Consider the following 72,089-nt stretch of genomic DNA (forward strand, 5'->3'; position numbering starts at 1 on the left):
CCTTAATTCATTGTGACGTGTAAATCTGAATTATTTCAGTCAAAAAGATGTTTATCTTTGTTATTACTGTATATTTATGTTACCAGTAGTTTGTTGAATGCATGTGTTTTTTTTATAAACCTTTATACTTATTTCACATTTATGGTTGATTGATGGCACAATGGCACTATGCCATTATCAAAGGTAGGGTGTCGGGTGTGTGCAATAAAGTGACCTCCCTGTCAATTTAACTGGACAGTTAGCAAAGTTCTATAGGGCATTGCTTGTGTTCAATATGTGACATGTTATGTATTTGACGTTATTTCGGTGAAAAAAGTATTTCGGTCCGAAACCAAAAATTGACTTTTGGCCTATTTACGGCCAAAACATTTCGGAGGCCGAAATTTCGGTGCATCACTAAAGTTTATCACTGTGTTACATCACCTTACCTTTGAACTCAATGAGCATTTGGGAACTGAGGACACTAATTGTTGAAGCTTTGTAGGTCGTATTCTTTCCCATTCTTGCTTGATGTAAAACTTCAGTCAGTCAACAGTCGTCCTATTTTGCGCTTCATAATGCGCAACACATTTGCAATGTGAGACAGGCCCGTGAGACAGGCCAGTCTAGTCTAGTACTCTTTTACTACGAAGCCACACTTTTGTAACACGTGCAGAATGTGGCTTGGCATTGTCTTGCTGAAATAAGCACGGATGCCCCTGAAAATGAGGATGCTTGGATGTCAGCATATGTTTCTTCAAACCCTGTATGTACCTGCATTAAGATGTGTAAGTTACCCATGCCATGGGCACTCACACACCCCCACACCATCACAGATGTTAGGCTTTTAAACTTTGCACTGATAATTAATCCAGATGGCCTTTTCCCTCTTTGACCGGGAGGACACGACATCCATCATTTCAAAAAACAATTTCAAATGTGGACTCATCAAACCACAGCACACTTTTCCACTTTGCATCAGGTCAATCTCAGATGAGCTTGGGCCCAGAGAAGCCGGCAGTTTCTGGGTGTTGTTGATATATGGCTTTCGCTTTACATGGTAGAGTTTTAACTTGCATTTGTAGATGTAGCGACAAATTGAGTAAACTCACAATGGTTTTCTGAAGTGTTTTTGAGCCCACGTGGTAATATCCTTTACACAACGATGCCAGTTTTTAATGCAATGCTGCCTGAAGGGATCGAAGGTCATGGGCATTCAGTGTTGGTTTCGGCCTTGCCGCTTTGGTGCAGAGATTTCTCCACCTTCTCTGAATCTTTTGATGATATTATGGACGTTAGATGATAAAATCCCTAAATTCCTTACAAACCGTGTGTTACAAAATGTTCTTAAACTGTTGGACTATCTGATCATCCAATTGTTCACAGAGTGGTAAACCTCACCCCATACTTGCATATGAACAACTGAGCCTTTCAGGCATGCTCCTTTTATACCCAATCATGACACTCACTTGTTTCCAATTACTGTATTTTCACGATCATAAGGCGCACTTAAAAGTCTTAAATTTTCTCCAAAATGGACGGGGCGCCTTATAATGCGTCGCGCCTTATGTGTGCACCGAGTTGCAAAATGACTGACTGGGAGCATTTCCTGGCGACACGCTGCTTAAATAGAGGAAAGGCGGACGTGAAGGAGGACGCTAAAGGTACGCCCCCAGTAGGTATATAGCGCCGGGGTGTGCATTGTGGAAAACATCGGTTTGGCTAAGGACCCCTGAAAATGGCACCTACGAAGAGACACGCTTACGAAGCACAGTTTAAACTGTAAGTTACCCTAAGGAACATGGGAATCGAGCAGCCACGAGAGAATTCAAGATCAACGAATCCATGGTCGCAAGTGGAGGAAGCAGGAAAACGAGCTTCGCCAAGTCAAGAAGACGAAGCTGAGTTTCCGTGGAAACAAGGCGAGGTGGCCCGAGTTGGAAGACCAACTCGAGCAATGAATTAATGAGCAAAGAACAGCCGGGAGAAGCGTCTCTACGGTCACCATTTGATTGAGGGCAATAACGCTTGCAGAAGAAATGAAATCGAATATTTTCAAGGAGGTCCGTCTTTGTGCTTTCGTTTTATGAAACGGCGCCATCGATCCATCCGAGCAAGGACTACCGTGGCGAAGCAACTTCTGGCGGATTACAAGGAAAAGCAGGCTATCTTCCGCTCCTTCTGCAGTAAAAAGATTGCTGACATATACATCCAGCCCAACCACATCACCAACATGGACGATGTGCCGCTCACTTTCGCTCACTTTCGACATCCTGGTGAACCACACTGTAGAGAAGAAGGGGACCACCACGGTGGTGATACGCACAATGGGGCACGAGAAGTCGGCTTTTACTGTTGTGCTTGGTTGCCATGGTAATGGACAGAAACTGCCACCTGTGATCATTTTTAAGAGGAAGACGCTGCCTAAAAAAAAGTTTCCAGGCGAAGTCATTGTTAAGGCCAATCAAAAGGGCTGGATGGACGAGGAGAAAATGAGAGTGGCTGAGTGAGTTGTATGTAAAGTGACCGGATGTTTTTTTCCACGCGTCACCGTCCCTGTTGATCTGTGACTCCATGCGCGCCCATCTCACAGGTGGTGTGAAAAAACAAGTGCAACAAAGACTGGGAGGCAATGCTGGGCGAGTTATGCCACCATATGTGAATGGATTGTGGATTCCTGGGCTTAGGTATCTGCTTTGACTGTTGTTGACTTTGTTGGATTTGTGGATGAGGATTGATTAAAAAATAACGTGAGTACATTGTTAAATACTTCGATAAAGTATAACCGAACTAAGTTTTACTCCCGCTGCCTTTTTAAAAACATTGTTTTAAGCGTGCATGCATGCTACCGTATGTTTTAAGCAAGTGTATGTTTAACCATGCCTGCGCCCAATAATACGGTGCGCCTTATGTATGTGTTAAATACAGAAATAGACCCCATAACTGAGACTGCACCTTTTAATACGGTGCACCCTATGGTCGTGAAAATACGGTACCGGTTCACCATTGGAGTGTTCCAAACAGGTGTTTTTGAGCATTCCTCAACTGTCCCATTCTTTTGTTACCCGTCCCACCTTTTTGGGATCGTGTTGCAGGCATCTAATTCAAAATGAGAGAATATTTGCAAAAAACACAAAAAATCAACAACAACAAAGCAATAATGTCAATTTCATTGTCTTGCTGAAACAAGCATGGACGTCCCTGAAAAAGACTATTGGACTATCTGTTCATGCAGTTGTTCACAGAGTGGTAAACCTCACCCCATACTTGCATATGCATATTACAACTGAGCCTTTCAGGCAGGCTCCTTTTATACCCAATCATGACACGCACTTGTTTCCAATTACCTGTTCACCATTGCAATGTTCTACACAGGTGTTTTTTTGGAGCATTCCTCAACTTTCCCAGTTTTTTGTTGCCCCGTCCCACCTTTTTTTGGACTGTGTTGCAGGCATCTAATTCAAAATTAAAGACTATTTGCAAAAAAACAAAACAAAACAAACAAACAAAATTTTTTTTATACAAAACCATAATGTCAATGACATTGTCTTGCTGAAATAAGCATAGAGGTCCCTGAAAAAGACATTTTGGATGGCAGCATATGTTGCTCCAAAACCTTTATGTACATTGCAGCATTAATGGTGCCTTCACAGATGTCAAGAGGTGATTTCTAAAAGCAATTTGAAATGTACACGTTAGACCACAAGACACTTTTGGACTTTACATCACTCCATGTCGGATGAGCATGGGCCTAGGGAAGCCAGCGGCATTCCTGGGTGTTGTTTATATATGGTATTCCCTTTGCATGGTAGAGTTTTAACTTGCATTTGTAGATGTAGTGACAAACTGTGTGTCATATACTGCCTGCAGTTCCATTATTGTAGCCGGGAGGCCGCTTTGCGTTCTCTCTCTCTCTCCCCTCCTTTGTCTGTTTTCAGAATCTCGCCCCATCCTTGCTTGTGAACAACTGAACCATATCACGATATGTGTTTGCAGATTCGATTAAAGCACGATATTGGTACATTTAGAACGATACCATCCTAAACGATTCAGCGGCTGGAAATCGATTCAGTAACTTTTTCGCCAAAAATTCAACCAGTGTGACTGTAAAACAAATACCTGCATACTGAACAGTAAAAGAGATTCCTGTCCTTTCTTGGAAGGGAATCAGGTAAAATTATTTATAGTCATAAAGATTTTCCTGATGTACTTGTAATTCTTTGTAAAGGCTGCACTGCATCATGGGATTTTGGTTGATGTCAGACAGAAAGTTACTGTGTTTAGGATACTGTTTTAAGGACTCTCTGTTTATAGTGTGTGTCAACCAAAATCCCATGATGGAGTGGAAACTATATTTAATTAAAACACAATGACTTTACAGTATTTTACTGCATCATATGTGGTAAAAAACTGCAGAATTTACAGCAATGTCTAAGTGGACTGTAATATATGTCCCCAGCATGCACTCTAATATTCATGGCTCCACAGTGTTGAAGCATTTTGGTGCATATAACAACACGCAAATATAACAAGAGACATATGCAAGAAAATATGATAATACGTACAAGAAAGAGAATGATCAGAAAACTCTATTGTGGAGAAATACTGAACACGAACAATGTGGCACTGTTGCAGAAAAGCATTGTGGTATATGCTTCTATAGAAGCATATACCACAATGCTTCATGTGGGTAAGATAGTAGCAGTATGTTTTCCATTGGAGGAAGCACACTGTGGGATTTTCATGAGGAAAATCTTTTAGGAATAGTATTAATAATACATAGGGAGTTAAATAATAATAATAAATAATAAACAAACTGCTCTTTGGATCACATAGTGAGCCTTGGATAAAGCGTCCAGTCGTTGTGTGTTTTGTTGCTCATTCCGCACTAGTTTTACACACTAGTTTGCTCATTCAGCAACCCTTTCAGCATTTCTACTGTCCACATTTTCACACGATAATCACAGTCACAGCAATTTACACTCACACTTGATCTCTGCTGAGTGATTTATTGATCACAAACGTGTCTATGTAAGCGACTAAGCTTGAAAGGCTTCAACATGCAGGGCAAGGCAAGTCACACACACACTGTGGTGTCTCGGTCCACCCACTAGGGGCACCATGGAGAGGAATGTTTTTACATTACGGATTAAGACGACGAAAAGAGACAAAGAAGAATTCAGTTAAATAGAAGAATTTAGCATTGGGGAACGCTAATGGCTGTGTGCTAACTGAAAAATAAAGCCAAGTAAAAGGAATTACAAGCTGTTTTTATGGGAAATAAAACATATTCATATATAACATATATAACACACACACACACCCGCACTCATATACTCTATATATAAAATATGTAGCGGACATGCTCCCCGCAAACTGAGGTGACACAGTGACTCCCCACTGCATCCTTCATGCTGTGAGACTCCCACAAGGAGACTTCGAGTGGACCCTAAATTAATTAGCAGGTCCCCTCACAATCTTGGTTTACAGTCATAAAAGAGTCCTTTCTTCGCTTGAACTCACAACAGCCCAAAAGGGACCGATCGACGATGGGATGCAAATACAGCAACAAACTATTTTCTTACTATCCAAACGTGCACCCAAGGGGCCGCCCACTGGCATTTGAGAGTACTGCAACCCGTGAACTCTCACTTGATGTTTAACCAAGTATAAATGTCGGTTTTAATGTTTCATGAACTCTGCAGAAATATTCCAAATGTATGCCTTGATGTCCGTGTCAGTGTGTCAACTTTACAAGACCAATTGTGAGATTTTGAGAATTGTTTGTCTTGATGTGACTCCAAGCAGCATGAAATGTGATTTGAATCATAAGCAGTTGATTTGCCAGAACTAAAGTATAAACATTCTATGTGCTTGACCTGTGAGTAAAGAGAGTACCTCCATCCATCCATTTTCTGAGCCGCTTCTCCTCATTCGGGTCGCGGGCGTGCTGGAGCCTATCCCAGCTGTCATCGGGCAGGAGGCGGGGTACACCCTGAACTGGTTGCCAGCCAATCGCAGGGCACATAGAAACAAACAACCATTCGCACTCACAGTCATGCCTATGGGCAATTTAGAGTCTCCAATTAATGCATGTTTTTTGGGATGTGGGAGGACACCGGAGTGCCCGGAGAAAACCCACGCAGGCACGGGGAGAACATGCAAACTCCACACAGGCGGGGCCGGGGATTGAACCCCGCTCCTCAGAACTGTGAGGCTGACGCTCTAACCAGTCGTCCACCGTGCCGCCCACTAAAAACATGTCCTTATTTTTTCGTATTTTATTTTATATGTAATTGCTGGTAAATTGTTTAATCTTTTCTTGTTTGGTCTCCCAAAATGTGTAATTTGACATCCCCATGAAATTGGATACAGTTGAGTGAACATGGAGCAATACCTGCAGCAGATGCAGGTGATATAAGTAGCCTAGTATTTTCTCCCTTTAAGTTCAGTCTGCCTCATTCTGATTTAAAAATATGCAAATATGCTTTGGTCATGATTCTTACGAATCTGATATTGTTGTGAAAAATGCAGTGTGAGCACAAGGGAAACATTCAAAAATCTCTTTTTTAACCTCTTAAAATCGGCCTGATTTTAGGGGGCATTACTTACCACTGCTCACCCCATATAAAAAGGGACATGGTGCTCCATTTACGAGACATATTAGTTTGATTTTCACGATTAAATTTAAAATTATGCTAAACCGGAAGTAACGCAGGCGTCGCTTCCGTTTTATTATTTTCTCCCAAATTAATTACGTTTTTATTCAACCAATATACGCTATATATTGGTGCCCTGAGTGAGGCGATTACAAGTTGTTAAATTCAGAAAACAAAAAATAAAAAATATATTTTAAATAAGATATAGACATCACCCGGCATCTTGGGTAGGGCATGGTCTGACATGTTAGTCACGTCCAAAGGTAATCTCTGTGTGAGCTGCATTCCGTTAGTGTGTCTACAGTGCTTGTAGTGCTTGTAACCATGAGAAAACTAAGATTAGCCTCTCAGTAAATCTAGAGTGTTAACTCTTTTGGGTGGGAAAACACATGGCACATGTGGCAGCCACCATGTTCTCTTTCTGCTTTGTGGATTGGAGCCACGAGGTCGCTATCTTTGTTGGGAAAATTCCACGTGACGTCATTGTGAGGCACCCCATGGACATTTGCGTCATTACGTAACCTCCGACCACCCCCCTCGAAGTTAGCCGTTAGCCACCTAACCGCTAGCAAGCTGCCAGCGCCTGCCAAGACGCTGCGACCTATCGATGACTGTGACTTTGGGAACAATAAACTTGTGTCTGTCGCACCAGATTGTGCTTTCTTTGCTGGTTTGCGAGTTTTAACATCGCGCTGCGTGCAATTTAAAAGCTTCCATTTTCACTCGCTTTCAAAAAGAAGAGAGCCGCGATTGGTTTCCTTAATTTAAAAGCTATTTTTTCCCAAACGCACTTGTTTTCTGAAAAGCTTCCATTTTTTTCGTTTTGCGAAACTCTGCTAAAGCCATTAAATACACGCGCGTCCGATCGCGATTGTTATTAATTTAAACGTTCCCGTTTTTGCTCTTTTGCTTAAACACCACTGTTACAATTGTAGGATTGAAGCTTTGTGTTTTTATTTTTAACCAATTTTCAGATTTACCACGACGTGCTTTTAAGCCCTACTAATGGAAGGTGTTGCAGTTCTAACAGCAATACTGCCATCTTCCGTCAACAAACAGGCACTACACCGCGTGACGATTTAAACCCACAATCGTAAACAGAATTAGTTAACGGGTTATTTTACAAAGTGGAGTTTATTAATGAATTGCTTGTCTATTTTTTATCTCTGGTCTTTTCTTTTACCGCTCAATGACCTTAAATTACAAACCATTCAGTTGCGTACTGCGTACAGCTACTGCACACGCAACGCATTATGACAGTCTCGACTCCTTAATACAGCTTGTAAGTAACCTGACTGAAGACCTCGTTCCGGGTTAATGCAAAATCTGTTAAAGATGCCAGCCTTGAAGCCCTCAATAGCAACATGGCACAACTTATGATCTCGCTTGAATGCTCAGTTATATAGTTGTAAACTTCGTGTCACAGCTAAAATGGTGCGATGCGGAAGAAAACATCAAGAAAATCAAACTAGAAGCTGAACAGCAAGAACAAATCAACTTAACGGCACAGCTAGCAAAGTCCAACACTTGTTCAAACCTTGCACAAGCCTGACTCATTGATGTGAAACTTAGCTTGAGATGCTCAAAGAGGAGGCCGCAACCGGCTTGTCGGCAGCTCTTACTGTTAAACAGGAGAGCCTCGAAGCGCTACAAGCTTACTACTGTCGGTTGCGTAAAGCGTACTTCGGAAATTTAAACAAACTGAACGTGGAAGAAGACATACATTTTAAAACGCTTTTTTGTTGAAAACATGCACGCACATGTTAAACACCATTTGGGAGCGGCAGTATGCCCCCCCGCACGCTGTCCAGCTCACAACTGCGCGACCTAGCTGCTAAAGGCTTCGCTAAGCACAAAAAGACCAACACAAAGCTGTCTGATCACAATATTTCTGGCTTGAGCTACCAAAATAAGGATGCGCGTCAAAACTTTGAACATTTGCTGGAAAAAACGGACTCCCGGTTCGCTTGAACGCGACAAGCCCAAAAGTCATGCATCCTCCTTTGCAGCTCCACAAGGGGTCGCTAACAAAGAATTGGGTACTGCACATGCTATTCTTGAGATCATCCGCAGCTTGGCGAATAATATGAAGCAATACCGCCTGAGCTCCTCTTGGAGGCCACACCCCCGAGCCTGGCCACCCCGCTGTGATGGTCTCTTCTGACTCCTACGTCTCTGTGCATTCGGCTGATTCTCCAATTAGCGATGACAAGCGTCCCGTCCAACAGACCGTCCCGTCTAACAGTCCCGTCCAACAGACCAACAGTCCCGTCCAACAGACAAGCACATAACTGAGGACTGTGATGACCAGGTACCTCCGTTCCGAAAATCAAAATTCGCGGACCAAAACTCAATTTGACAATTAAACCTCGACAGTCACCGACCATGCCCTGCGACTCACTGAATGAATCCAGCGACCTGTCAAACAAAAAAAGACAAGCAGCCATTTCGGTGCCTTCTAGGTAAGCTCACCGTTAATGACACGTCAGGGAAATTCTACTTGACAACCAGACTTGAACGTATGTTCCAATATGACGGACTCGTGAACACTGCAGCAGACATCACAGTCATGTCCGAGGACGTGTTTGACTTACTGCATGACAAATTACAGCAAGAAAGCCGTACACTCAACCTACAACACTGCGAAATGACAATTCGCCCCCTTGCCTTGTTGAACACCCAATTAAGCTCGCTCGTGTGGTTACATTGGACAATAGGGCCATCCATTCCATCCATCCATTTTCAACACCGCTTATCGTGGTTAGGGTCGCGGGACGCTGGAGCCAATCCCAGCTGACTTCGAGCGAAAGGCAGACTACACCCTGAACTGGTCGACGGGTCAGTCGCAGGGCACATATAGACACGGACAACCATTCGGACTCCCATTCACACCGTCACCGAGTGGGAACTGAACCCACGCTGCCTGCACCAAAGTCAGGCGAGTGTACCACTACACCATCAGTGACGACAATAGGGCCACATTCCGTAATTCATCCTGTGTTCGTGTCACCTGTCAAGTCAGTGCCTTTGCTCATTGGACAAGATCTACTAAGTCGTTTCATGCCATTAATTGACTATACTTATCATCACAGATAATGCTGCAAACAAGCTTGCTTCTGCACAGCCGGAAAATGTAACACACTGTCGTTGTTTTGACTTCAAAGTGCAGCTCACAGATAAAACGTGAAATCACTTGCACGACGAACAGCATATTATTATTCTATTGACAACGTCTGCATGGCATATTTTCATTGTCAGGTTATATTTGGGCTCGTTCTCATGTATTTTTTTCCAGATACATCCTCATTTATATTACATGATATATAAGGTAGATTTTTTTCCTTCTGTGATTATATTGTGTTTTCATGTGTTTTGTAGTTATGCAAGGATCCATCAAGCTCGTCTTTGAAATTTTTTTTACCTGTGATCACCGCCTCCCGCTGATTCAACAATTGTTACAGGAGAGAGTCCCTCTGACTGGTCAATGGTGAGTATTCATATCGATTTGTCCTGCATCTGATACTCTTTTCACCTCCAAGACATTCTTAGCCAACTCTTCTTTTAAAATAACCCCGACTCTATTTCTCTTCCCATCTACACCATGGTAAAATTATTTAAACCCTGCCCCTAAACTTCTAGCCTTACTGCCTTTCCACCTGGTCTCCTGGACACACAACATATCAACCTTTCTCCTAATCATCAACCAACTCCTGAGATTTTCCTGTCATAGTCCCAACATTCAAAGTCCCCACATTCAGTTCTACGCTCTGTGCTTTCCTTTTCTCTTTCTGCCCAACAACCCGCTTTCCACCTCCTTCGACTTCGACCCACAGTAGCAAAATTACAACAGACGTTGTTAACCCGGGCCACGGTATGGAATTCTTTGGATGAATGCTCATATTTATTTGGCAAAGTTTTAAGCCGGATACCCTTCCTGACGCGACCCTCTGCGTTTATCTGCTTGGGGGCGGCCTACAGTTTGCACTAGCTTGTGCCACCCATAGGGCTGCATTACTATATCACTGAATCTAAAAAATATAAAATAACCAATGATGAATAAAATGTTTGTAAAATAACAAATTAAGGCAAATTCAGCTACAAGAAATGGTCTTATACTATTTTGTTTCCACTTGTTAAACAGCGCAATAGGCTCAACAGGCAAATATGACAAAAACAGAAACAAGGCTGCAGTGGATATAAAAATTCTACACACCCCTGTTCAGATGGCAGGTTTCTGTGATGTAGAAGAATTTAGACCAAAATAAACCATTTTAAAACTTTTTCCACCATTAATGTGACAGAATTTACACAACTAAATAGATTTTCTAATCTTTTTGAGAGGGGAGGTGAAAATATACTGAAATAATCAGGTCACCATTGCAAAAGAGATGTTCTGTCTCAGCTGCTCTTTTACCTGTTAAATAAAGTTTAAATTATTAATAATAATAGTAATCAAATAAATCTGGTTGCAAAAGGGCGCACTCGATCTTATAACTGGCATGTGGCTGTGTTGAGTAGTAACCTATCACTATCACTGCCCTAAAACACATCCATGCCTTACAGAATTTTATTTTGGCTTTATTCACTGAAATGACTGTATGAAGGAGCTGTTAGTTGACCAAACTTTGTGTGCGTGTGTGTGTGTGTGAGTGTGTGTATGCATGCTTGTGTGTGCGTGTGTGCGCGTGTGCGTGCGTGTGCATCAATTCATGCCCGAGTGAGCAAGAGAGCGAGAGAGATTACAGAACGTACCCCAAAGATGCATTTTTTACAGTTACTTATGATCATAAAATAGGGCTAATGTTGCATAGCCAAAACAACAACAAAAACATCTGCAATTTACTACAAGGTGTCTTCTCAAATTTTTGTTGAAATAATCCAAGTTTGGCCGGTCAAAATTTAAGACTACACTGAATGACAAAGCTGTTGTATTTCGGAGTCTGTAACGTAAACACAAGTCTCACGGCAGTTTTATTTTCCCCAATATGAGTCACTTTGATTGCCCCGCAAAGGCTTTGTGTGCAGTCATGTGGATGCATTGGGCCGTTTGATTGGTGAACTGGATTCAAATGATACTAATGATCATGTTGGATTGGCGCAATGGCGCCTTATTCAGAAGATGAAGGAAGTCTAAAAATAGATCGCGCATGCAATAATAAAAAAAATAAAAAATAGGAGCGAGTGGCATGTAGATCACTGTAACAGAATAAATGTGCAGTACTTCTTAACATAAATAAAGTAAAAGTAAAAGGTATGATGCATTAAAACTACTCTGACAAGTAGAATTGATCTAAAATGCAATTTGTAGTAAATATAGTGCATTCCTCTCTACCTCTGATGATGAGACAAAAAAAGAGTGAACGAAGCTAACTCGGGCTGTGTCTGAAAGCCACGTTGCTGCAAACTAGGTTTCACTTTGTTGGAGAGGAATTGTAGTTAAAAATCCCAGACATTTATTGTTATCGTCACAGATAATGCTGCAATCATGCTTGCTTCTGCACAGCTGGAAAATGTAACACACTGTAGTTGTTTTGAGTTCAACGTGCAGCTCACAGATAAAACGTGAAATCACTTGCACGACGAACGGCATATTATTATTCTATTGACAACGTCTGCATGGCATATTTTCATTGTCAGGTTATATTTGGGCTCGTTCTCATGTATTTTTTTCCAGATACATACTCATTTATATTACATGATATATAAGGTTGATTTTTTTTCTTCTGTGATTATATTGTGTTTTCATGTGTTTTGTAGTTATGGAAGGATCCAACAAGCTCGCCTTTGAATTTTTTTTTACCTGTGACCACCGCCTCCCGCTGATTCAACAATTGTTACAGGAGAGAGTCCCTCTGACTGGTCAATGGTGAGTATTCATATCGATTTGTCCTGCATGTGAACTGAGATGTCCAAGTAGCCTTGCTATATCCCAAAAAGATTTCTCAAATATAAGCCTTTCACCATTGGACTGAGATATAAAGAATACATTGGTCAAACTATGCAAACAATAACCCTTTGCTCTAAAATACATGCTTATGATGAGTAAAAATGAAAAACAAAATCAGTTGATAATTGTCATCCACACACATTTTTTGCTGTCAAGCAAGGGAGGAGAAGTGTTACTTACCTTTGCCAATAGACGTGTGATGTTTTTTTTATTTTTTTCATTTTTGGTTTTTGAATTTAAAAAAAATACAGTTTGCTGTGGTTAGGTGTTTTATAAAACCAAGACAGCAAACTGGTTCACTGAACAGATATATTTTTTACAATAGATTTTTGTCCTCGGCTTACTTGTTCTTTACCTCCAGTTGTTGTGGCTTCGTCAGTCTGCGTTATTTGGATAAATGTTGTTGATCAGTATGACCACAGTACTTGCACTTTGTCTCCACTGTTTACTCAAGTCCACTGCAGAGTTGGAATTGTTACCATACCTCACAAATTCAGAGTACCATTGTGAGCAAAAGGTAAAGTACAACAACCCATGCTGCCTCCGCAACTGTCAAATTCCCTCTGTTCTTGTCCCTTAAAAATAAACCAATAAAAATAAAATGGAATTACACGTTGTCTGTGGCGGCACGGTGGCCGACTGGTTAGAGCGTTAGCCTCACAGTTCTGAGGACCCGGGTTCAATCCCCGGCCCCGCCTGTGTGGAGTTTGCATGTTCTCCCCGTGCCTGCGTGGGTTTTCTCCGGGCACTCCGGTTTCCTCCCACATCCAACATCCAAACATGCATTAATTGGAGACTCTAAATTGCCCGTAGGCATGACTGAGAGTGCGAATGGTTGTCTGTTTGTATGTGCCCTGCGATTGGCTGGCAACCAGTTCAGGGTGTACCCCGCCTCCTGCCCGATGACAGCTGGGATAGGCTCCAGCACGCCCGCGACCCTAGTGAGGAGAAGCGGCTCAGAAAATGGATGGATGGACGTTGTCTGTCACCAGTGGCCTGTCGCAGATTACAACAGGCCGGATGAGCTACTCAGGTGTTACAAACTGAACTCAGCAGAGGCCAAGGTGAGTTTTACGTCAATCTTAGGACTGTCTCAATAAATAATAATAATGTACAAATATGTATAATGGAATTATATACATCCATGCTTCATTACATTACTGAGTAAATACATATTTTTTTTATTTCTCAATGATGTCAGGTCTATTTGTAGTCATTTGGATTTCTTGTACACATTTCTCAAAATCTTTAATGATAAAAAAAACAAAATGGAATTAGTATTTAGGTTTGTGTGTGAACTGCATAGTGGGGACACTGCCCGATCAAGATTGGAGTGATATGAGCCAGTGCTAGAATACCTGACAAACCTCTTAAAATGATGTAATTGAACTATGCACATATCTTGAAAAGAAAATGTGTTTAAATGCTTTTAATTTGTTTTATATTTCTTTTTTGGGGGGGGGGTGGAATACAATCCATGAACAAGCGTTATGTAGGGCACTGATGTTTTTTGAACTGGAAGGAGATACGAAATGTAACACTTTGATTTATGAGTGGCTATTGTGAAGAAGGACCCATTCGTTTTTCAGTTCTTTATTTATAGAACAATTAAGCAATTTAAAAATGGTAGCGGTAGATGTGCAGACATTACTGGAAGTAAGTTTTTAAACATAAGATGAAAATGTATATACAAATTTTGATCAAGTAATATAACATGCACATTTCTACTGGAGCAATGCTTTGAAAATATAAAATGTGAGGGGCGGGTACGCACGCACGGACACATGGGCACGGACACACACACACGCGCACGCGCACACACACACACACACATTCCCAATCTGTGTGGCCACCATCCACCCACGCCTTATATAGGCCATCTTGATGGCTTAATGAAGGACCGATCCCAGCTGTTGAAGTTTCAGACACACTTTCCACAGTGGCGACTGCAATGGAACTAATGTAATTCAAAGTTATTGTGGAATATTGTGTATGTGTGTGTGTGTGTGTGTGTGTGTGTGTGTGAATGTGTGTGAGATATCGATGGGGACAGAAGGAGAAAAAGCTTGTGCCATGTGGTCTGCATTTTGCTCAAATCCCTGTCTATCCCACACTTCCTGCCTCCATTCTTTCACGAATCCGAAGGAGACCAGACATCGAGCGATTGCCATGCTTCTTCCAAATACCACTTATCTACGTGAGGTTTTGTGGTCATATGATGTGATACATTGACAATAACTACTGTATGTGGAGATCAGTGCCAAAGCCGCCGCTATTTTGGGTGGGCTCAACCATGCAGGTTCCCATCCTCTTTATGCGGACTTTATCGACACCATAACCCTTGAATCCAAATTTTATTATCTTTGGAGCTCCTTCCATCATAGTTCATGCAGGTGGCTACTTCACACTGGCAAGTATGCAACAAAGCAAACTGTGTTGCCCAGTTGGCGCAAATGACCCCCAAAATGTTTTTCTTTCCTGCTTTCTTACTTTCAAAGAAGGCACATTGTCTTCATTAAAATGCACATTCCCAACTCTAAACAAGATGACTTGTCAAGTCATGTAGTTCATGTCAAAGTCGAGTCAAGTCTACGGTGGCCTGGAAGTGCAAAAGAATATAACAAATTGTGAAACACGTTTACATTTCAGAAAACAAATGAACAAAAACCAAAACACTTTTCCATTTCAGAAAACACATTAACAAAAGCAGAAACACTTTTACAAAAGACAAACCAAATTACAATTGAGACAACCCGGAAAGGGAGCGTCCCATTTCACAGACATTCTCAGAAATCCCACGCCCTTTCTCGGCAAGACCCGCCCTGCTTCAACATGATTGGCTCCTGCATCGCGGGAAGGGTAGCTACGCACATGTAACGAGATGTCCATCCCAAATATAAGAAAAAACACAACTGTTTATAATGGTTAAGTTTGGGAGTGGGGTTGGGGTTAAGGCAGTTTAGGATGAGTTAAGGCTAGGATTATGGCAGTTAAGGCTGGCGCACACCAAGCACCGCCACCGAACCCGACTGAACTATGACGCACTGCGCATGGTTTGGCAAGTGTTTTCTTGAGCGGCCGATCGGTCGGCCACTGGTTTTGACGCGATTCAAAATTTGAATCTTCGTTGCACGACGTCTTCACTTCCCACCTTACATTCAATCAAAATGCACAGAAGATTTCCCCTACGGTGAAAATACATTTCCGGGTTTGCGAGTCGTGCTGGTGCATTGCCTCGGCTGAAGCCATATAAAAAGTATGCAAAGCATCAAACGTTGTTTTAGAACAATACGAACCTATATTCATAATGCATAATGTGCCTGTGGATAAAAAAGCGAAGTTTGTGACCAGAATGTACGTTCAAATGAATGGAACTTAGCAGCTTCCTTTCAAATACTTTCCCTTTAATTCTCGCCAGCATCCTCTCTCTTTAAGAAAATATTCTTCCTTAACAAGTAATCTTTTTATGGTTTAAGAAATGTGATCAAGTACAATATATTGTACATACAGCATCAAACGCCAACACAGCCCCGCTGTTCAGGGCGTCCATATATTCAATCGCTCAATGTGCGTGGGTGCGTCTGCAACTCTGATTTTTATGCGATGGTTCAGTCCAGTCGGGTTCGACCACGTTGCACGTTGTTCGACAGGCTTTAGGGTTAATGGCATTCATATTAACGCCGCCACACTTAATAAGTCACATACTTCTTTTACCATCTGGAAGCAGTAGAGCGTGTTCCACAGGGATACAGCAGCCAATCATAGTGCAGCGGCGCGTGTCCTGGAGCCAGTAATATTGGAGCAGGCGTGTCCTTCCAGGAAAATGCGCTGGATTCCTAATAATGTTGGACGTTCCCTTCCCGGGTTGTCTCAATTGTCATTTTTTTTGTCTTTTGCAAAAGGGTTTCTGCTTTTGTTAATGTGTTTTCTGAAATCTAAAATTGTTTTGGCTTTTGTTAATTTGTTCTATGAAGTGTTTCACAATTTGTTATTCAGTTTTGCACTTCCAGGCCACTGTACACGTCTCTTGGCTACCAAGTCTAAAGTCAAGCCGAGTCTTTCTTAAGTATTTGGCAAGCAAGTCGCAAGCCATAAAATTGGCAGCTCGAGTCGACTCGAGTCAAATCGTTTGATTCGAATCCCCCCCGTCTCTGGTATCTGAAGGATTAACTCCAGAGGTGGGAAGTAACGAAGTACTGAAGTAGATTTTATATACGTGTACTTTACTTGAGTAATTTTTTTCTGGCCACTTTTTACACTTACTCCTGACATTTAAACACAAATATATTATACTTTCTATTAATGACGTTTAAAACATGAGGTTGATACTTTTGAAAATGTTTTAAGGTTAGCAACTACCAGACTTAAAAGACATAAAAGTGTCGTCAAACTAAGGACACTGAAAAACCGGACAAAAGCTTGTCAAGCAAACGAATCATAGATATAAACAAAATGGAGATACGACATGCCTCTGAGATACGTGCCTACCGCGACCCTAAACTAGTGACGGCAAAATGTGAGTGTATTCCGTGTCACTAAATCTAAAATACTGTCACAAGTATGTATGTGATTAAAGGGGCATCAATGCTTTGGGTGCACCATGTCAGTTTGTTAGAAAGTTAGCTTGTTGAAGTCTGACTAGCTGGCAGAAAATCAAACTTTAAAAATTAACATTGTTTCAAATACATTCATTTCCCCAGTGACAAAACATAACCGTAGGAAAATATACCCCTAATGTTTGGCGTTGGGCAAATAAATGTTTGAATTTGAAACAAATCTAGCTTTTCTATTTTTACCTATTTATGTTGTGTCTAACTTTATTTCAATAATACAAATAAATGCTTGTCTTTTCATTCAAGCCGACCTGTTTTTATTCTTGTTCTCCCAGAGAAAGCACGTCAATCAAATGGAGAGACATAAAGATGTCACTATATGTATTTTATAATTGGTCTGGAAAATGTTGATATGCTTTTTACTTAAATACATTTATGAGTAGTTCTATACTTTTACTTTAATAGGGAAGTGGCTTCAGTACTTTTTTACCGGAGTTGTTCTTTGGACAAGTGCTTTTACTCATCTCTCATCTCTGATTAATTTCACAAATATGTTGGACTTTTTCTTTGTGTTTGTTTTCTCTGTCACACAGAGAGGTGTAGTAACAATAAGTCCACAATAACCATAAAAGAAGAATTTACGCTGTAGATCTCAGTGCCCAATTCTGATTTAGTGCCTGTAACTGACTGTCCATTTACACACATTTCAGGTGACATTTAATATCCAATATCACTGTGTTTATGTTTTCTGAACACCTCAAATAACCTGCTTGCGTCCATGTAAAATGTAAATAAACAACACATGAATGTTAAAAATGGGCAATGAAAATACGGAAGTAAAATATAAAAAATAAACAAAAGAACATTAAATGTTTCATACCATTTAGCTGGTCTGGATTGATTCCGCTACCCATTTGCTTTCATGTAATTAACTGTACTGTATTATGCAACTCACCTTTCACTCAGTATTCCTCTGCCAGTTAGTTTTGCATTGGTAACAGTGGCTCAGTAAAGTATATTCATTATTTCTTATATCAAAAAGGATTGTAAATCCAAGCAAAACTGAGGTTGATCTTTGATCTTGGAGGTACCATTTTATGTCTATCAGTAGGGTTCTATAACCATGTTTCAAGGGCTTGGTGGTGGGCCTAGTCTTTTTTTCCCCCTCAATTCAGTGATTTTCCTTGTGTATTTCCTTCGTTACATACACACATTTGAAAAGAGCAGTCAGTGACAAGATGTATATTTGACACAGCATATATTCAGCATCAACATACATTCATAGGCAGTAAAATCTTCAGTGTATAAGTCTTTACAGATCTACATTATGATTATTATAATGATAGCACATTATTATTGGCAAGCGTGGCTTTTAGGTGGTACAAGTTGGCCATACGTGGTCACATGTTGCCAGATGGCATGGGTGGAGGGCTTTATGTGCGGTTGGAGAGAAAGTGCTTCAGTCATCATGCATGATGAACATGCTCAGCAACCATCCTGCAGACCCCATAATGTTTTTATTATCTAAGTGTTTGCATTGTGTTTGATACATGTGTTTTTTGTGTTTGTTCTGTCAAATAGCAACTGGCCTTTGGCAAACAATGAAATACAGTAGGAGCTCAATATCCATCTGATTTGAAGGATGTTGATTTCCACCAGGCAGTATAGCTCCGTGCGATTTGCTTTGGTGCAGTTCGCAAAGGCAAACCCTTATCTGATGTTTGTTTACATGTGTATGTGTAGGATGAAGTCACACCAATGTGACACAGTGTAATGCCCGGATCAGACTGCAAGATAAATTTGTTCTCTCACGAGGGCACTATGTCAGACCACTGCCATAAAATCCTGACATGTCTCTGTCAGAACACTGACAAAGACTACACAACATAAATTACAATATCACCATATCCTGTCTTTTACAATAATTCGGCTAATCCAGTCAAACTGTTGGGGGTGGCAAGACCAGAAAACATGTGGACGCTACAACCATTACCATGGCACTATTTTTTTGATCGCGGCAATGTTTTGTGTTGGAAAGGACAAAACAAAGAAGAAAGATAAGAAAAAATGTGTGTGGTATCATCCCTGGGTGCTCCGGAGAGGACAGTTTGGGGCTGTCCATTCTTCAAGAGCTTGATGTAATGTTCACATAATTTTAATACTACTAGGAAGCAGCCAATGTAACATTATGTAGCTGTCTAGATAGCTAGCTCGTGCTAGCACTAACGTTTGTATGTAAACATTATGCCAGCATTTTGTTGATTCAGGTTCTAAAGTTTTGGTAAACATTAGTTTATTCTTGTGAATAAATGGCAACCAAGGGAGGCGATGCACCGTTACAAGATGCAATCCTGTTGGTCGAAGTCAAGGTGTTATGTTGGAGAGTTTTTGTTGATATTTGGCACGAAACAGAAGATATCCAAAAAATTAAACATAGTAGACCTCTCATTTTGACGTCGTGGTGCTATTATTGCAGGGACCAAAACGTTGATCGTGGATTATGAAACCACGACAAGGAGTTTTGTCGTTCCCGACAAAAGATGCCAGGCACGAGCTTGAAAATTGTTTGCGACAGCAAATAGGGAAAATAACGGGGCTAAAATCTTGTGGTCTGATCCAAGCATTACCCACCAATGAATTTAACAAAGAGGAGGACCATGACCCAGTCAACAATGGGCAACAAGGGACAATCCAGCAATTTGTGCTCTTTCTTTTTGGCATGTGATTTTTTTATTACATGAACAAGGCCTCATTCAGAGTTCTAATGAATGAATGAATTCTCAAATCACCAGTAACCATCAACAGTTGGGTTGTTTACGGTGGAAATGATTATTCCCAGTTTACAAACTGTTAATTAATGGGGTTTCAGATCTTTTTATGAGCACATTTCAAAAAAGTCTTATTCCAACTTCTTGTTGAATGAAGGTAAATTCTGTTAAACCAACTGACTGCAATGTGTTTACTGTTGCGCCACCCTTAAGGTTAAATTTCGCAGCATTTGGCAACCCAGTGGATGTGCTACATATCAGGTATTTGTGTAAACTGGGTGTTTTTCCTCTTTTATTTTATCTACTAACCGTTGATGGGTACAGATCTTTTCGAGTAATATTTTCTGTGTGAGTGTTTTTTGTACCATTAGTGCACATGCTGTAAGTTTACAGAAAGACAGGAAGGTGATGATAGTGGCTTTCACTTGTCATTCATCGGTGCCCTTTGGACAGAAAACTTTGCATGTGACAGCATCAAATACACAACTCTACGTAACAAAATCTTAGCTCAGTGCAGCCATGCACACGCGGAAAGCAAAACACATAAAGTTTATGTACGACAGGTTCAATCTTTGCAGTTTGTCTTTTATTGACGCTCCTTGACGTGCTCTGATTAAGTCCCTGAAGCAGCAGCAGCAAGGACAGAGGCCGGCAGCCCTCCTCGAGACCCAAACCCCTTAAACCCACCCATCCATGGGTGCTGTTTCTCCCTCCTTTTCTCCACTAGTGTGGCCCCTCCTTCTTAGTCAATCCCAGATAAACTTCTCAGTCTCAACAAATAAGTTAAACATTGCTATAAGGAGTAGAGGGAGGGAGACAATGTTTTTTTTTTTTTTTTTTAATTGAGAAGACAAACAGCATGACGAGGAAGTGGATGCACCTCTCAGCTACTCGACCTGTTTGCATAGACAAGTAGTAGAAGCTTTGGTCCTATCCAGCAGAGGAGGGAGCTTCAAGTCCTCAGGGTGTTCGCGAGTTGTGATCAGGAGTGGAGGCATGTGTTCAGTTCATCAACAGTGCCCATTTCATCATCGGCAAGTGTGCATCTCCACCATTTTGCGGCACTGCTTGCATTTGACGTAACAGCACCAGTGGAACTTACAGCTGCACCTGTCCACAACCTCAACTTCCTGTGTCTGAAAACCACGGCCACAGCACATCAGCTCACAGCCATCAATGGCCTTTGAGGTTCTGTTGCACTGGCGGCCCACTGTGCCCAGCATGCCCGGTGTGCGCGGGTCATGGTCGCAGAAGTCTGGACTGGGTTCTAAGTAGACCAGATCTTCATCAGTGTGAGGTTTGAACTGGGAGTTGCGAGGCACCAGGACTTTGGCAGAGCCCATTTTGCGCTGCTCCACCTCAGTGGCACCATTAAACTTCTCCTTGATGACGTTGCCAACTTTGCGAAAGGGTGGCATTGCTTTCCAGCAGGTCTTCACCTCACATGATCCTGAAACTCCGTGACATTTGCACTCCACACGCATGTGAGCCAGGATGGCCTGAAAAGATGCAAGAGACCCGATTAGCTGACAGAAATATGCCATTAAACTACTAAATAACAAGAACTGGTTCTGCCATACTAGTATTGACCTGGCAATTCATTAAATATCATGAACGGAATAGAGATCAAATGCAAGAGCTGTACCAAAGAATCTTCTCTTTACAAAAACGACAATGCTCCATATGGTTTGACGCTGTCAGAGGTGTATTAATAAAAAGGAAAAAACAAAAAAACGCCATCTTTACGAGGGTACTGCTGTTTCTTCTCACATTCCTAAAACATGCATGTAAGGTTAACTGAAAACTCTAATTTGTCCGTAGGTGTGAATGTGTGACTGGTTGCTCGTCTATAAGGTCTCTGCAATTGGCTGGTGACCAGGGCAGGGTGTACCCCGCCTCTCGCCCAAACTCAGCTGGGATAAGCTCCAGCTCACACTGGACCCTCATGAGGATAAGTGGTATAGAAATGGATGGATGGATGTTGGCATTTGCAGTGGCGTCGAACTGCATCAAATCAAATTGAAAGCCCTTTAAAATATTATGGACTTTTTTTGTGGTTGACCAATCCCAGTACACCTCTTGTGTTAGACCCCATTAGTGTACTATATGATTACCTAATGTTGTTGCCGGTGAGTATACAGGATACCTCTAAAGTTGAACGTACCTCAGCAAATTTGAATTCCTCCAAAGTCGCATACTCAGTGCGCTGTAAACCACAAAACCTCAGTGGGTGGTGCAAGTCAAGACTTGTAATGTACATGTTTTACAGTTAACAGTGGTGAACTTATTATTCTACTTGTATGCCAGTTACAGCAATAAAGGTTTTATTGTGCCGATTATTTGACCGTCTGTGGGACCATCGTTTGTTATACAGTAGAAATTGAAATTAAAACACACTGGCGGTCAATCAGCGTCCCAGAGGAAATTGTGCTCTCAAGCTTACAAATTCCACTACAACAGAAAATCATGGCTTCTGTACAGAAAACGAAGGTGATAATTTGCAAGTCTGACAAAGCTTGATGTTAATGTGAGGAGATGGACTTTGCATCAGACTCAAGCACAAACCCTGAGTTACCTTCCTGCCGGCCTCATTGTTATGCAGGTTCATGAGGGCCCGACTGGAGGACTGGCCTTTACTCCTCTCCCTCACATCCACAAAGGACTGAGAAAAAGCCACTCCGTAAGCAATGTTGTCACTGCAGCCCGACCACTGGAATCCTGTGACAAGACATTAGGAGATCATTAAAAGACATGCAAAAAAAGCTAACCCCCCGAAAAACAATGTATCAAATGACACTGAAATGTCTGAGGTGATCCTCATAGTGTTGAACCAGCACACCATTACCCACAAGTCAGCAGCTTTGCATTTTACTTATAAGAGGTCTCATTGTTTTGCTGTCTGGCTGCAACCACAGTCTGACACCAGCACAACACTGAGTCAGTGATAATTGGCCAATGATAATCACACAAGCACCACTTTGAGTTAATGCACATTTAAGCAACAACCTTTATTTTTGCACTTTAGTTGTTATTTTTACATAGCAATGGCTTTATCATGGAAGAATTAAACTACCTTGGGTATTTTCAGAACTTTTCTACTTTATATAATTGCAAATAATATATAACAGATGTTCTCTCCAAATATTAGAAGTATAATTGATTAGCTGTGTTGTTACGCTTGCCATTTTTGTATGTGTGTATTTGCAAGCAGGAGGGAGTGATATATACCCTCTGGACTGACTCCATGTACGTTGTGGTCACAGCCACATTTTTCTAGCTCTCCACTGCTGCAGGCCCTCGTGACCGCAAACGCCACACTGGCTGCTGAGATGGCATACACAAAGGCAGCCTCACGAGTGCCTGAAACACACACACATGCAGTCACATTGATTCACATTATACGCAGAAAGAAAAAATGAAGAATGTGTTGAAGTGTTAAAATGACTATTGGTTGGGATATTGAACATCACTTGTGCCCAAAAGTGGTATGATGCTTGCTATTTAGGAGTGGAGTCACTGTGCTCTATAGTAAACTTACCTTGGGTGACCACTTTGCCAAACACAGGCATGCTCTCGAGAGTGGAGCAATTCCACCGACGGTTACGAAACTGGAACTGACACTCATCTATCGCCAGCTGAGCACCACGGCGGACTGCATCCATCACCTCCACGCTGCGCTTACAGATCTGAACCTGCAGCAGAAGAGAAGCTACAGTATGTCAAACACATTGGGCCATATTTTCGTGACCCTTGTAAATCCTGAGCGGCGGGCGACACAACTGTGTGCCAGGGGTGGATTAGACCAGATTTGGTAATTTTGTAGACCAGCGCACTCCGGTGAATCTGATGGCTGGCGGGCAATGTCACCGTGGGTGTGTCTATAGCTGACAAAGCAGCTCCTTTCATACAGAGCAATGAAAGTCTCACATGGAGACATCTCTGTGCCGAAGAGGACAATGCGCAATCGCAGCAATCCGTAAGTGAGTGAAGCATTTTCATTGCTCTAGATAACATGAGCGGGTACCCTTATTAAATACCGAATTAACTGGTGAAAACTTGAGGCGATTAAAGTATGACTGCGGACCTCATGTATCTGTCCCCCTAACACCAAATACCTGCCCACCTATATTGCGTTGAATGACTTGTTGTTTGCTGTTCACATATTTATGAATAAAATACATCTGACATCCACCATACATGTTCGCAGATCTCAGAATCTGTCTGTCTCTGTCCCGATGAAATTCAACAAAATCGCAATTGACCTGCAGTCTACCTACTGCACCGGACTTATACGTGGTCCCAGCAGGCCTAAGTTCAGACCGCCTTTCAGGCCTTTCAGGCATTAAATTGTCATTGTGCTGTGCGCATGTCAAAGGACATACTCCTGCACTGATATATATATATATATATATATATATATATATATATATATATATATTGGATAATATATAGTGTCACAGTATAATATATATATAGTGTCACAGTAAGGACGTTCCAACCGTGACTCAGCTTTCCAAATACGACAGTGTTTTCGGGGAAATAATGACATGCGAGCAAACATTACACAGAAAAATAGTAAGTACCACCACACTGATAATTAACTGGTAAGAATACATTCTTTTGAAAGGACACCTCTAAACCAAATTGTGAGTGTGTATTAGATAGCTGTAGTGTAACTAATCTGCATTGTTTCTATTGTGCAAAAATAACATTGTAGCCGCGTTAAGGCACCTGTCTCTGAATGAGGCCTCGTAACCTCTCACACGTCTCTTCATCCCGGATGCTTCCTACTGACGATAGCTTGGCCAGGTACCTGATGGGAGAGAAATAAATTGAATAGAAAGTATTTAATGAACAGCCATCATTGTGTTGGAACACTTAAATGGTATGAGGTATTAATACGTGTCATGAGGACAGAAAAGTAACCGCAACATGTAAGTGACTGACTGCAGAGGCGGAGTCAGAGGGGAGGCCGGGGCAGCACTGGACCCCCCTGAAATCTGATTGAACCCCCCAGGTGGCCCCCGAGATGATTGTCATATCACGGCACCGCACGTCTTGTCGAAAGGAGCCGTTTGCATTTTGAAATCAGTGACGCTTTTTGAGTGCTAAATTCCTCCTGCACAGTAGTTGGCGCTATGTACCACAAGAGTTGTAATCAACATTTATGAGGAAAAGAAGAAGAATCGCCACAGAAGAAGATGATCTGCCCAAGAGCCTGTCTACGACGTCATTCTAAAGTAAGGTTTATGTACTGTGGTGTCCTAATGAGTCACTGTTTAAAATCACTTTTGTGTTCAGATAGGTGATCGTTTTGCTAGACGCCACGGATATCAAGCTAAAGTCAGAATCAGAATCATCTTTATTTGCCGTATATATATATATATATATATATATATATATATATATATATATATACATACACACACACACACACACACAGTGGGGCAAAAAAGTATTTAGTCAGCCACCAATTGTGCAAGTTTTTCCACTTAAAAAGATGAGAGCGGCCTGTAATTTTCATCATAGGTATACCTCACCTATGAGAGACAAAATGAGAAAAGAAATCCAGAAAATCACATTGTCTGATTTTTAAAGAATTTATTAGCAAATTATGGTGGAAAATAAGCGTTCCCTCCAAAGGTTTTCTATGGGGGTGAGATCTGGAGACTGGCTAGGCCATTCCAGGACCTTGAAATGCTTCTTACAAAACCACTGTTTGTGATCATTGTCATGCTGAAAGACACCGCCATGTTTCATCTTCAATGCCCTGGCTGATGGAAGGAGGTTTTCACTCAAATTCTCACGATACATGGCCCCATTCATTCTTTCCTTTACACGGATCAGTCATCCTGGACGCTTTGCAGAAAAACAGCCCCAAAGCATGATATTTCCACCCCCATACTTCACAGTACGTATGGTGTTCTTTGGATGCAACTCAGAATTATTTCTCCAAACACGACAAGTTGAGTTTTTACCAGTTCTATTTTGGTTTCATCTGACCATATGACATTCTCCCAATCCTCTTCTAGGGCAGCTGTGGCCCAATGGTTAAGATCAGCGTTTGCCACTGTGGGGGACCTAGGTTCAAGACCCCGACTGGACCAGCCGCCAACATCCCCTGGACTCACAGCTGTGGTGTCCTTGGGCAAGACACTGATACCCCGAAATGCTCCCCGGGCGCTTCAGCTGCCCCCTGCTCCAGTGTGTTCCACTAACATGTGTATGTGTTCATGGCCACCCCAAGGATAAAAGTCTAGGTCTCCCACTGACTGACTGAATTGGCAAATGTTATTACACCTTCAAAATGACAGAATGGTTGATTTGTACCCCGGCACCTGAATTTGGTTTATGTGTTCACACATGAGCAAACGAACCGAGCAGCTAAACAAAGAAGATTTCAATTAAAATGGACCAAACTACCGGTATATGAAAAGCATCTAATGTGTTTTAAACACAAAAATATTGCTGCATAAAGTTTCCCCCATGAAGTCTTTGCTTTCTGTTCCAGTTCAAGCCTGGATGCATGATTTTGCTTAAAACCGCCTTTCAGATTATGCCTACTCCATGATGTTGTGAGAATATCTTGGATGAAGGTCTGGTTGTGAGTACACTGTGAGGAGGGAAAGTGGTTTATCACAGACACCACCTCTAGGCCAGACAGGTCAGGAAGATATACTGCATACACACACAATCGAAGACGTGTGAGAAAATGACATCGGTCTTGATGCCCTGACCCCCTACGCACACACACACAACCGCCCCTACTCACTTCACTCTCATATCTCCAGGCCCAGCTGCGTTTTACAGAAATAGGCTTTCGCAGTTGCCGACACTAAATCTTCCTTTGAGGTCGAAGCCTTGATTATGTACTGTCTAAACTGCTCAAACGTTCCTGACATGTCATGTTTGATGCCTTGTTTAGTCTAAAATGAGTCAAGTTTTGTAGTTCACATTTTAAAATGCTGTTTTATGGGCAGAAGCTACACTTTGTATGACCCAAATGTATGACAATCACCAATCAGATGTGCCCTATTACGTTATTCAAACAAATACAGTATACTATGAGGGACAGTCAAAAGGTATGTGCCCAATACAATATACAGTAACCTACCAATAATAATTTTTTTTCTTTTTTTTCTTTTTAGAAATGTTAACAGTTTGTAGTTTAAATACTCATTTGAAGGTTTATTTCATAAAAGTTTTGTTTAAGCCTGTCCTCTCTTTGTCAGTCATTTTGGATAATGACGTCATTGTTGGATGCCCATCAGAAGCAGAGAGCTGTGATTGAATATCTTCCTTTGGGGGGGAACCACTACTAAACATTTTCAAAAGGTTGCAAAATGTGTATGGAGAAGCTGGACTAGGCTCCTGCAGTCAAAAAGTGGGTGTCCAGGATAAAAGGCTGAGAACAAAAGCCTTCTTTGAGTGACCTCTGTGACAATGAAGGAGCTTGAGAAGTCATCAATTTCTTTGGCTGGACATATGAACCATCCCCCATACTCACCTAATCTGGCACCATCAGTCTTGGTTCCACATAGATGGTATGTGGAACCAAGCGGAACGCTGAGGACCTCATCATAGTGTGTGACTAAAACGAACCAATCACGAGAGGTGATCTCTGCGGCATTCTACGTGCAGCAAAATTTTTTGCCGTGTGCACCCATGGCCCAATGCGGCACTTGACGTGATGCAATGCGGGCGCTGTCGGCCGCGCGAGCGCAGGAGTATAAAGAACATTTAAGGCAGGGGTGTCAAACGCATTTTTGTCACAGGGCCACATTGTAGTTATGGCTTCCCTCGGAGGGCCCTTATGACTGTTAACCCATATAAAATATTGTATCATATCATGACATATACACGACAAATTGATGGATGACTAGATTTAAAATCAGAAGCCAATAAAAAATGTTCAACTATTATTACATTTATTTCATGAAGGTGATTGGTAACATAAAATGCTTGCAATATCTCAACATTATACAAGTAAAGACACCAATTATGGTATTTTCCCAAGAAACATGAAGTCGACACACATGATTTGCTTTCGCGGGCCACATAAAATGATGTTGCGGGCCGGATCTGGCCCCCGGGCCATCAGTTTGACACTTGTGCCTTAAGGAGTCAGCACTTCTCTGAATTTGAACACGTTAAGTAAGCTGTTAAAAAAAAAAAAAAAAAAAAAAAACGGTTGAAAGTGCAGCCTACTGAATTTTAGGAGGTTGGCATCAGTGTTGTACCTGAACAAATTCAATTCACGAAAGTTCATGAACTAGTTCATATTTTGGGTGAGCATGAGGTGAACTTAGTTCATTTCTGCCTGATGAACGTTATTGAGAATGCGCTCACTCTGGCGTCTGTAAGCTGTTTTCGAACGAAAGTTCATTTTCATTCAAGAGTGCCAGGTTTCATTAGGGACTTCGAGGACAAAACCCGTCTTAACACACTATATATGAGCCTTCATATGTCGAGGTAAAAATGCCGTATTTGGCAACCCATTCATTGTGGCCACGGTACATTATTGTAAAAACTGATTACTTGGAAAATTATTATTTGCATCAGAATGCTTTAGTTAAAACTGTACAATCACACTGTCGTAATATGGAATTGATTTTGTCTTTTATTATAAGTATATAAGATCAAATATTTTGTTAATATAGTCTGCCAGATTTGCTAGAAATGCAATCTTCATTGTCCTTTCACCATCGCTCCTGTCATACTCTGTTGCATGCTTTTGTTTGGGCATTAAGGACAAAAGTCCTGTTTTTGTTTTTTTAAATTCCTCATTTAAAAAAAAAATAAAACACCATTCATGCAACACGTTTTTCATTATGTTTTTGAGATTGTAGGGTGAAAGCTGCAGCTGGCTCCTAGTGTGGAGTGAATGGGTGGCAACAACGAGGAAATGAAATGCCAGCATTTTGAGGGAAATAACCCATCAGCAACACTAGGAATAATAGAACTATGAAGTAGTTCATTATTTGAATGGTGAATTTAGTTCAAAATTTGAAATTATGAACTATGAATTGAACTCGGGGGGCACGGTGTACGACTGGTTAGCACAGTTCTGAGGAAATGGGTTCAAATCTCGGCCTCACCTGTGTGGGGTTTGCATGTTCTCTCCATGACTGTGTGTGTTTTCTCTGGGTACTCCGGTTTCACATCCCCAAAAACATGTGTGGTAGTTTGATTGAAGACTCTAAATTGCCCGTAGATGTGAATGTGAGTGCGAATGGCTGTTTGTTTATATGTTTATATGTGCCCTGCGATTGGCTGGCGACCTGTTCATGGTGTACCCCGCCTCTCGCCTGAAGATAGCTGGGATAGGCTCCAGCACGCCTGCGACCCTTGTGACGATAACCAGTACAGAAAATGGATGGTTGGCTGGAACTGAACTGGCTCATTTTTGGAACCGTGTACAGAACTTTGAACTAGTTTGCATAGAAAATGAACTTTGCCAACATTGGCTGGCATACATGCCCTTGTTCATCAATGGACAGTGCAGCATTGAGAAAAAAGGAGATTATATTGAAAAGTATCGATGTAATCCCCACTTTGGGGGCTTTCTACGCATATATTGCCTTTCTATTGCAATAAATAAAGCGAGAGTAAAACTGGGCTCATTACTTTTTGATATCCACTCGTAGTTAGAGCTGTAACCAAAATGAAAACCAGAGACCTATCTTTGGGTGACCAAAGAGCGGTTGTGAAGGAAAAGAGAAGAGCCATTGGACAAACATCGGCCAGAGCCAATACAATCATTTGGAATGTCCTGAATAAGAAAGAAACCAATGGTGTACGAAGTAACAGATTTAGAATGGGGAGATTGAGGAAAACAGCTACACTTGATGACAGACGATGCAAACCACCAACTTCCAAAAAGAACAGAAAGTTCAGTCTTGAATTCCATCCATTCATCCATTTTCTGAGCCGCTTCTCCTCACTAGGGTCGCGGGCGTGCTGGAGCCTATCCCAGGTGTCATCGGGCAGGAGGCGGGGTACACCCTGAACTGGTTGCCAGCCAATCGCAGGGCACATACAAACAAACAACCAGTCGCACTCACAGTCACACCTACGGGCAATTTAGAGGCCCTAATTAATGCATGTTTTGGGGATGTGGGAGGAAACCGGAGTGCCCGGAGAAAACCCACGCAGGCACGGGGAGAACATGCAAACTCCACACAGGTGGGACCGGGGATTGAACCCTGGTCCTCAGAACTGTGAGGCTGATGCTCTAACCAGTCGCCCACCGTGCCGCCCAGTCTTGAATTGGCTTAAAAAAAAAAAAAAAAAAAAAAAAAAGTACAACCTCAAACGTTCGAGGAGAAAGTTTAATGCCTCCATAAAAGCTCCTCTTTGGAGCTCAGTAGAAGTAATGCCATTACTTGGGCTTGCATGGCTTCTTCTGGGATGACGGGCTCATTAATCAGCATCGATGAACAACATTATAAAATCAGGTCTCGTCTTCCAATAATCTTTTTTAACTTGATCTGTTCCATTACCTAAAAATAGTTTTTTTTAATATAAATCATGCTATCATCAGATTGTTCGTATGATGTGATGTAAACCTGGAATTAAAAGTTTTTTTTTTCTTTTCTCATATTCATCTTTTGATGTCAAACACTAAAGCTTTCAGTCTCCAGCAAAAAGAAAACTAAATTTGATTTTAAAAAAATAATAATTAAATTTATTTTTAAGAGTGCCCTCAAACTAACTTTATGTTCCTGTTCTCTTTCAGTATACAGTACATAGCTTTCCTTAAGGTTTCTGAAGCCTGTTTTCTGAGTACTGGGTTATGAGTTCCCAAGACCACACAAACCTCTGCAAAGCCCGAGTCTGTCAGTCTCAGTGGAATGGAGTGGCACACATCCAAGCCTGGGCGAATTCTGATGAAATTCAATGAAAATTGATAGCACTTTACAGGGATACTCCAGAAAGTTAGAATTTCGGTTTCCAGTCTGGAATGTCTTCAGATTTAATTCCATCCTTTGGAACTTCAAATTCTGTTAAATTTGTCGTCATGCAAGACGCACACAATTATCGGCATATTGCACAAGACTTTAGATCTTAGACAAGATCTTAGATCAGCATTAAAGGATTCATTCTGTGCATGTCTTTGCTTTCCCTTTGGCTTTTTGTGGCTCTTTTGCGACACTTTTCCAAAAAAGATCTGGCCTCAACAAAAGGTATCAAAAAAGGAGAGGAAAGGAATACTGTATAGTGGAAGTTATGTAAAGTAAGTGGACTCAAGCAGGTTAAAAGCAGTAGGCTTACTTATTGTCATTAAAGTTAATTAGTTTTCATGAAAATGATAGTTTGAGCCTGAAATGGATTATTACGATTTCCATTATTTCTTATGGGAAAAAAACAAATTGGAGTGCAACCAGTGTCCTATCATCCTTTCAAAAGTCAGGGAGGTCAGCCACCTTTTTCTTTCCAGTTCCCCTCTCATCTCATCCTCTCAACAGTGAAGATAATCCTCCTCTCGCTGCCTCTTTGAAGGCCATGCTCTACCCAACCAGACAATGTCAGTATTCACCACTCATCACTGTGATAACCCTGCTCCCTGCCACTCCACAGCATCTCAACCATATCCGCCAACATACACTACACACTTGGATGTGACCTCACAGTTGATTGAGATTTACTTAGAAGGCCTCCATTATGGAGGAGGACAGAGTTTCCATGATGTGAGTATGGTATATAACCATTCAAAGTATGTGTCTTGTTGTTTTAACAGGTTGAATACAAATATGAACCAAAATGAAATACTGTAGTTTCAGGAGAACAGAAAGCCTCATAATAGAATAACTGAAGTTCTTAGAATGCAGAGGCGTGCAAAAAAAAAAAAAAAAAAAAAAAAGGGGGGGGGGGGGGGGCTGCAGCCCTGGGCATCCAACAGAGTGGGGGCATCCAAACTGGTTCTGGTGGGCATCAAAATACCTGCGACGGATGTATTTTGATCAGGAAAACGCAACTGCCCCTTCCACGCCCACCCATTCGCCACAATGGTTGGTTTTCAATCATAATCCACAATTTCTGGCGCCCCCTAACACTAGAATCCAGCATTACAAAAAGCCATTGTCGCTTCGATATTAGTTAGTTAGTTATTTTGTTAGTTAGTTAGTTAGTTAGTTAGAGCTCTGGAAAGACCTGAACATAGCTGCCCACCACCGTTCACCATCCAACCTGACAGAACTGGAGAGGATCTGCAAGGAGGAATGGCAGAGGATCCCCAAATCCAGGTTTGAAAAATCATTCCCAAAAAGACTCATGGCTGTATTAGCTCAAAAGGGGGCTTCTACTAAATACTGAGCAAAGCTCTGAATACTTATGGCTCTGTGATATTTCAGTTTTTCCTTTTTAATAAATCTGCAAAAAATTCAACAATTCCTTTTTTTTCTGTCAATATGGGGTGCTGTGTGTACATTAATGTGGGGAAAAAAATAACTTCAATGATTTTAGCAAATGCCTGCAATATAAAAAAAGAGTGAAAAAATTGAAGGTGTTCTGAATACTTTACGTACCCACTGTACATTTAATGAAATGAGAATAATGCCATTATTTTGGTTTAGTGTTTTTGGTCATTCAGAACGACGTCGAAAAAAAATCTGTGATTTCAAACAAAAGGTGCTATCTTTTAAGTTATCAGTCAGATCCAAATGCAGAACCCCAATTGAGCTGAAGTTGGGACATTGTGTAAAACGCAAATAAAAACAGAATACACTATTTTGAAAATCCTTTTCAACCTATATTCATTTGAAAACACTACAAAGACAAGATATTTTATGTTCAAAATGATGAATGGTATTGTTATTTTGCAAATATTCTCTCATTTTGAATTTGCAACATGTTAAAAAATAGGATGGGGCAACAAAAGACTTGAAAATTAAAAAAAAAAAACAAAAAAAAAAAACCTGTTTGGAACGTTCCACAGCTGAACAGGTTAATTGGAAACAGGTGAGTGTCATGAATGGGTAAAAAAGCAGTACCCCTGAAAGGCTCAGTTCTTCACAGGCAAGGATGGGGTGAGGTTCATCACTGTGAACAACTGCGTGTGCAAAGAGTCCAACAGTTTAAAAACAATGTTTCTCAATGTACAATTGCAAGGAATTTAGGGATTTCATCATCTACGGTCGATAATTTCATCATCAGTGGTGGTAAGGACCAACGTTTTTCAGGTAGCTGTACTTTACTTGAGTATTTATTTTTCAGGCTTGTGTCTTTTTAAACAGAAATTTAGCGACGACTGGACGTAAAAAGCAGAACACCGAAAAACTGGAAATCTGAAGAAAGCGAGTCGAGCACATATGGATGCGACACTCCCCTACGAGCCAAGTGTCGATGGCGATGCTAAGCTAGTGGGGCCTAAGTGTTGGCGCATTCGATGTAGATAAGCTAGTGGAGGCAAAGTATTGGTGCATTCCATGTTTGTCGTACAATCACAACAAGGGAACTCCGAACTGGCAGTGACCTTTCATACGAAAGAATATTTTTTTGGGCTCTTTTTTTTTTATTTTTTATTTTTTTTTATTTTTATTTTTTTTATAAAAGTGCTGCCATGCTTTGGGTGAACCACATTAGCGCTTTAGAAAGCTATCTTGTCGAAGTCTGGCTCGCTAGTAGTAAATATGTCATATTTGAGCATTAACATATAATACCTCCAACACATTTTATTTGCCCACTGTCAAAACAAAACTGTAAGACAAAGCTAACTGAAAATACCCATTATTTTCTCATTTTCAATTTTGTTTCAGTTGTGGAAAATAGAGGAATTGCCTCAATGTTCCAATACTTTTAGATAGGATGTAGACGCTATCCATGTGACTTGTTTTTTGGAATGTGTGTTTTTATGTAAATTCATGGGAAAGGAACAGACAGACCTTGAGCAAGAGTGTTTCATTTTCAGGCCTCCGTCCTGTTATCTGCTCATTCTGCGACGTATACCCTTGCTTCCCTTAGACGAGGTTAACAAAACACCTCAACCAACAGGCAGAGGAGTCAACCCATAGAAGGGCAGAGCAACGCAGACAGACACACCATCAGCCCACGTCTCTTCCCCGTCCCTCTCTTCCCAAATCCCATGGGCCTAAACCCAGTGGAGCCAGTGGTGTTGTGAAGGCTGTGATGCGTAATACAACACAAACACACAAGCGGCCTGTGAATGCACTAAAGTCCAGGTGGAATCAACCAAGCCTCCCACTTAGAACCCCCCCAACAGTCTTATGAAAATAAGAGATAAATCCTAACAGAGGAGACTTTTATGACACGTGTTGAAGAAAAAATAAAAAAATGATAGGACACCATGAAAAAAAACAGTTTACAAATCATTTTTGTTATTCAAACATGCAATTCATATTAAACTGTTACTGTGCAACATATTTCCATACATTTATTTTGTAAATAACTTTTCCTATTCAGGGCTGGATCCTATATCAGCAGTTTTGGGTGAGATATCAACTTTTTGTGTAAACTGTGCAGGCATGTAATAGAGAGAGTTCTGTTGGGCTACTTAACAGGGAAGACTGCAGATCTGGTTGTCTTTCTGGAACTTTCTCCCATCGACAATCAGAATGGCCACAAACTATCCATCTATCCATTTGCTACATGACTTGTCTTCATTAGGGTCGTGGGTGAGGATGAGCACAGCCCAGCTAAATTTGAGTGAGAGGCGGGTACTGGTTACCAGCCACTCGCAAGTCACATAAACACAAACAAACATTCACACTTATGGGCAATTTTAAATCTTCGATTAACCTAACATGCATTTTTTTTTTTAATATATATTGTCGGAGGAAGCCAAAGCATGTAAACTCCCACATGGGAGTGCCTGAGCAGAAAATCTAAGTTTTTGTTTGTTAAACACTTAGTTATTTGTTGGAGTATACCTACTAAAGTTCCTAATAAATGACACAAATTCTACGCTCTATTTTCTGTGCACCTGGTGTCCGCATGGCGAGGGTGTGCCCTTGGAGATGTGCCTGGCAAAGAGAGCATTTGGTGTCAGAAAGTCCGTCTAAACTTCCGCCTGCTGGGACCACATCTAAGTTTTGGCGCAGCTGCTCTAATGCGCTTTTAGTGAATTTGATCGGTAAACATGCAGCCAGACAGATACCCGAGCTTCGCGGACATGTTTGGTGGATGACTGACGTATTTCAACAGTGGGCACCGAATTATTTTAATCAATTCATTCAATGCATTATTATTATTATCATCATTATATATTTTTTTAAATCATCCCATGTACTGGCTGGCATGCAGCTATGAGGGAGGTCCGCAGACATATTTGTCGGCACCAATCTTCAGTGGCTGACCCTGTATTTAATAAGGGTACCCGCAAACCCGTTATCTGTTGCCACACCAGCCTAAGAGCCGTGACTATGCACAGGTCGCTGCGATTACGCATGGCTCTTTACTGCATAGACGTCTGCAATGCGAAAATACTGTCACATTTCAAGGGAACGAGAGGAGCCACTCTGATTGGCGGGAACTGAAGTCTGCTGTAGAAAATGTGACACTAACTTCATTTCCATCAATGTTCCTCTGTATTTAACCTTGAATCATAAACTATATAGATTGCATAGAATCTCTGGTACAAATCTCCTGCCCTTGACACAGACTTGTCATTTTAATAAAAGCTTTTCAGTTGCTAGTTGAAATTATCAAACACATTTTTCGTACAACCAAAACTACCAAATCAGGAAAGTCCAGTCCAAGATAACTCTAACACACACTGCTTTATCATAAACATTGTCATCATCACCATCCTCATCATCACCTTCTTCATTGTCTATGAGTGAACATTTCCTAATATTCCTTTCTCGTTCTGAGAAGACACACACAAGAAGTGGAAACAAACCAACAAACAAACAAGGTACAAGACAGCCTTCGTGACTATTTCAATGACAAATTTGTAATAGTACTGTACTGTACATAGTGGAACCTGTAGAGGGCACTATTCTACTAGTTTATTGGGATCCCTGCTTGTGAGGTGCTGTGACATCTGCTTTGCTGAAGTCTCTTTTAAGCAGGACTCTGTTCTATGCAGTAGTTCATTTCAAATGACTGTGTGTGTGTGTGTGTGGGGGGGGGGGGGGGGGGTGAATGAATGTAAAGTGTACGGGCTAGTAGAGAAGGCCAAAAGTGGATTTGAAGTACAAGTCACTTGTTGAAGAAATAAGATGATGGACGTCAGGTCGTGAATAAGCAGAAAAATGTGAGGTACCCTTATACTATGGGAACAAGTTTGTTTCTTGGTGTGTTTGTGTGCTTACACGTGTGTCTGGCTGTATTTATATGCTGGTGGCTCCACTAGAGCTCATTGCCCCCTAAAAATAACACGCTCTGCCAACACCACAAGCCTCACACACAGAAACACAGACACATTCACAAATCCGTCGTTTCATGCCAATTTGGGAAAATAAATTAAAGACAGCGAATTCCATGGACTAACCTCTCCCCTGGTATCAGTGCCATCACCCAATAAGGCTAGGAATCATGATGAGTGTGCGTGTGCATAAGCGTGGATGTATGTGTGTGTGCTTGAGCCTCATCAACTGTAGTCAACTTTATTGACTATGTTGCTTTTTGTGCTTCACATCACATTGGAATTAAAAGCAGCCCATAAGGTATTTGTAACAATAACATCATCTGCCATGTTGCCAGTCTTTAGCTCCTTAGGAGACAACAGCTGATTGTTTCTAAATTTGGCTGTACCGTGTACCTGTGACCGTTTCTTTGTATAATGTGAGCTGGAACATTTTCGCAAGCTGATGTGATGGTGGTGGCATGACGGAAAATGTGGTTAGCTTCTCTGCTTCACAGTCGAAAAGATATGGGTTTGAATCTCAGCTTTTAGCCTTTTCTGGTTGTGGGGTATATCCTGGTGTATACATGTTATCCTCCTGGTACCCTAGCCTCCTCCCACATTTCCAAAAACACGTTAGGTTAAAAAAATGACTCTGAATTACCTATGTGAGTGTTAATTGTTGTTTGTCTGTATTTGCCCTGTGATTGACTGGTTTAGGATGACTGCAAATTATGCTCTGCAAAACGGATGCTCGGACAGCAACAGAGGCGGCCGCCTCACGAAGTGCAGTTGGCGGTGGCGGCCGCCGTCCGGCAGGCACCAAGTTCCGGAAGAGTTGATAATTAGTGGAGATATTCTGTTCAGGTTGGTACGTTACCGTGCAATGTGCTCATAACAGCTTTTTCATATAATTGGATCAATAACAGCATTGCCGACTGTAATCAGTGTCATCTAAAATAATATTTGGTAGACAGCAACGCACTTTTTCTGCGTTGAACTAAATCGCAGTTGTTTTGCAAATGAAAACCGTGTTGGAGTAATTCCATGCATTTCTTTTGCAGTTTTGCTGTACTTTTAAAATTATTATTATTTTTTTTAACCCATTTGTTGCGTAATTAATGCCATTCAGCTCAGCTGCCACTCGTGTTTCCATTGTTACAGCTGCCTGAGGTACAAACGTATATAAAGGTTCAAAACTAAGTATTTGGAACAAAAAATATATAATACTGTATTGCACTTTCAAATCAGATTGAGGAATTATTTTAAATCGGTGCACAATAATCCTCAAAACCTAAATTGTCTGCAGAACCATACAAACTCAAGTGAGAACCATTTGAATTGTATAACAGTGATCACCTGCCCTGTAAATGTATAAACTTTAAACATTAAACGTGCATAAAAATACATGGATTTATACGTTTTATGGCATTTTATGACATTAGGATTCCACCATTTTCAAAGTCATCCTGTTGAATACAATGGAGTCACTGATAGGTCAAACTTCCTTGACTCAACGTTCTGTTTTCATCATTTGTTTATTTGTAATAAGATCTTACTGGAGTCCAGAATAATAAAAACTAAAACTCAATACATTTAAATATACAATACAAAGACAAAATAAAAATGGAAAAAAAACCTTACGATCGTAGAATAAATACAATCCGTGTAGAGATTTATGAGGCACAAAAGGTTGTACAATTCACATATGTTCATCAGTTGAACACTACATGACGTTAACATCAGGTCATTCGTGAAAACAGAAAAGAGGGGAGGTCTGAGGCAGCGGCCCTGGGGTAGGCCACAGTGGATATCAGCTCTATCAGACAAAAAAAAATATGTTGTATTATACCCTGTGACTCCTGTCAATTAAGTAATCCTTTATCAAGAACAGGGACTGGGTTGATAATCCATAACACGTCAATGTTGCAATTGGAAAGCCATGATCTATCAAATCAAATGCCGCACTGAAGTCTAAAAATATAGCCCCCACAAAGCTATCTTTATCCAAATTGTCATACCAGTTGTCTAGAATATGAACCAGTGCTGTGGTAGTGGAATGACCTTCTTTATAAGCATGCTGAAATTTAGAGCGCAAGCCAAATTTGACAAAATAAGTCTGAATCTGCTCACATGCAACTGTTTTCAACATTTCTCCCAAGTCAGGTAAAATAGTCATGGGTCGACTCTTACTCCCATTAATTGGAGCATTTTTATATTTAGGAAGAGGTATTACTTTTGATACTTTACACAGAGATGGAAAAACACCTCACAATAAACACTTATTAAATATATGCCAAAGCGGATGAGACAAGTAGCCCACAGCTAACTTCAGAAGCCTGCCATCAATGTTATCAAGACCTGACGACGCATTATCGCCCAAAGTCAGCTGGCATAGGCTCCAGCACGCGTGCGACCCTTGTGAGGAGAAGCGGTATGGAAAATGGATGGATGGATACTGAATGTATGAATGTAGTTTAAAATTTAAGAACAAACATGATTGTCTTCTGCACTGATAAGAAATATCCATCCATCCATTTTCTGTATCGGTTATCCTCACAAGGGTAGGGACATATAAACAAACAACCATTCGCCACTCACATTCACACCTACGGGCAATTTAGAGTCCTCAATCAACCTACCATTATAACAAGACAAAAAGGCCAGTGAAGTTCACGAGACGATTTCCTCCAATAAGTTAGTCTTTTTTCTGTGTGAAATGCTTCATTGTTGGTTTTTATAAATGTCACTAAAGCTCAGTCACTTGCAACAACTCAAAACATGCGTGCCGTGACAACAGTGACAACAGACACTATCAGATACTACAAAAGATCCAAACTAAACCTGGCTTTCTACGTACAACACATTCATACGCATGTAGAATAAATTGTTGGCACCCTTCCATTAAAGAAGAAAAACCCACAATAGTCACTGAAGTACCTTGAAGCTGATAAAAAGTAATAAGACATTTACTGAAAATGAACAAATCAGGCATTGCTTTTATTTTTGTTCCCCCAAAATTACATTAAACGAGAATTCATTTTGAATTTATTCACCGTGAATGAATTCACGGTGGGCGACTGGTTCGAGCGTCTGCCTCACAGTTCTGAGGACCGGGGTTCAATCCCCGGCCCCGCCTGTGTGGAATTTGCATGTTCTCCCCGTGCCTGCGTGGGTTTTCTCCGGGCACTCCGGTTTCCTCCCACATCCCAAAGACCTGCATGGTAGGTTAATTGACAACTCTAAATTACCCGTAAATATGAATGTGAGTGTGAATGCTTGTTTGTTTGTAAGTGCCCTGCGATTGGCTGTCAACCAGTTCAGGGTGTACCCCGCCTGCTGCCAGATGATAGCTGGGATAGGCTCCAGCACGCCCACGACCCTAGTGAGGAGAAGCGGCTCAGAAAATGGATGGGTGGGCGAGTGGTTAGCACATCTGCCTCACAGTTCTGGGGACCGGGGTTCACACACCGCCTGTGTGGAGTTTGCATGTTCTCCCCGTGCCCCCGTGGGTTTGCTCCGGGTACTCCGGTTTCCTCCCACTTCCCAAAAACATGCGTGGTAGGTTGATTTGAAGACTCTAAATTGCCCGTAGGTGTAAATGTGCGTGCGAATGGTTGTTTGTTTGTATGTGCCTTGCCATTGGCTGGTGACCAGTTCGGGGTGTACCCCGCCTCTCGCCCTAAAATAGCTGGGATAGGCTCCAGCATGACCCCAGTGCGGATAAGCGGTACAGAAAATGGATGGATGGATAGAACTCATTTAGCATGTTTCAGTTCATTCCCTAGATGTTTAAATAGGAATTAAATCAGGGCTCGTCAGAATAATCAGAAATTTATTTTCTTCTTCGATAACGTGATTCTCAGCGGATCGAAAATTAAATTTTTGTCACAAAAGTGACAAAATAATCCCAAGATATAATGATCTTGCCAAATGCAACAGTAATACCTCATTTTATATAAAACAATGTAACTTTTCAGGTTATATTTTTTGTGACTGAAAGTGACACACAGATTGTGTTTGTGTATGCATGCGTAGGCGAAACTCACACATAAACAGTGTCTCTGCCCTCCCTAAATGTGATTTCAACTATTTAATGAAACCCTCGGTGTAGTTTACTGTTAAACTGAACACGCAAGTAAAAGAATTACACACATTGTATATTTAAATACAAGACGTGATTGTTTTAGAAAACTGCAAACGTGTAGCTCCATGCAAGAATCGCACCACACTGCCTCTAAGAGGCCAAGGAATCTCTATCTATCTGTCTGCCTGTCTGTCTGCCTACAGCGGGTACGGAAAGTATTAAGACCCCCTTATATTTAGCACTCTTTGTTATATTGCAGCCATTTGCGAAAATCATTTTTTTTCGTCAGTAATGTACACACAGCACCCCATATTGACAGGAAAAACACAGAATTATTGAAATCTTTGCAGATTTATTAAAAAAGAAAAACTCAAATATCACACAGCCATAGGTATTCAGACCCTTTGCTCAGTATTTAGTAGAAGCACCCTTTTGAGCTAATACAGCCATGTGTCTTTTTGGGAATGATGCAACAAGTTTTTCACACCTGGATTTGAGGATCCTCTGACATTCCTCCTTGCATATCCTCTCCAGTTCTGTCAGGTTGGAGGGTGAACGTTGGTGGACAGCCATTTTCAGGTCTCTCCAGAAATGCTCAATTGGGTTTAGGTCAAGCCTCTGGCTGGGCCATTCAAGAACAGTCACGGAGTTGTTCTGAAGCCACTCCTTCGTTATTTTAGCTGTGTGCTTCGGGTCATTGTCTAGTTGGAAGGTAAACCTTCGGCCCAGCGCACTCTGGAGAAGGTTTTCATCCAGGATATCCCTGTACTTGGCCGCATTCATCTTTCCTTCGATTCCAACCAGTCGTCCTGTCCCTGCAGCTGAAAAACACCCCAACAGTATGATTCTGCCACCACCATGATTAACTGTTGGGACTGTATTGGACAGGTGATGAGCAGTGCCTGGTTTTCTCCACACATAGCGCTTAGAATTAAGGCCAAAATGGCCTATCTTGGTATCATCAGACCAGATAATCTTATTTCTCACCATCTTTGAGTCCTTCAGGTGTTTTTAAAAGGAAACTCCGTGCAGGCTTTCATGTGTCTTGCACTAAGGAGAGGCTTCCATCGGGCCACTCTACCATAAAGCCCCAACTGGTGGAGGGCTGCAATGATGGTTGACTTTCTAGAACTTTCTCCCATCTCCCGACTGCATCTCTGGAGCTCAGCCACAGTGATCTTTGGGTTCTTCTTTACCTCTCTCACCAAGGCACTTCTCCCCCGATTACTCAGTTTGGCGGGACGGCCAGCTGTAGGAAGGGTTCTGGTCGTCCCAAATGTCTTCCATTTAAGGATTACGGAGGCCACTGTGTTCTTAGGAACCTTAGGCGCAGCAGAATTTTTTTTGTAAACTTGGCCAGATCTGTGCCTTGCCACAATTCTGTCTCTGAGCTCTTCAGGCAGTTCCTTTGACCTCATGAATCTCATTTGCTCTGACATGCAGTGTGAGCTGTAAGGTCTTATATAGACAGGTGTGTGGCTTTCCTAATCAAGTCCAATCAGTATAATCAAACACAGCTGGACTCCAATGAAGGTGTAGAACCATCTCAAGGATGATCAGAAATGGATAGCACCTGAGTTAAATGGGTGTCACAGCAAAGTGTCTGAATACTTATGGCTGTGTGATATTTCATTTTTTTTTTTTTTTTAAATAAATCCGAAAAATTTCAACAATAAATTTTTTCCCCTGTCAATATGGGGTGCTGTCTGTACATTGAGGAAAAATTAACTTCAATGATTTGAGCAAATTGCTGCAATATAACAAAGAGTGAAGAATTTACACGAGTCTTAATACTTCTCAGTTGTCTCACAGTTCTGAGGACCCAGGTTCAAATCCAGCCTCACCTGTGTGGAGTTTATATGTTCGCCCCGTGCCTGCTTGGGTTTCCTCCCACATCCCAAAAACATGCATGCTCGGTTAATTGAAGACTCTAAATTGCCCGTAGCTGTGATGGTGAGTGTGAATAGTTGTTTGTTTATATGTACCCTGCAATTTATTTTATTAGACAATTGTATTAGATCACTATTCAAAAGCAATACTAGATTATCAATTGTTAATTTTCAGTGATTTTGTGTTTATCATGACTTTTCAGAAAGTCAAATTTTTTTAGCAGGGAGATTCTGTAAACCTATTATTTAACTGCTTGTGCAAAAAACTACTTGTGCACATGATGTATTCATATTGTCAGATTAAGTAAAAGGTTCAAATTGTATATAATTAATGTGATTGGTTGAAGGAGCTTTTCTACAATGTAAAAGACACATTCATTCATTGGCGAGATGAAGAAACGTCCTGGCTTGTGGAATTGCGATCATTCATGCAAAGTGGGCAAGTTTGGACACGGACCATCTAGCTTACTATTTACACAGTTATCACACACGTGTAAACTATGTGTTGTACCCACATATTTGTATGGATAAAGACATTTCTGTGTAGGAGGCTAGAATACATATTTGGTCTCACCTCATCACCGCTGAGTCTCCTTAATACGATAGATCTGAATGAAATGTGGATGAAGGTCATGAAAGGGTCCAGCATGTGTTTACACACACAGGCCAGGGTGAATAAATGTGAAACAATATTGTGCACTCTGGCCCTGTACTGTCCTTTGCAGCCTCTCCTGAGATATGCTGAGACTGAGAGAATGTGATGCGTGTTTAAGAAAGAGATAACTGTGTAACTGAAGTTGTGTTTGATTGCCTGCCAATAAATTTAAATGTTTTGTAAAAAAAAAGAAAGGAAGGAAACATGAAATTTGAGGGGGCAGCAAGAAGAAAATTATTTTGGAAAAAATATACAAGAATCAACAGAAAACAGAACAAAAAGTGTCCGTCTTATCAGAGATGGAGTAATTAGTGTGAGGTTCATCCTTTACAATGTCTATTATAGCTACGTGTAGATTTCTTATTTATGCAAACTAGTTGATGGTGTACTGTAGCTAATTCCTTCTAAAATGACTGTTTGCATTCTGTGTTTATGTAAACTGATGGAGTGACTTGCTATGCCACAATGAAACCTGATGTTAATTGTAGATAACCCCACTTGTTTTGACTCACTTTCACATTGCTGAACATGGGCAAGGATGATGGTGGCCCAAAATGGTAAAAAAGCCCAATACGGGACTCATGCAAAATGCCAAATGCCAAACTAACCTCGCCACAAGCCCTGGCAACCCTCACTATGCCTGTATGCCACGGTTGCAACCACATACACTTAAGCAAAATAAAAGGTTTTTTTTATAGCATGTAACCCTAACACAAAACACACAATATCCGTTGTATTTTTTCTATATCAGGACCATTTCCTAATTTTTATAAAAGCAGCGACTCTAGGGTCACTTCACACTCACCTGTTTGCTGTAGACAATATACCAAAGTGCAATATATCACTCCTCTTGTTAATATAATAAAAACAATAAGAAGTCTCAAATAAAGGAGAAAGTGTGGATATTTGTTGAGGAGCTGTTGGTAATGATAGCCCCCATCCATTTACTGCGCTTGTGCATTTTTGTGACAGAAACTCTCCACAGTATTTACTACTAAATGTGTATTTAGCCACATTTAGTTTAAATCTACATTTTGTAAAACATATATATATATATATAGATATCTATATAGATATCTATATATCTAGATAGATATATATCTATCTATATCTATATATCTATATATATATATATATATATATATATATAGAGAGATAGATAGATTTACAATTAACATATATATGGAATGGTTGTTTGTTTATATGTGCCCTGCAATTGGCTGGTGACCAGTTCAGGGTGTACCCTGCCTCTGGCCCAAAGATAGCTGGGATGGGCTCCATCATGCCCGCGACCCTAGAGAGGATTAGCGAGATGGAAAGTGAATGAATGAATGCCAGTTCAATACATTTTAATCAATAAATTCATGAAACTGATGTACCTGTTCTAATTAAGTAAATTCAAAGGATTTTTTTTTCAGTGATGTGCCGATTCCCATTTAACATTAGTTTGAATGTGATTGGTTTATTATGAACAAAACCACATCCACAGTTATAAGATGGTATATTATATATATATATATATATATATCCATCCATCCATCCATTTTCTGAGCTGCTTCTCCTCACTAGGGTCGCGGGTGTGCTGGAGCCTATCCCAGCTATCTTCGGGCGACAGGCGGGGTACACCCTGAACTGGTCGCCAGCCAATCGCAGGGCACATAGATACAAACAAGCATCCGCCCACACATTCATACCTCAGGGCAATTTAGAGGTGAGGCAGATGTGCTAACCAGTCACCCACGATGCCCCCAGTATATATATGTATTTTGTATATTATATATTATCACCATCAAATTAATTGTGGAAAAAGTTTTTTAATTATTTAACTAGGTCTTGTTTTTTTAGAGCACAAAAACCTGGTATTTGAACAGGGCTGTGTCAACTTTTTACATCCACTGTAGATATTATGCAAGAAATATGTTCAGCATCATCCTCAAATACGGTATATAGTTAATAAAAGCATGCACTGCTGGCAGTGACCAGAAAAGTATTAATAATACACATAATATGCTGAATATAGATTTATGTTACACTTGTAACATTGAGTTACCAGGCACTCCGGTTTCCTCCCACATCCTATAAACATACGTGGTAGGTTGATGGATGACTCTAAAATGCCCGTAGGTGTGACTGTGAGTGCAAATGGTTGTTTGTGCCCTGCGATTGGCTGGTGACGGGTTCAGGGTGTACCCCGGCGGTGTACCCCGCCTCCCACCCGAAGATAGCTGGGATAGGCTCCATCTTATCCCTAGTGAGGATAAACGGTAAAGAAAATGGATGGATGGACAACAGGCACAAATAAGGATAAAACAGAACAAGTTTTTGCGTAATCATGTGCACTATGAAACAAAAAACTAACCATCCAGCCGCGATCTGACCTTAATCTGACCTTTGGTGCTGGTAACGGCATTCACTAATCCATCATTCCATTAATTTTCTCGCTTTTACTTTAATTTACTCATTTCTTGGGTTGCGGGTGAGCTGGACCATATCCCAGCTGACTACTGTGGGAGGTGGGGTACACCCTAGAGTGGTTGGCAGCCAATCATTGGGCATCAGCTAATCTATTAACCTAATTACAGTAACAATTCCATTGGAAACAGTTTAAGTTATAACTTATTGATTCTTGTGTATTAATTAATAGATAATATATTATCTGCAGGCACGGTAGCCGACTGGTTAGCACATTTGCCTCACAGTTCTGAGTACCAGGGCTAAAAAGACTCTAAATTGCCCGTAGGTGTGAATGTGTGCGTGAATGGTTGTTTGTTTGCCCTGCGATTGGTTGGCGACCAGTTCAGGATGTACCCCGCCTCTCGCCAGAAGATAGCTGGGATAGGCTCCAGCACGCCCACGACCCTTGTGAGGAGAAAGCGGTACAGAAAATAAATATATATATATATATATATATATTAATAGACTCCGATGATCGTGACTATGATGCAAATATGCCCCTTAACGTCCTACTAGTAGCATGGAGGTGTTTTACATATCACTGTTGGCTCAAATGTGTGTGTGAGCACTCGAGCACGTCCTGTATAACCATGGTAAGGTGCTAAAGAGATGGCAGGGTAACCAGAGAAAGCAGAGACCTTGGCAGTACATGCTGGCGCCTCACACTTTGTTCACATTCACATGACTGCAATGAGGTTGCGAACATGTTATTTCAAGCCCTCTTGTCACCACTGTGTGTGCAATTATCATGGCACACTTGAATCAGCAAGGGAATCGCTCAGGATGACCAGATTAGGACTAGGATTAGTTGAGGGCAGATCGGACTGACAGGGAAGGAGCGGGCGGCCTCACTGAAAGATGAGATACAATTGTGGCACTCCACAGAGAAGTGTACGAGACTTTCAGGAGACATAACACACCCTCTGGTGGCGACGTAGGAGGGCTAATGCTCTCCGACGACAATGGCTGTGAAGAGCTAACTGTGGCACCATTCCATCTGTTGAACGCTGGCGAGCAGATACTACAAATCTTAAAATGTGACTTTCACTGAGATTATAGGGCGAAAAAAGGGCAGCAGTCCCTGTTTTTGAACTGCGTGAGTTCGCAGCGGGTAGAATGAACATCCTTGCCAGACTAACACAAACGCTAACGTTGGCGGAACAAGACAACAAACTTGAAAAAAAGCACCCAGATTCACCCCTCATTATTTTTGGGGTCTTTAACAAAACAAAACAAAATTAACCACAAAATCCCTAAATACAAGCAGCACATTGACTGTCCCACCAGGTAAAACAACATTCTAGACCACTGCTACACCACACTAAATGAAGCATACCGTGATATGCTCCTTGCAGCTCAAGGCTCGTCTGATCACTGCTTAATTCACTTAATACCAACATACAGGCACAAACCTAAATGTGCGAAGCCTGTGGTGAAAACACGAAAGTGGACCAATAAAGCAAAGATGGAACTTCAAAACTGTTTTGACTGCACAAAGTGGACTTTCTTTGAAACTTCAACTGGCAGCCTGGATTAATACACGAACAGTGTCACATCCTATATGAGTTTCTGTGAAGATGTGTGTGTGTACCAACAAAGAGATTTCACACGTTCAACAATAACAACAAGCCGTGGTTCATTGCCAAACTTCAGGAACTGTTCCAGGCTACAGAGGACGCCTATTGAAGTGGGGACCGAGCCCTGTACAATCGCGCTAAAAAACAGCTGACAAAAGATATGAACATTGGAAAGAGAAATTATGCAGAAGAGCTGGAAAATCAGTTTACTGCTAATGACTCTAAGTCAGTCAGGTGAAGATTACAATTACTGGTGGAGAACAATAAAGGACCGGCTGATGACTTGAACACCTACTGCAGTTTTGAAAAGGACACTTTTCACTGGAGTTTGCAGATGACACCACAGCCTCATCAAAGACGGTGAGGAGTCTGCGTATCAAAAGGAAGTGAAGCAGCTAGAGCTTTGGTGCGGCCAACACAACCTGGAGCTGAAAACGGTCAAGACTTTAAGAGATGATCTTGGACTTCAGGAAGAATCCTTCGCCACAGCTGCCCCTCATGCTGTCCAACTGCCCTGTGTCAACCATATATATATATATATATATATATATATATATATACTATATATATATATATATATATATATATATATATATATAGATAGATAGAGATATATATATCTATGTAGATGATATATATATATATATATGTGCAAAAGAATTTCCCAGGCTTTAAGCATGGTGGACAACTGGTTTGTACATTGGCCTCACAGTTCTGAGGACCGGGGTTCAAATCCCGGCCCCACCTGTGTGGAGTTTGCATGTTCTCCCCTTGCCTGTGTGGGTTTTCTCCGGGTACAGTTTCCTCCCACATCTCAAAAACATGCATAGTAGGTTAATTAAAGACTCTAAATTGCCCATAGGGGTTTATGTGAGTGCAAATGTTCATTTGTTTATACGTTTCTGCGATTGTTTCTGCAACCAGTTCAGGGTGTACCCCTCTTCTCGCCCAAAGATAGCTGGGATAGGCTTCAGCATGCCTGCAACCCCAGTGAGGATAAGAGGGGTCCAGAAAATGAATGAATGAAGGAATGTACCTATAACTAGGGATGTTCCAAAAAAAATCACACTAATCAACTCCGATTAAGAACGGGTGATAAATATAAGTTTGATTCATTTTCTGATATTTTAAATGTCACAAAGTGACAAAATAATCCATAGGTACAAAGATCTGCTGTCCATTTCTTCTGATCATCCTTGAGATGGTGCTACACCTTTATTGGAGTCCAGCTGTGTTTGATTATACTGATTGGGCTTGATTAGGAAAGCCACACACATGTTTATATAAGACCCTGTGGCTCACAGTGCATGTCAGAGCAAATGAGAATCATGAGGTCAAAGGAACTGCCTGAAGAGCTCAGAGCGAGAATTGTGGCAACGTACAGATCTGGCCAAGGTTACAAAAAAATTTCTGCTGTCCTTAAGGTTTCTAAGAGTACAGTGGCCTCCATAATCCTTAAATGGAAGACGTTTGGGACGACCAGAACCCTTCCTCGAGCTGGCCGTCCGGCCAAACTGAGCAATCGGGGGAGAAGAGCCTTGGTGAGAGAGGTAAAGAAGAACCCAAAGATTACTGTGGCTGAGCTCCAGAGATGCAGTCGGGAGATGGGAGAAAGTTCTAGAAAGTCAACCATCACGGCAGCCCTCCACCAGTAACGGCTTTATGGCACAATGGCCCGATGGAAGCCTCTCCTTAGTGCAAGGCACATGAAAGCCTGCATGGAGTTTGCTAAAAAACACCTGAAGTACTCCAAGATGGTGAGAAATAAGATTGTGTGAAGCATGGTGGTGGCAGCATCATGCTGTGGGGGTGCTTTTCAGCTGCAGGGACAGGACGAATGGTTGCAATTGTAGGAAAGATGAATGTGGCCAAGTACAGGGATATCCTGGACGAAAACATTCTCCAGAGTGCTCAGGACCTCAGACTGCGAAGGAAGGTTCACCTTCCAACAAGACGACCCTAAGCACAGAGCTAAAATACCGAAGGAGTGGCTTCAGAACAACTCCGTGACTCTTCTTGAATGGCCTAGCCAGAGCCCTGACTTAAACCCAATTGAGCATCTCTGGAGAGACCTGAAAATGGCTGTCCACCAACGTTCACCATCCAACCCGACAGAACTGGAGGATCTACAAGAAGGAATGGCAGAGGATTCCCAAATCCAGGTGTGAAAAACTTGTTGCATCATTCCCCAAAAGACTCATGGCTGTATTAGCTCAAAAGGGTGCTTCTACTAAATAATGAGCAAAGGGTCTGAATACTTATGGCTGTGTGATATTTCAGTTTTCCTTTTTTTATAAATCTGCAAAAATTTCAACAATTCCATTTTTTTTGTCAATATGTGGTGCTGTGTGTACATTAATGAGGAAAAAAATGAACTTAAATGATTTTACAAAATGACTGCAATGTAACAAAGAGTGAAAAGTTTAAGGGGGTCTGAATACTTTTTTTTTTTTTTTTTTGTGTAGATAGATAGATACCGGGTAGCTATATATCATATCATGTGTTGTTTGTTCTGTAATTTTATGTGCAAATGTCCACACAAGGTGTTAAAAATGAGTTTGTGAAGTTCATTGGGACATGGGTTTATTAAAGCCAGATAAAAATGGTTGCATTACATCAGACATACAAATCATGTGAGTGACTCGTTGTAACAACGACCCCCTGACAGGCAAAAGCTGAAATATAGATTCATTGTTTGTCTTTTCATCTTTTTATGGCAAGCTACACGGTAACTATTAAATAAGCATCTAATTTAAGTTTCACTTTTGCACTGACTGACGGATATGTATGTCATTAATAGACAGCTAATGCATTAACTTTGCTTCATTTTTTTTTTTAGTTTCACTCCGTCAATCTGCCTATATACATTTCCAAGGCAGGAGGACAACTGCACCCTCATTCTGAATCGTTCCCACATTAGTTTGTAAGGTGTGATGAGACAGTTGAACCTTTCAAGATTTTATTCAAGGTTTTATAAAAAGTACATATACAGTTTATAGATCTATTGTGATCTGTAACTCGCATGTGTCAATGAAAACACTAATTCATAATATTGTTGAAATTCCAGTTATCTCTGTTATGACATTTGAGATTGCTCATATGATTTGAAATAACATTATAATAATACAATACAATTATACAATTATAATAATACAATACAATATAATAATCAATAAATGTGAATATTTTCCCAAATGTAGATGATTTTTTTTTTTTTTTTTTTTTTTTAATTAGAGCTTTCATAATTTGTAGCATATAAGGCCGCGGGTATAGTGGTCTGACCCACGTGAGATAACATTGGGGTGAATGTGGCCCGCAAACTAAAATGGGTTTGACACCCCTGGGTTAGCAATTGTGACGCTTTCAAACGACTTAACTTCAAATAGAAGTTTAACGAGTGTGAATTATTTTGTGACAAGCAAGCTTGTGGCCCACTTGGTTGCATTAGGCGACATTTAAGACACACACTTATGCAAATGCAAATTTGCATAAGTGTGTGCAAAAAATTTATGCAAATGTATTGTTTACCATTAATACGCTCAAACAGAGGAATCCCCATACCATGTTAAAGCTTTTGTGGTCCATTTGCATCCCCAGAGGAGAATTTGTTTCTATAACTGCACCATACCATTACATGAAAATAAATTATTATTATTATTAATGCATATTTTTTTAGGGTAATGTGCTTAGTGTCAACATTCTCTTTGCATAAATGTCATATGGATATACTGTATGTCATGTATTGACTAATATTATTAGCTGTTACTTTCTTTCCTGTTACTCAAATAAGGAGTTTCTGCTCCAAAAAAATGAGAAAAAAAAAATCTTAATTTAGAGCAAAAATAAATAAATAAAAAGAATTTCGAAATTTGGATGCACACTCTTTTTTTTTTTTTTTTTTTTTTTTTTTTTGTGTGTCAATGCCAAGGTATCAGATCGAGACTCGCTATAGGCAGACACTTAAAATCATAGACTCGGATTCGGGTGCAAAAAAAAATGTGATCGGGACATCCCTACTGTGACCTATAACAGCACCTGTGAACCCCTACAGGGTTTGTTTTGCTCTCTGTATGAATTGAGGCCTTTAGGGGCAGGATATTGTATTCACTCTATCCCAAAAATGTTTCTTTGCCCTGAAAAGCAGTTGTTTATGGCTTGAAGATTCCTTTACTGCTCTGCGTTGCTTGAAATGAGGCACCACAGGTCCAAATTCTTTTTCAACACAGCTGTTACCTGCACTAAGCTGGGTCCACCTAACATTTACACCTCTACTGTAATAACACCTGAATTTCTTCTATAGTAAATCACAACATTTTTGAGTGATGGCTCCTGCCAGTACATTCTCAGAATTCCAGCACAAACCCCATGCACACGCAGACACACATTGTTAGATTAAGTGTTAATTACTAAGTGTGTGCCAATATTACAATTTTTATTCATGAAAATAAAGAAAAAATGTACCCACAGACACATACAGCAGCACGCATTGAGCGTGCCAGTTCTAAGGACTGATTCTTGATTCTTTTGTTCCCTCAATTCAACAAATGATATGATGACTGCCTTTAGCTTTATATAAAGCATCCTTTTTGAAGATATTGTTAATATGTTAATAAACTCTACTTTGCATCCTGATATTTCTTAAAATGAGAGAGGAAGTCAACCATCTGGTAGTTACAGAAAATAGACTCACCAACCACAACATTAGGTAAACCGCCCCAATTTAATGACACCATTACTGTAAACTAAAAACATGTTGAAATAATCTAGTATCTAGTAACTATAGTTTTGCAGAAATTGACTGGATATTAAATGATTCAGCCACATTTAAAAATGTTTAACATCATGGTCTCTCAAAATTTACCATGCAAATACAGTTCATTATTATTTCTAAATATATAATAATATACTCAGGAAGCTTTTCTTACAACTAAACAGGGTTATCCTGCATTAGGTCTAAATGTAGCAAACTCCGTCACCGACAGTGGTAAATGTAACATCATTCAAATTCCACCCCTCCATCCTTTTTCTATCCTTCTTATCCTAAGTAGGGTCATGAGTCAGCTGGAGCCTATCCCAGCAGACATTGGGCGACAGGCGGGGTACGCCCTGAACTGGTTGCCAGCCAATCGCAGGGCACATATACGACTTCACACTTACATTCACACATACTGTATGGACAATTTGGAGCCTTCAATGAATCCAACATATATTTGGGACGTGAGAGGAAGCCAGAGTACCCTCAGAAAACCTCTGCAGAATATGCAAAGTCTGCACAGGGGAGCTCAAGGATTCAAAAGCAGAACCTCAAAACTGTGAGGCAAACACGATAAATACATGATTAATTCTTAATCCATGTTTCAGAGAAGGAAAAGTGCATTTTTATTAACTAGATTCTCTCACCTGTATCAAGGCCCCCTCTGACCTCTGTACAACTTCTGTTGCTTATGGTTAGCATGTACGATATTTCTTATTCCCCTATGACTTTTCCAAGACCAACAGGTGCATGTTTCTGTAGGAACCTGTGCAAATATGGCGGCAAAACAAACAGTTCTCAGGACTGTTTCAGTCGCTCTCTTGAACTCCAGATTGAGGGAGACTGAACTGATCAGATTATTGGATGAAAGCGGCCGGCACCCCTTTCTTGTAGGTCCGGTTGTCACGCAGCGTGACTCGTGCTGCTTGTTCTACAATAGTGTAGACGGAAGAGGAAATTGTAGAAAAACAAAAAGAAGTTGCATGGAATTGAAGAATCTCAACTTGGATGCTGCAAAATGTGTAAAAATCATAGATATGTTCGCTTGTTGTAGCCTCCAAATACAGTCATGCTCATCATTATTACCACCCCTTCATTTTTTGCATAACCTGTATAAGATCTTCAGAAATAAATGGAAATGTTCTTATATCATAAGGATATTTTGATTGGAGGTCCAAAGTATTTTAACAAAGAAAAAAAAAAACTATTTATTTTCAACTATATGGTAATTTCAAAGAAAAAAAAATAGAAAACAGCAGGTCCGGCAATATTGGCACCCCCCCTAAATATTTGGTTGCACACCCTTTGGCAGCAATGACGGCGTCCAAACGTTTCTTGTGTCCATCTGTAAGCTTTTTGCACTTCTCAAGTGGTATTTTCTCCCACTCTTCCTTTGCAAGTTGTTCGAGCTCTTAAACATTTGCAGGGTTCTTTTCAACCAATGGCAGATTTCAGCTTCACCCAAAGATTTTCAAATGGATTGAGATCAGGACTCATTGGTAGCCATTTTAAAACAGTCATTTTTTTTTTGGGTGTTTGTCTTGCTGGAGGACCTGCACCATGCAACAAGACAATGACCCAAAACTGCCGACACAACAAAGAACTTCAACAGAGGCTGCAGTCAAGGTCTGGAAAAGCATTTCAAATGAAGAATGCAACAGTCTGGTGAAGTCAAATTGGCCAAAGTGGGTGGCTTCAAACAAAAGGTGCTCTATCCTGAGTTGTTTAGATGTACAGTAAATACCATGAAATAAAAGCTGGAATTCCACATTTTTCTCACTTTCATCTGAAACCCAAATGTCTTTATATATATATATATATAGATAGAGAGAGAGAGAGAGAGAGAGAGAGAGAGAGAGAGAGAGAGAGAGAGAGAGAGGATTTAAAGTTCTGCAGCCTGCGACCCTAGTGAGGATAAGCGGAAAAGAAAATGGATGGATGGATATATATATTCAGTGGGTATGGAAAGTAGTCAGAGCCGCTTAAATTTTTCACTCTTTGTTATATTGCAGCCATTTGCTAAAATCATTTAAGTTCATTTTTTTCCTCATTAATGTACATACAGCACCCTATATTGACAGAAAAAAATGGAATTGTTGAAATTTTTGCAGATTTATTAAAAAAGAAAAACTGAAATATCACGCAGCCATAAGTATTCAGACCCTTTGCTCAGTATTTAGTAGAAGCACCGATTTGAGCTAATACAGCCATGAGTCTTTTTCGGAACGATGCAACAAGTTTTTCACACCTGGATTTGGGGATCCTCTGCCATTTCTCCTTGCAGATCCTCTCCAGTTCTTTCAGGTTGGATGGTGAACATTGGTGAACAGCTATTTTCAGGTCTCTCCAGAGATGCTCAATTGGGTTTAGGTCAGGGCTCTGGCTGGGCCATTCAAGTCTGAGGTCCTGAGCACTCTGGAGAAGGTTTTCGTCCAGGGTATCCCTGTACTTGGCCGCATTCATCTTTCCTTCGATTCCATCCAGTCGTCCTGTCCCTGCAGCTGACAAACACCCCAACAGTATGATTCTGCCACCACCATGCTTCCCTGTTGGGACTGTATTGGACATGGGATGAGCAGTGCCTGGTTTTCTCCACACGTACACATAGAGTTAAGGCCCAAAAGTTCTATCTTAGTTTCATCAGACCTGAGAATCTTATTTTTCACCATCTTGGAGTCCTTCAGGTGTTTTTTTTTTTTTTTCATCTTTCCTACAATTGCAACCATTCGTCCTGTCCCTGCAGCTGAAAAGCACCCCCACAGCATGATGCTGCCACCCCCATGCTTCACACAATCTTATTTCTCACCATCTTGGAGTACTTCAGGTGTTTTTAACCAAACTCCATGCAGGCTTTCATGTGTCTTGCACTGAGAAGAGGCTTCCGTCGGGCCACTCTGCCATAAAGCCCCGACTGGTGGAAGGCTGCAGTGATGGTTGACTTTCTAGAACTTTCTCCCATCTCCCGACTGCATCTCTGGAGCTCAGCCACAGTGATCTTTGGGTTCTTCTTTACTTCTCTCACCAAGGCTCTTCTCCCCGATTGCTCAGATAGGCTGGACGGCCATCTTTAGGAAGGGTTCTGGTCGTCCCAAACGTCTTCCATTTAAGGATTATGGAGGCCACTGTGTTCTTAGGAACCTTAAGTGCAGCAGAATTAGTTTTGTAACCTTGGGCAGATCTGTACCTTGCCACAATTCTGTCTCTGAGCTCTTCAGGCAGTTCCTTTGACCTCATGATTCTCATTTGCTCTGAAATGCACTGTGAGCAGTAAGGTCTTATATGGACAGGTGTGTAGTTTTCCTAATCAAGTCCAATCACTATAATCAAACAGAGCTGGACTCCAATAAAGGTGTAGCACCATCTCAAGGATGATCAGAAGAAATGGATAGCACCCGAGTTAAATATGAGTGTCAGAGCAAAGGGTCTGAATACTTGTGCTGTGTGATATTTCATTTTTTCATTTTTAATAAATCTGCAAAAATGTCAACAATTCCATTTTTTATGTCAATATTGAGTGCTGTATGTACATTAATGAGTTCATAAAAATGAATTTAAACGATTTTAGCAAATGGCTGCAATATAACAAAGACTGAAAACTTTAAGGGGGTCTGAATACTTTCCGTACCCACTGTATATATACATACATATTACAAAAAAAAAACTGTGAGAAAGACTTCTCCTAGGCCAATAATATAAAACAATCGAATGCGACACCTTACGCCACCGCGCAAGACTACTTCATTGCGCACCGTTCTAAACTTCGTATGTCGCCCCCTTGTACCTGCTGCTGAGTGCGAAGGTGAAAGTGAAGCTTCGGCGTGTACAGTCCACGCAGCCATCGCAGCGGAGTAATCCCACTGAGCAGACCGGCAGCTCCGCAAACCTGCCTGTGCATGTCTGCTGTCACCACGCCTTCGGTCACAAACAGCACAATTACTCTGCACTCAGTGACGGAGTTCAAGGTGTTTGGCAACGCTTTCGCATGGCTTCTTCTTAGAGTAAATGTCTATACAGTGTCAAGTCTCATCTTCATGTCAACCGAAGATTAGGTAAAGCTCACACGCTTTCAAGAGAACTAACAAACTGGGAATAATTAATTGCAAATTACGGGTTATCCTGCGGTAACATGTTCTAAAAGTGTATTTGGGAACCATCGGTATCATCATCATTGCCCATGTAGACAAATAAAATAATAATAAAAAAAAAATGCTGACACGCTGGGGCGTTTTTGTAGGATTAAATGAAAGGGTCCTGCCTATGTGATAGACGCCATGCACTCGTAAATGTGTTGGAAGGTAAGGGCGCAAAAATGGAGCGAAGCCTGTGTGGAGGAATGCAAGAAAGCCACCGAACATATTCCATCCACTTCCCACGGAGTGCAGGGAGAGCAGGCACACACTTGCGAGCCGGCCGGCCAGTTTGTGCACGCTGCTCAACTTGTAGCAACGCATATGAATGTAAACTATAATGCACATCTTATTATTATTATTTTTTGTGTGTGCACGATTTGTGTCCATTTGCAAAATGTCTAAACTGTTGGCTTTGTCTCCCACGGCATTATTTCAAGTGATTTTGCATCACTGTAATTAGTACAGACAATGATGAATGCTAAAGACAGATCATTTTGCAAGACGTGTCTCCCCACGTTCTGAAAAATGAATCTTAAAGCACATCTTCCAATCACATCAAAGTCCGTCTCGCTGGCTGGAATCCCAAAAAGTGAAGAAGTGCTCTTTCCGCCGTTTACACGACCTTCGAGATGTGTGGATTTAATTATCTGTCGTCTCTCTACTGCGTCTTCATCATTTAAGTCCGATAACATTCTCTTTGACGAGAGTTATTGGGGTGATGCAAGAGACCTGTTACCCATTTGTCTATACAGCCAATTGTTTAAATATATGAAATAATTGTAATATAATAAAACGGCACGTATTCATCGTAGTTGACATTAGTAGTTGACATTTTCACTAGTTAGTTTTGTTGTTGTTGTTGTTTTTGCAGGAGAGTACATGGAGGAACTTTAATGAGTTATGAAGTCTGTTGCGTCTTTGCGCGTGTGTGTGACCGTGTATAAGTGCGTGTGTGTGTGCGCGGTTTAACAATGAAGCCGGGCGAACCCCGAAGGGTGGAGGGAAGATGGAAAAGGAAGATGAACGATGAGAAACCGACCAAGGAGCGTGTATGTCTTTGGCTAGAAATAAGAAAATTGGACTTGAACTTACAGCCAGTTGCTGGCATTGGCCGAGAGGAGCACACAGCAGAGCATCAGCACACACCGCAACACACACTCCTCTGTCATCTCAGCTCGGTGGGAAGGAGAAGGTCGTCGATAGTGGAAATAATCCCGGGATGGATAAACGGCGAGCGGGGTGGGGGGTGGTGGTGGAGGTGGGGGGGTTGGGGGGGGGGGGACGGGGGTCAATCAAGGGAAACAGTTGGGAGCAGGCTGCTGCTAATCCATCGCATTCGCATCCAGCCTTCCGGCCACGGCCGCACAGGCGCGCAGCTTCGCAGCGCGTCCGCCAAATTCTGCCGTCCGGCTCTCCTTGTGCGACACGGGAGGATATGTGATGTTCTCAAAAAACAGTCAAACTTTGCTTGAACCTTAACCCCCCCCTGGGAGAGCACGCGTAAGGGACAATCATACGTGGAAGAGTTCCGATGGTGTTTTACAAACGCCGGGCTGTCCTGTCATCGGGCCCCTGAACGCAATAGACCCACGACACACACGCACAACACACACGAGCGCGCACACAGGCATGTACACTTCGGTCTGTCGGCGCGTCTGCAAGAGAAGAGAGCGTGTACGCTGACTTGAGTCGAGGGGCGGTGCGAGGATGTGGAGGTATGGCGGAGAGAGATGGGAGTTTTGGGGGGGCGGGTGGGGGGGGTGGGGTGAGGTGAGGGAGGCGGCTTCATCAGCCACTGTGTGTGCGTAGACGGCACTATGTGTTTTAGATGTCTCTTGGGAGGATGCAATAGCACAGCCATTCACTAATGCCCTCCCCAGCTATCCCCACTCCTCTCCAACACTCACATAAACACGCTCGCTTTCAAATACGCACACTCCTCAAACCACTTCTTGGCTGCAGCTCACGCCCCCTGTCACACACTCAACCCAATTTTCTGCGGTCGACAAGCTATTTAAAGCGCGGCTGCAAAATGTCCGCGTTCGAACCCAGCAAATCCCAAATAACATGACACTATTGAGTGATGTTAACGGCTCAGTCAACACAGTCATCATGCGTTGCAGCCATTAGCACCGTGATCCGGGAGAGGATGAACAGCTTGATGGAGAAGAGACTTGTCATAATAATAACAACAACAGCATTTGTCAACTTAGAGATACATTAAATAGTTCATTCCGATGACTAAAGTTACACCTAAAAATTAAATGTTAAATGTAAATGCCACTTCTCAATCTAAACACAAGTGGAAAGTTAAATAGAAATACAATTTGAAATCGAAATCTAAATGTTAAATTCCAGTCTAAATCCAAATGTTTAATATTATTGATCAATCTAAATCTACGATTCAAGTCAAAATAATGTTAAATTACAGTTAGATTGAAAACTGTAAAATAAATGTTATGTTAAATATGAAGTTATGTTATGTTATGTTAAATATGAAGTTTACATCTTAATGTTAAATTCAATGCTAAATCTAAATATTAAATCTAAAAGTTACATGTAATTCTTACTGTCAAATCTTAATCTAAATTTAAAATCTTCATACAAATCTAAATCTGTAAATCTAAAAATGGACACTTGGAAATTGATCAGAGTGATATTAATTACCTAAAATAATAAACACGTTTTGAACAACTTTATTTGAAGACTACTTTGAGTTTTTAGTGCCACTTTTTATGAAGGGTGCCAGATGGGGGTTCATTTTGACTGATCTGTCAAGTCCGTGGGTCAAAATGATCAATGTCCAAATGCCATTTCTATGGAAAAGATGTTTATTATTGATCATTTGACACTATAAACGCACTCTGACCTCCTTGCATGTTTTTTTGGGGGGTGGGAGGAAACTGGAGAGCCTGGAGAAAACCCATGCAGGCACGGGGAGAACATGCAAACTCCACACAGGCGGGGACGGGGATTTAACCCGGTCTTCAGAACTGTGAGGTAGACGCTTTAACCAGTCACCCACCGTGACGTTGAATATACATATTAGTTCAAAATTAAGTTTAAACGGAAACATATATTTAACGTTTAGAATTAACATTTAGATTTAAGATTTTGATTTTGATTCAACATTTAGATTTCATATTCAGATTTTCATTTAACATTTAGATTTAGAGTGAATATTTACATGTAAAATTTGCATTCTAGAGTCAACGTTATGTTTTAACATTTAATATTGGGATTTGAATATTAAATATTAGTGGTGTAATGATTCATTCATTACTATCTATGCATCGATGTATATTCTTACGATCCAACTGGATCGATCTGTACTCGACAAGTTAACCTTCTGGACGTAAATATATTGATTTCTATTTATATGGAGGTGTGTATATGCTGTATTTCCCACCCAAAAAGTCTTATAATTCCTTTTATTTTTCAGTTAGCACAGGACAGTTGTCCTGTGTCAAGCCTACTTTTTCTTTGCCTCTTTTCTACTTTGTTTCCTTTTCCAAGCCCCAAATCTAGTCACTCCTTTCTGTAGTACCCCTAGTGGTTGGACGAGACACCGCAGTACGCGTGTGTGTGTTGGTTTTCTCTCCGGTGGATTACAGATCAACCAGTTCAGGGTGTACCCCGCCTCCTGCCCGATGATTGCTGGGATAGGCTCCAGCATGTATTTCACCTCGCCCTTCATGTTTTCTTTAACGAATTGTACCCATCTTACAACTGTGTTTTCTCATTTACTTAAAAGTAGGGCTGTCAATTTAAAAATAAGAGACAGTAAATAAAGTATTACATGTTAAAATAAAGTGCTCAACTTCAAAATAATTATTTGAAAAAATACTTCGTTTTGGTCATATGGGTAGTAAAATCATGCATTGTAAAAATGCATTATACATAAGTAGAAGGGTTTTCCAGAATTTTTAGGTCAACATTGGGGGTGCGTATTATACATGGGTGCGCATTATACACGAGAAATTACGGTACATAGTCTTAAATCTAAATTATATATATAAGGCGGCACGGTGGACGACTGGTTAGAGCGTCTGCCTCACAGTTATGAGGACCGGGGTTCAATCCCCGTCCCGCCTGTGTGGAGTTTGCATGTTTTCCCTGTTTTCTCCGGGCACTCCGTTTCTTTCCCACATCCCCCCCAAAAAATGCATGGTAGGTTAATTGAAGACTCTAAAATTGCCCGTAGGTGTGAATGTGAGTGTGAATCGTTGTTTGTTTATTTGTGCCCTGCGATTGGCTGGCAACCAGTTCAGGGTGTACCCTGCCTCCTGCCCGATGATAGCTTGGATAGGCTCCAGTGCTCCCGCGACCCTTGTGAGGATAAGTGGCTCAGATAATGGATGGATGGATGTTTAGAACAGGGATTCTCAAACTGGGTCCAGCTAGGGCAGGGGTGGCCAAACGTTTTGGCTGAGGGGCCACATTGACTTAAAATTTGACAGGTGGTCTAAGCCAGGACCAAATGCTTACATATTTAAAAAAAAAAATGTAAAAAATGTGTTGATCACCTTTTATTTTTGCCAGTGCATCAAAGTCTGGTGTTAGTTTTGTTGTGGCAATTCTCAGAACACATCTGAGGTGTTCATCACTCAGCTGGGATCTGTAGGATATGTTGTTGGTGTTTATCACACTAAAAGTCTGTTCACACACATATGCAGAGCCAAACACCACCAGCCTCCTCTGTGGCATCTTCCGGATTTTGGGAAATTAAGCATAAAACTAATCCAGTTTGAGAGTTGAACTTGTCTTTTAAGACAGTATCACATTGGAACTCAATCAGTTCCATCTGCAGCTCCTGTGGCACTGTTTCAGGGTCTTATGTGAGGGGAGATGACAACAGCTGAAGTGACTTGTCAATTGTTCCAAAATCAGAGATCCGATGGCAGAATTCTCCATGCAGGTCGTTTAGTGATTTCCTGTATTTTTTCACGTCGAAGAGCCTCTTTCAGTGTAGCCAGTGTGAGGAAATGAACAAATTACTTGTTTGACATTTGTTTTGAGAATAAAGCTAGCTTGGTTTTGAAGGCTGTGATGTTTGTATACATTTCATGCACAAACTGGTCTTTCCCTTGTAGCTCCACGTTCAGATCATTCATGTCGATATGTCCACAGCAAAAGATAAATCACAAAACCAAATCTGTGTCACGCAGCTCAGGGAAATCATTAGTTTTCTCCAGTAATGCCAAAAAAGAGATGCAGTTTGAGCTCCCACTCTTGATGGCACACTTTCCCTGAATTTAACCAGCGAACATTTGAGTGGTAGAGCAAGTCCTGGTGATCAGCATCAGTTTCTTCGAGAATCTTAATAAACTGACGATGCCGAACTGCCCTCGCACGAATAATGTTAAGGACTTTTATAACTGGCATTCCTACATGGTCAAGCTGCAGTACACATTTACAAAGTGCTTCCTGGTGGATTATGCAGCATAGGAAAATGACCTCCTGTTCAGAGTTGTCCTCTTTTTGGCAGCCCGATGTTCTTTCCAGTCAGATTTGGCGATCCATCTGTCCATCCATTCTCAACACCGCTTATCCAGTTCAGGGGCGCTGGAGCTTATCCCCGCTGACTTTGGGCGAAAGGCGGACCACACCCTGAACTGATTGCCAGTCAGTCGCAGGGCACATATAGACACGGACAACCATTCACACTCACATTCAAACTGACACCGAGTGGGAAGTGAACCCACACTGCCCGCACCAAAGTTAGGCGAGTGCACCACTACACCATCAGTGACTGATTTGATCTGTGGTAATGTTGGCAAGCGTACTCCAAGGTAACTGGTGCCTCTTGATGACACCCGACACGCTGTCATACAAATCCTCTCCTCGCGTTGTACCCTTCAAAGATTCCATGGCCAAAAACTCCTCCGTTATCTCGAAATTGTCATTAATCCCTCCGATAAAAATTAAAAGCCGAGCGGTACCCTTTATGTCAGTACCTTCGTCCAGTACCAAGGAATACAATGTAAATGGCTCTGTTTTTTTGTTTTGCTTGTTAGCTAAGTCTTCTTTTTTTAGTGACATGGCGAGTCACTGTTCTGAGTGATAAGCTGATCTCAAATTTGTTCTTGATCTCAGGACACAACATACTTGCTGTCTCGACCATGCATTCTTTCAGAAACTCTCCTTGGGAAAGAGGCTTGCTGGGCTTTGCCAGTTTGAATGCCAGAAAAAAAAACTAGCCATGGTGACTGAATCTTGGATGGCAGTTTGTCAGGTAAAGGTGTTTTTCTAAGCCTGCAAGCTTGGTTTTAACCGCTGAGCTGTAGCCATCAGTTCGTGCATAGATTGGTTGTTAGGATAATCAGCATACTTGGTAGAAATGCGACGGCTGATGTTATATTCCTCTAACACCACAATGGTTTCTTAACAAATTAGACCTATAGCCTTTGATCGGACTTCAGTGAAAAAGTATTTAGTAGTCCACTCTATATTAAATATTCGGCACTCACTGTCGCCTTTTGTTTTCTTTGGCCCACTCATGGTTGAAGAAGGCTTCAGAGCAGTAGCAAAGTAAAAACAGAAGAGCCAAAGTCAAGTCAATGTATCACTGTACCTACTGCGCTACCCGGTGAAACCACTGGGCATTACAGGACAACCTGGTGGAACAACTCTGCATTACAGGACAAGGTAAAATTAATGTAGTCATGATTTTGATATGATTTGGGCGACTCGGTACCAATCTTTGGCGGGCCGGATTGAAATGATCAACGGGCCGGATGTGGCCAGCGGGCCATAGTCTGCCCACCTGAGCTAGGGACTCCTTACAGAGGAGACAATTTACCAAGGACCCCCTAATAATTCTAACACAAATTAAATATCTCTTGTCTCGGATAAAAACTGGCACAACTAAAATCATAGCTGAAATAATATAAATTACAATGAGTTGTTGTTGTCCCCATTTTTGTATTGCAAAGCAATACAATCAATCAACTTTTATTCAGCAGACTCATAGTCTGTAGGAAAACACATACAGTACGGTCAACAATAAGACACATAAAAGGAAAGTACATAAGGAAAATCTTTATATTTAATGCCATAATTAGTCTTGCCCTTACAAGAAAACAACTAGCATCCAAGAAATTTCAACTGCACTGTCCAGTATTCGGGTATTTATTTCACAATCACGCTGGATGAATTTTTGGCTAAAAAGTTACTGAATTGATTTCCAGCCACTGAATCGTTTTGGATAGTATTGTTCTAAATTATCCAATATCATCCTTGAATCAAATCAGCAATCACAACTCGTTACGAATTGAATCGCTGCTAAAACAAATCGTTACACCCCTATTAAATATATGTTTAAATTCACAAATATTGTTGTAAATGTGCAAAAAAGAGACTTTTAGGTATTCCCACGAGCTTTTTACCCATAGTTTGAAGCTAAATGTGAAAAATTGCTGCTGTTATTTTCAGCGTGAGGCGCTTTCCAAATGCCACCTTTCTTCTGCTGTTCGATCACGTGAACAAGGATCTTCTGTGGCAAGTGCCGATTTTTACCACTAAGGTAATCAAATAATTTCTACAGCAAATAGTTTGATTAGGATGTTCATTACCTACTACGCAACGTTTGTGTAAGACAATATGAACATTACAATTACGAATATTATGTTTCAATTGTGACAGTTTAAAAATGAACACGAAAACACGACAGATATTAATACCACATTCATATTTCAAAAATAAATAAATCACAAAACACAGACTTTAGTCTACCCAAGATAACACAAGAGGCAAATAAAGTCAAAAGAACAAAGTTAACGTTCACTTAAAGAATTAAAAAATATGAAAAATATATGTTGTTGTAGCCGCAGCCCGACAAACAAAGGAGGGGGGAGGGGCAGGCCCCAGGAGTAAAGCTAAGAGAAATGTGAAAACCCACCACCCACCCTTTTACTATGGTTACCAGGTCCCGACTGGCAACCATTATCCCCGTACCGTGATTGTGTGTGTTGTAGTGTATTAAAATTGGAGAGACTGGTGGGGCTGAAGCGAGACGGTCACAGGGCAATAATGACCTGTAACCATCACCCCCACCCAGGCCAACCAGCTCCCCGAAGGATGTGTGAATCTACAGTATGTGGTCCAGTAAATATCAGTGGGGGAAAAGCATGGCGGGCCAGAGAGCAGGCCAGAGTGCCGGTACACCTGGCTGAGTGTCCTCCCCAGCCCAACACTGCCCTCCCCCCACAGACGGATGTATGATGATGCATTAAAACTGGAGGACCGGCAAGGCAGAGAGGGGGGGGGAGGGCGACCAGACCAGAAACCAGCACAGATGTGCTAGCACCCGGCCGAGCGGCTGCCCCATCATGCCTAGTGCCAGTCCCCCAGTAGACCCTGAAAGAGATGTGAGTGTGCCCAATGTGCGGAGTATGTACAGTGTGAGTACTAAAAATGTGCAAAGTCTGTGAGTAAGAGGCTAGACTCCTGCAGGTCTGGCCCGGCCCGACCGGCTGGCAGACCACAGAGAAAAGGGGGGAAGCCCCTCCCCTCCCTACAGCTAATTCCCCCCCAAAACCGACCACAGCCCAGCGACCAGAACCGGACCCAGAACAGGGCCCAGAAGGCGGGCCCGTCCAAGGCAGGAGGCGCTGACACCCTACATTAAGCCCTAAGTCAGCGAAGTCTTCCTTTGGTCTCACCCCGACCCCACACAGCCCGATGGAGAGAGGGGCGACGACCTCGGCGGAGCACCCCGGGGAGAGGGACACTGGCCTGGGACGCAGCAGCACGCCACCCAAGCTCCCACCTGGAGACCAGGACGAGACCCCTGGAGTGAGGCCAGCGGGCACCTCCCAGGCACCCAGGGATGGACAGCAGCCCCGGGACTGGCACCCACCAGGAAGGGAACACGGACACAACTAGACCCAAGAGGAGGAGGGGGGGAAAAGCCCAGCATCCCCAGAGGCCCACATCGAAGATCCAGAAGGATAGAGGTACAACTGCATGCAAGTGACCCTAGGCATGCACAGAGGTCTAAAATGAGAAGATATGATTTGGTCACATTACATTACATTTATATTACACATTACATTATATTTTTGTATGACATTCTTTCCCAGGTAAACAGAATCAAGCTTCAAGATTCAACACTTTGATGAAAGTTGACCAACCTTTCTTAGTTATCAATGTTCTTATTATGTTTGGCAGAGATATTTTCTAGTGTTATATTGTCTATGACAGATTTGGCCATTGGTTATTGATAGCTTGTTTATCTTTCCAGTTTTTTTAGCGATTGCTAGAATTCCAAGTATTGTTTGAGAATGTTTATTTGGAAGATATGTACCTTTTAAATCACCCAGCAGACAAAGATTTGGAGAAATCGGAATCCTACAGTTCAAAACTGAGGAAAGTTTCTGTGTAACTAGTGACCAGAAGCGATGTATGGGTGTACAATGCCAAAGAGCATGAAAGTAAGTGTCTGGCGTGTTTTTAGTACAGAGTGCATATGTCTGATTTTGAATAGCCCATTTTGTGCATACTATATTGTGTCACCTGTGCTCTATGGAGTACTTTGAACTGTATTAGCTGTAAATTACAGTTTTTTTATGTCACTGAGAATGTATTTCTACAGATTTGTGCCCAGTAATCATTGTCAGTAGACACTGAGAGGTCTCTTTCCCATTTTGCGATTGATAAGTGTATTGAATTAGTACTTGAGATTAATTTGTATACTTTTGACAGGAGGTTTTTGTTTAGTCGGAATAGTTCTACTATTTTCTGAACAAAAACAGGTAGTTCTAAAGTACCAGTATTCATATGTGTTGAGAATTGTTTTAGGATTGTTGTTCTAACTTTATTGTATTGAAGGAATTTACCACCTCTAAATTGAAATTCTTGGAATAAGCTTTCACGTGACATGAATGCATTATTTTTTGAATAAGTGATGTAGGCGGTCAATTCTACTTTGTTCCCATGTGCTGCAGCAAAGGGTATTTTGTTCATCTCAAAATCAGGATTGTGCCAGATTGGGGAGCAATGATATGGTGTTGACTGAGATTGTGTGGTTTCTCGACTTATCCACCAAGCCGAGAAAGTGGCTGCAAGAATCGTATTCTAAAAACAGTTGTGGTGTTTGAGACTTGTGCTGATAAATGGGAGGTCTGAAAGTTTGGTGCTATTGCAGTCTAGCTGTTGTAGTTCCAGCCAAGATTGTTGTTCAACATTTGGATGTAACCATTTAATGAGGTACTGTATTTGGATAGGTAAGTAATATTGTTTGAAGTTGGGTGCGTCAAGACCCCCTTCTGTTTTACCTTTCTGAAGGGTAGCTAGGCTGATTCTATTTTTCTTAATCTTAGAGTAAAATTTTAAAATGGCAGAGTCTAGCATTTGGAAACATTTTAATATGGGTTTGAATTGGATCACTGAAAATAAATAGTTAATTTGCGGTAACATTTTCATTTTTACTGTAGCTATACGCCCTAAAAGTGAGATAGGTTGGCTGTTCCAACGTTTTAAGTCATCAGAATTTTTTTTTCCAGTAGAGGTACGTGATTTAAATTATTTATCTCTGTAAATTTTACTGAGATATTAATGCCTAGATATTTGATATTCCCAGTCGGATTTTGGTCCCCAGGATTCAATGAGTTATCGGGACTATTATTGATTATAACCAATTGATATCATATTCTGATAATTGCGAAAATGTCTTATTTAGGTTAAAAACTGTTTGAAGTGATGCCTTGGGTTATTGTAACTAAAGAAGGATATCATCTGAGTAAAGATGGATTTTGTGTTCTGACACAGGAGTACAGATACCTTTAATATTAGTGTTCTGCCGTATTGCTATTGCCAGTGCTTCAATAAATTGTGCGAATAGCAGGGGCAAGAGCGGGTATCATTGTTTAGTTCCTCTTTGTAAAGTGAAACTTTGTGATGTGACCCCATTTGTGGTGACAGTTGCTTTGGTGAGTTGTATAACGTTGTGATCCAGTGAATATATGAATCACAGAAGCCAAATTTCTGAAGTACAGCAAGAAGAAAAGACAAGTTAACTTTGTCATAAGCTTTTTCTGCATCAAGTGACAAGACAATTGTTTTTAGATTATTATGCTGACACATACTTAATTGGGTTTATCAGTCGCCTGACATTGGTGGAGCTCCGTCCTTGAATGAAAACTGTTTTTGTCACAATGTATGATCGACAGGAGCATTTTTCTAGTCTGTTGGCTAATGCCTTTGAAATTATTTTGATGTCTGTATTAATTCGTGACAGCGGTAGGTAATTAGCTTGGTGAGTGAGGTCTTTCCCTTGTTTCAGTTTTAGTTTTATTGCGGCTGTAATCATATGGGTTTGAATTAGGCCTTTATCTTTAATCTCTCCCTTTTGAAAAAAATGCAGCCCTATGGCGGGCACAAGCCATTGCAAACTGTAGGCCGGTCCCAAGCCCGGATAAATGCAGAGGGTTGAGTCAGGAAGGACATCCGACTTAAAACTTTGCCAAACAAATATGAACGTTCATCCAAAGAATTCCATACCAGATCGGTCGTGGCCCGGGTTAACAACGTCCGCCACCGACGGCGTCAACCTGCAGGGCGCCGTTGGAAATTCAGCTACTGTGGGTCGAAGTCGAAGAAGAAGAAGAGGTGGAAAGCGGGTTCTTCGGCAGAGAAGAGAAGAGGAAAGCACAGAGCCTAGAACTGAATGTGGGGACTTTGAATGTTGGGACTATGACAGGAAAATCTCGGGAGTTGGTTGACATGATGATAAGGAGAAAGATTGATATATTGTGTGTGCAGGAGACCAGGTGGAAAGGCAGTAAGGCTAGAAGTTTAGGGGCAGGGTTTAAATTATTTTACCATGGTGTAAATGGGAAGAGAAATGGAGTCGGGGTTATTTTAAAATAAGAGTTGGCTAAGAATGTCTTGGCAGTGAAAAGAGTATCAGATCGAGTGATGAGGCTGAAACTTGAAATTGAGAGTGTTATGTATAATGTGATTAGTGACTATGTCCCACAGGTAGGATGTGACCGAGAGGTGAAATAGAAATTCTGGAAGGAGCTAGATGAAGTAGTTCTGAGCATGCCAGACAGAGAGAGAGTCGTGATTGGTGCAGATTGTAATGGACATGTTGGTGAAGGAAATAGGGGTGATGAAGAAGTGACCGGTAAGTATGGCATCCAGGAAAGGAACTTAGAGGGACAGATGGTGGTTGACTTTGCAACAAGGATGCAAATGGCTGTCGTGAACACTTTTTTCCAGAAGAGGGGCGAACATAGGGTGACCTACAAGAGCGGAGGTAGAAGCACGCATGTGGATTACATCTTGTGCAGATGATGTAATCTGAAGGAGGTTACCGACTGTAAGATAGTGGTCGGGGAGAGTGTGGCTAGACAGCATAGGATGGTGGTGTGTAAGATGATTCTGGTGGTCGGGAGGAAGATTAGGAAGACAAAGGCAGAGCAGAGAACCATGTGGTGGAAGCTGAGACAGGACGAGTGTTGTGCAGCTTTTCGGGAAGAGGTGAGACAGGCTCTCGGTGGACAGGAGGAGCTTCCAGAAGACTGGACCACTGCAGCCAAGGTGATCAGAGAGGCAGGCAGGAGAGTACTTGGTGGTGGAACCTCACAGTACAGGAAATCACACAAGGAAAAAGGTTAGCTAAGAAGAAGTGGGACACTGAGAGGACCGAGGAGAGGCGAAAGGAATACATTGAGATGCGACACAGGGCAAAGGTAGAGGTGGCAAAGGCAAAACAAGAGGCATATGATGACATGTATGGCAGGTTGGACACTAAAGAAGGAGAATAGGTGTGCTGTAGGTGTGACAAATGAATTTAAGGTGGAGGTTGCATCAGGGATCAGCCCTGAGCCCCTTCCTGTTTGGAATGGTGATGGATAGGCTGACAGATGAGGTTAGACTGGAATCCCCGTGGACCATGATGTTTGCAGATGACATTGTGGTCTGCAGCGAAAGCAGGGAGCAGGTGGAGGAACAGTTAGAAAGATGGAGGCATGCACTGGAAAGCAGAGGAATGAAGATTAGCCGAAGTAAAACAGAATATATGTGCATGAAGGAGAGGGGTGGTGGGGGAAGACTGAGGCTACAGGAAGAAGAGATAGCAAGGGTGGAGGACTATACTTGGGGTAACCGTCCAGAGCAATGGTGAGTGTGGTCAGGAAGTGAAGAAACGGGTCCAAGCAGGTTGGAACGGGTGGAGGAAGGTGTCAGGTGTGTTATGTGACAGAAGAGTCTCTGCTAGGATGAAGGGCAAAGTTTATAAAACAGTGGTGAGGCCAGCCATGATGTACGGATTAGAGACAGTGGCACTGAAGAGACAACAGGAAGCAGAGCTGGAGGTGGCGGAAATTAAGATGTTGAGGTTCGCTCTCGGAGTGACCAGGTTGGATAAAATTAGAAATGAGCTCATCAGAGGGACAGCCGAGGTTTGATGTTTTGGAGACAAAGTTAGAGAGAGCAGACTTTGATGGTTTGGTGAGTATATTGGTAGAAGGATGATGAGGATGGAGCTGCCAGGCAAGAGAGCTAGAGGAAGACCAAAGAGAAGGTTGATGGATGTCGTGAGGGAAGACATGAGGGCAGTTGGTGTTCGAGAGGAGGATGCAGGAGATAGGCTTACATGGAAAAGGATGACGCGCTGTGGCGACCCCTAAAGGGACAAGTCGAAAGGAAAAGAAGACCCTTCTGAAAAATTGTGATTCTCCAGTTGTTCTTTACAAGCAAGGATGGGGTGAGGCTCCCCACTTTGTGAACAACCGTGTTAGCAGATAGTCCAACAGTTTGAGAACAAGGTTTCTTAATGTACAAATTGTAAGGAATTACGGATTGCATTATCTACTTTGATCAAAAGATTCAGATAATCTGGAGAAAGCGCTACACGTAAGCAGCAACACTGTGAACCCGGATAAGTAGAGTTTACTTCGAAAAACTCCTTAAAATTAAAGTAATCACAATCATTGCCCACTCATTGATTTAACTTAGGTTAAGTACATTGTAAATCTAGATAAGTAGAGTGTACTTATTCTACTTCTCATTTAACTCAGCTTGTTAATAATTACACTGTAAATCCTGGAGTGCATTATTTGACATTTCATTGGGTTTTTACAGTAACTTACTGGCAACTTGCCAGTAAATCACTGGTATGTAAATAAGTAAGGTATGTGATAAATAACTGTACAATTTACAGAAATGTCTAAACAGTATGCTTTGTCTCACAAAATAATGTCAACGTATAAGATCTTACTTTGGCAAGGTATCTATCCATTTACTTGCGCTTATCCGAGGTCGGGTCGCAGGGGCAGGAGCTTTAGCAGGGAACCCCAGACTCCCTCTCCCCAGCCACTTCATTCAGCTCTTCCGTGGGGATCCCGATGCATTCCCAGGCCAGCCAGGAGACATAGTGTTCTGGGTAGTCCCCGCGGTCTCCTCCCGGTGGGACGTGTCCGGAGCACCTCACCAGGGAGGTGTCCAGGAGGCCCCTAATCAGCTGCCCTCATCAGGCTCCTCTCAAGGCCGAGGAGCAGCGGCTCTACTCTGAGTCTCTCCCAGATGACTGAGCTTCTCACTCTATCTCTAAGGGAGAGCCTGAACACCCTGCGGTGGAAACTAATTTCCGCAGCTTGTATCCGGGATCATGTTCTTTCGGTCAGCTGGTGACCATAAGTGAGGGGAGCAACGTAGACCGATTGTTCTTCACCACAACGGACTGATACAAAGTCCGCATCACTGCAGACGCTGCACCGATCTGCCTGGTGATCTCCCGTTCCATTCTTCCCTCACTCGTGAACAAGACCCCAAGGTACTTGAACTCCTCCACTTGGGGCAGGATCTCATCCCCGACTTGGAGAGTGTGCTCTACCCTTTTCCGACTGAAATCCATGGTCTCAGATTTGGCGCTGCTGATTTTCATCCCAGCCGCTTCACACTTGGCTGCAAACCGCTCCAGTGAGAGATGGAGAGCATGGCTTGATGAAGCCAACAGAAAGTATGCCACCTGCAAAAAGCAGAGATGCAAACTGAGGCCACCAAACCGGAACCCCTCTACGCCTCGGCTGCACCTAGAAATGTAAAACGTTATGAACAGAATTGGTGACAAATGGCAGGCTCGTTGCATTACACGTATAGACAGTATATACATATGCATACATGTGTACAGAATCTGGAGAACATGATACTATGTTGACCTAATGACAAATATGCACAACTTCAAGTAGACAATACCGCTTCATATGACAACCCAGATAAGTGAATGTTCCATTAAAAGTACAAAATTATCTTTTATGTGTTCAAAATTGGAACAGAGTCTAACCTAAAAGAAAATCTCAGACAAATTGATTGGCGCTTTGCTATCATATTTGGAAATTTATGTCATGTTTGAGAATCAGCAGTACAGCTTATGTAGGTGACCCCAGGGGAATAACTAAAATATATGTACTACCTCGTTAGGGCCATGGGTGTGCTGGCGCCTATCTAAGATGAACTGCGCAAGAGGTGGCGTACACCCTGAACTGGTCGCCAGCCAATCGCAGGGCACATATAGACAAACAATCATTCACATTCACATGCACACCTATGGGCAATTTAGAGTCATCAATTAACCCACCATGCATGTTTTTGGAATGTTTGTGAGAATGTATGACCATTTTTACAGAAGCACATTAAAGTGAGGTTACACACTGATGTTGGTCTGGCTCTCAGTCTCTGCTCTTATTCATCCAAGTGTTCTATAGGATTGAGGTCAGGATTTGGGAGGCCAGTAAAGTTCATCCACATCAAACTCTCTCACCCATGTTTTTATGAACCTTGATTTGTGCACTGATGCACATTCATGTTGGAACAGGAAGTGGCTATCTCTAAACTGTTCTCACAAAGCTGGAAATATCCAAAATATTAGCCCCTGACCTCTAGAACTCTGGACAGTCAAACAGTTTGGGGATGACCCCTTCCTATTCCAACATGTCTGTGCACCAGTGCACAAAGTAAGGTCCATAAAGACACGGATCAGAGAATTTGGCATGGATTAACAAGACTCGCCAGCACAGAGTTCTCCTCCAACCTGATAGAACACCTTTGGGTTGATTTCGAGTGGACAGTGAGCCAGACCTTCTTGTCCAACATTAGTGTATGACCTCACAAATATGTTCCTGGATGAATGGGCAAATATTCCCATAAACTCACTCCGAAACCTTTATTAAAAACCTCTATTAAATAGCTATAATTCATATATATATATATATATATATATATAAATTAGCTATGATTTTACTGCTACAATCTACTTGACATCAAATTAGGCTGTATGGGTCCCCTGAACTACAGTTAGTTTGACAGCCCTGATTTCGATTTTTT

The 72,089-nt window shown here is 41.5% G+C and overlaps 1 protein-coding gene across 1 annotated transcript; it reads right to left on the reverse strand.

Annotated features, from left to right (window-relative positions):
- Positions 1 to 18,379: 18,379 nt before the first annotated feature.
- wnt4 (wingless-type MMTV integration site family, member 4) lies at positions 18,380 to 57,395 on the reverse strand. The gene is made up of 6 exons (XM_061687489.1): positions 56,850 to 57,395; positions 24,638 to 24,719; positions 23,445 to 23,598; positions 23,135 to 23,266; positions 22,482 to 22,624; positions 18,380 to 21,405 (listed from the first exon to the last, which is right to left on the reverse strand). The coding sequence occupies exons 1-6, from the start codon at positions 56,924 to 56,926 to the stop codon at positions 20,935 to 20,937; spliced, it is 1,059 nt and encodes a 352-aa protein (XP_061543473.1). The 5' UTR covers positions 56,927 to 57,395; the 3' UTR covers positions 18,380 to 20,934.
- Positions 57,396 to 72,089: the final 14,694 nt, after the last annotated feature.

This window comes from Phycodurus eques, chromosome 10 (genome assembly GCF_024500275.1).
Source record: "Phycodurus eques isolate BA_2022a chromosome 10, UOR_Pequ_1.1, whole genome shotgun sequence".
Classification (NCBI taxonomy): domain Eukaryota; kingdom Metazoa; phylum Chordata; class Actinopteri; order Syngnathiformes; family Syngnathidae; genus Phycodurus; species Phycodurus eques.

What these genes read in the sequence shown, in the direction of transcription:
- wnt4 (XM_061687489.1), bottom strand. Translation starts at nt 56,926, where the DNA reads ATGACAGAGGAGTGTGTGTTGCGGTGTGTGCTGATGCTCTGCTGTGTG. An exon ending in GAGGCCTCATTCAGAGACAG is followed by an intron (nt 23,599 to 24,637) that starts GTGCCTTAACGC and finishes CTTCTGCTGCAG; the next exon opens with GTTCAGATCTGTAAGCGCAG. An exon ending in ACAATGAGGCCGGCAGGAAG is followed by an intron (nt 21,406 to 22,481) that starts GTAACTCAGGGT and finishes GCATCTTTTCAG; the next exon opens with GCCATCCTGGCTCACATGCG.